Raw genomic sequence first — 71883 nt, 5'->3', positions numbered from 1 at the left:
CTCAAACTGGGGGTCATGACCCCTCAGGGGGTTGCAAGGTGTTACATGGGGGTCTTGAGCTGTCAGCTCCATGGGGCTGACAGCCCTAAGTCTTCATTAAATTAAAATACCCCTCCCCCATTTTTAATTTATAATGGGGGGTCCACACTCAGAGGCTTGCTATGTGAAAGGGGTCAGCAATACAAAAAGTTTGAAAACCGCTGCCCTAGACCCTCCCCTCTGAGCCAATCCACTCCTGTCCACCCGGTACTGACCCCCCAGGGTGATAGCATGGATTGGCTCTCCCCTCTGATGCATTTGTCTCCACACATCCACCTGCTTCATAAGCTGAGGCAGCCAGTTAGGAACAAGCTCAGGGTGCTGCATCTGTAAGTGCCTCACAAACTGCGGATCACTCAGCTCCAACCATTTCTCCAGCAACTCCACACCCCCACCAGGTTCTGGTGCCCCTGCCTGGGGTAGCTCCCATGGGCTGTCCACGGGATCCAGCCAGCACCGTGCCCATGTGTCGCGGAGTGTGGGGGACTCAGGGCCCTGTACCCGCAGCTTCCTGTGATTCACCGTGACTCTCAGCCAGCCAGTAAAGCAGAAGGTTTATTGGATAACCAGAACACAGTCTACAGCAGAGCTTGTAGATACAACCAGGACCCCTCAATCAAGTCCTCTTGGGGAGTGCCGGGAGCTTAGACCCCAGCTTGGGGTTCCCTGCGTTGCACCTCCCAGCCCAAACTGAAAAATCCCCAAATCCCTCCAGCAGCTCTCTCCCCCTTCCCCTCTGCTCCTCCTCTCCTTTGTTCCGTCTCCCGGGGCAGAAGGTGTCACTTCTCCCCACCCCCCTTCCTGGCTCAGGTTACAGCTCAGGTAGCTCAATGTAACTCCCAGGCTACATTCCCAGGTCAAATCCGCCCTGCTCCCTACTCCGTCACATCTCTCCCCACTTCAAGACTGAACTGAGCGGGGTCACTCTGACCAGTGACCTGGGGAAGTTCAGGGCCCCCTCTCCGGGACAATGCATCCGCTATCAGGTTGTCACTTCCCTTCACATGGGCCACGTCCATGTTATAATCCTGCAGGAGCAGGCTCCACCTCAGGATCTTGGCGTTGGCTCCTTTCATCTGGTGCAGCCAGGTAAGGGGAGAGTGGTCGGTGTGCACTGTGAAGTGTTGCCCAAAGAGATATGGCTCTAGTTTCTTGAGGGCCCACACCATGGCCAGGCATTCCTTCTCGATGGCCGCGTTGTTCTGCTCCCGGGGTAGCAACTTCTTGCTTAGGTACACAATCGGGTGTCTCTCCCCCTTTCATCCTCCTCCATTAACACCGCCCCCAGTCCCATGTCTGAGGCGTCGGTGAACACCAAAAAGGACTTGTCAAAGTCTGGGTTTGCCAGAACTGGGCCACTGACCAGAGCCTCCTTCAGCGCCTGGAGCGCTTTCTGGCACTCCTCGGTCCGGACCACCTTGTCTGGCTTTCCCTTCTTGCACAGCTCAGTGATGGGGGCGGCTATGGCACTAAAGTGGGGCACGAACCTTCGATAGTATCCCGCCATCCCAATAAAGGCCTGGACCTGCTTTTTGGTTTGGGGGGCAGGCCAGTCTCTGATCACCTCCACTTTGGCTGGTTCTGGCTTTAGGCAGCCGCTTCCCACCCAGTGACCTAGGTAGGATACTTAAGCCATCCCCACCTTGCACTTCTCAGCTAAGGATAATCTAGGCATGGCACAATATCTAAACAAATATTTTGCATCGGTCTTTAATGAGGCTAATGAAGGGTTTAGGAATAGTGGCAGCGTGACAGAGGGGAATAAAGGAGGGGGGATTGACATTACCGTATCCGAGGAAGAAGCCAAACTTGAACACCTTAACGGGACTAAATCGGGTGGACCGGATGATCTTCATCCGAGAATATTGAAGGAACTGGCGTGAGAAATTGCAAGCCCGTTAGCGATATTTTTTAATGAATCTATAAACTCAGGGGTGGTACCGTTGGACTGGAGAATAGCTAATGTGGTTCCTATTTTCAAGAAAGGGAAAAAAAGTGACCCGGGTAACTACAGGCCTGTTAGTTTAACATCTGTAGTATGCAAGGTCTTGGAAAAATTTTTGAAGGAGAAAGTAGTTAAGGACCTTGAGGTCAATGGCAATTACGACAAATTACAACATGGTTTTACGAAAGGCAGATCATGCCAAACCAACCTGATCTCCTTTTTGAGAAAGTAACAGACTTTTTAGATAAGGGAAATGCGGTGGACCTAATATACCTCGATTTCAGTAAAGCGTTTGATACGGTACCGCACGAGGAATTATTGGTTAAATTGGAAAAGATGGGGATCGATATGAAAATCCAGAGGTGGATAAGGAACTGGTTAAAGGGGAGACTGCAGCGGGTCATACTGAAAGGTGAACTGTCAGGTTGGAGGGAGGTCACCAGTGGAGTTCCTCAAGGTTCGGTTTTGGGTCCCATTTTATTTAATCTATTTATTACTGACCTCGGAACCAAATGTAGGAGTGGGCTGATAAAGTTTGCGGATGACACAAAGTTGGGAGGTATTGCCAATTCGGAGAAGGATTGGGATATTCTGCAGGGAGACTTGGATGACCTTGTAAATTGGAGTAATAGAAATAGGATGAAATTTAATAGTGAAAAGTGTAAGGTAATGCATTTAGGGATGACTAACAAGAATTTTAGTTATAAGCTGGGGACGCATCGGTTGGAAGTAACAGAGGAGGAGAAAGACCTTGTAGTCCTGGTTGACCGCAGGATGACTATGAGTCGGCAATGTGACGTGGCCGTGAAAAAAGCTAATGCGGTCTTGGGATGCATTAGGCGAGGTATATAGTAGGGATAAGGAGGTGCTGCTTCCGTTATACAAGGCACTGGTGAGACCTCATTTGGAGTACTGTGTGCAGTTCTGGTCTCCCATGTTTAAAAAGGATGAACTCAAACTGGAACGGGTACAGAGAAGGGCCACTAGGATGATCAGAGGAATGGAAAACCTGTCGTATGAAAGGAGACTTGAGCAGCTCAGTTTGTTTACCCTAACCAAAAGAAGGCTGAGGGGGGATATGATTGCTCTCTTTAAATATGTCAGAGGGATAAATACCAGTGAGGGAGAGGAATTATTTCAGCTCAGTACTAATGTGGACACGAGAACGAATGGATATAAACTGGCCGTGGGGAAGTTTAGGCTTGAAATTAGACGAAGGTTTCTAACCATCAGAGGGGTGAAATTTTGGAACAGCCTTCCGAGGGAAACAGTGGGGGCAAAAGACCTCTCTGGCTTTAAGATTAAGCTAGATAAGTTTATGGAGGGAATGGTTTGATGGGATAACGTGATTTTAGTCAATTAATCAACAGCGTGCCATCGCTGGTAAATAGTATCAATGGTCAATGAGGGTCTGGCTGGAGAATCTTGCCTGCATGCTCGGGGTTCTACTGATCGCCATATTTGGGGTCGGGAAGGAATTTTCCTCCAGGGTAGATTGGCAGACGCCCTGGAGGTTTTTCGCCTTCCTCCACAGCATGGGGCGGGGGTTGCTAGCTGGAGGATTCTCTGCGACTTGAAGTCTTTAAATCACAGGATTTGGGGACTTCAACAGCTGAGTCAAGGGAAAGGGGGTGGGTCAGCTTTTGTGGCCTGCATCATGCGGGAGGTCAGACTAGATGATCATAATGGTCCCTTCTGACCTTAAAGTCTATGAGTCTATGAGCTTTTACGGTCAGCCCAGCCTCCTGGAGTTGGTCCAGCACTTGTCTAACCTGGGACACATGGTCCTCCCAGGTCTGGCTAAAGACACAGATGTCATCAATATACGCCACAGCAAAACTCTCCATCCCCCTCAGTAGCTGATCCACCAGGCGCTGGAAGGTGGCTGGCGCGCCCTTGAGGCTGAAAGGCAGGGTCAGGAACTCAGAGCCCCAGAGGGGTGATAAAGGCCGATTTCAGCGTGGCATGTGCATCCAGCGGCACTTGCCAATAGCCCTTTGTAAGATCCATGGTGGTAAGGTACTGAGCGCCTCCCAGCTTGTCTAGGAGCTCGTCAGGCCTGGGCATGGGGTAGGCATTGGCTACAGTGATGGCATTGAGCTTCCGATAGTCCACACAGAACCGGATCGACCCGTCCTTTTTGGGGACCAGCACCACCGGCAAGGCCCAAGGGCTGGAGGACGGCTGGATCACCCCCAAAGCCAGCATGTCATTGACCTCTCTTTCCAGGTCCTGAGCAGTTTTCCCTGTGACTCGGAAGGGGGAGCATTTTATAGGCGGGTGCGATCCTGTCTACACCCGGTGGACAGTCAGATTAGTGCGTCCAGGCTGGTTGGAAAACAGCTGTCGGTACAGATGCAGCACCCCTCCAATCTCAGCTTGCTGGGTAGGGGTTAGCTGATCAGAGAGGGGAATTGTTTCCAGGGGGGAACCAGCTCTTGTCCCAGGGAATAGATCTACTAAAGGGTCACCTCCCTGCTCCTCTCAGTGCCCACACACGGCCAACACCACATTCCCTCTGTCATAATATGGCTTCATCATATTCACCTTGTACACCCGGCGGTGGTGTGCCCGGTTCGACAGCTCCACCACATAGTTTACCTCATTTAGTTGCTTGACAACCTTGAAGGGCCCTTCCCATGCGGCCTGGAGTTTGTTCTTCCTCACGGGGATGAGGATCATCACCTGATCCCTGGTGGCGAAGGCGCGGGCCCGCGCTGTGCGGTCATACCAGACCTTCTGCTTCCTCTGGGCTCGGGCCAGATTCTCCCTGGCCAGGCCCATGTGCTTGGCAAGTTGTTCCCGGAAGGTCAGGACATACTCCACCACCGACTCTCCATCAGGAGTGGCCTTCCCCTCCCATTCGTCTCTCATCAGGTCCAGGGGCCCCCTTACCCACCTTCCATATAACAGTTCGAAAGGCGAAAACCGAGTAGACTCCTGGGGTACCTCCCTGTACGCGAACAGCAGGTGAGGTAAGTACTTGTCCCAGTCCTGCGGATGCTGGTTCATAAATATTTTTAGCATCATCTTTAGTGTCCCATTGAACCTCTCCACCAGCCCGTTGGATTGGGGGTGATACGCTGGGGCCTAGTTGTGCCGGACCCCACATTTCTCCCACAAGCACCGGAGCAGGGCCGACATGAAGTTGGACCCTTGCTCTGTTAAGACTTCCTTGGGAAACCCCACTCGGCTGAAAATGGTCAGCAGCGCATCTACCACAGTGTCCGCTTCAATGGACGATAAGGGCACTGCCTCGGGGTAGCGGGTGGCGAAATCTACCACCACCAGAATTTATTTCTTCCCTGACCGGGTCGTCTTGCTGAGAGGTCCCACTATGTCCATAGCCACCTTCTGGAAAGGCTCCTCTATGATGGGCAAAGGCCTCAACGCTGCTTTCCCCTTGTCCCGGGCCTTCCCCACCCTCTGACAGGGGTCACAGGATCGGCAGTACTGTCGAACGTTGGTAAAGACCCCAGGCCAGTAAAAGTTCTGTAGCAGCCTCTGCCTGGTGCGCAGGATTCCCTGGTGCCCTGCGAGAGGGATGTCATGGGCCAGGTACAGTAGCTTGTGGTAAAACTTCTGGGGAACCACCAGCTGCCTCCTGATCCCCCACGACTCCACTTCCCCTGGGGGAGCCCATTCTCGGTACAGGAACCCCTTCTCCCACAGGAACCTCTCCTGGCAGCCTCTCCCCATGGTCTGTACCGCCCTGAGGTCCGCCAGGTACCTTATCTTCTGCAAGGAGGGATCTTTCTGCAACTCAGCCTGGAACTCAGCAGCTGGGACAGGGCTGGGCACCTGCTCTCTCTCGCCGGCTGGGCCAGAGACTGCAGCCCCCCTGAGCTGTGTCCCTGGCCTGTCCCTCCCCACCAGGTTAGGGTCCTGTGCCTCGGGCCAGGTACCTTCCCCAAGGTCAGGGTGCAGTGCCCCTCGCTGGCTCTGACTATGGGTCACGACCAGGGCACCCGGAGGGTCGCTTGGCCGGTCCTCCAGGTCCCACTGTTGTACTTAAAGTACTGCACAGGATCTTTTCAGGGGGAATAAGACAAAATGCCACATTTATTAGTAATACATGTATTCATTAACCCTGTATTATATGCATATAATATATTACACTTACACTCACACACACACACACACAAACACACTCCGTCTTGTTGTTACCAATTAGTTGCTCCCCTTAACTTCACTGGCCAGGTGAGTTAGATGGGGGAGGGGGTGGAGCCAGGCTTCTGCCAATCCGGATCGATGCTCCCATGTTGACAAGACGAGACCCGGGGTCCTCTGCAAGACACCTCACTTTTATAGCAGCTTTCCTCTTATGCAAATTTATACCAGATTCAAACTCTGTGTCTGTGTCCATTGGTCCTTTGTGCTGCTTTCTTTTGAGTGTTGTCCCAATGCTGCAAAGAGGGTGTTTCCAAAAGAAGGTGCTTGCTTCTAACCCCCGAGGCTGTCAGTATGTCTGCTTGTCTTTAATGAGCCCACTTGACACGTTTTATTGTAGATGGGTCTGGCTCCCAGCCCCTCTCCAACAGTTGAAGATGTCTGGAGGTGCTGCCTTCCATGCCTTGCTCATCCACACCTCATTCATTCAACAGGGCAATTGATTAAGAGTGAGGGGGGAGAGCTCTTGTTTTACTGCTAGCAAAAAGAAATTTTCTTCTATCTTATTCTATCCTTAGGGGCTATAATATTATACCAAGGGCAATGCAAAGTTTCTAAATGAGGCTTTGATAAAAAGTCCCATGAAAACAGAGGTCACACGTGGGTAGACCCACCACAAGGTTATATGAAGAGACACAATGTAAAGTCATATGAAAATTATCAGAGATTTATCTACACCACCCCCATCAACACTTCAGTGGGCAAATGGTGGTGCATCCCCACATCCTTGGGGCCCTCCTTGGCCCCCCACTTCAGGTGTACCCTTGCCACAGGCACCTTGAATGGGGTCCCACCCACCCCCATCAGGGTCCAGTAGGTGTCAGGCACTACCTGATCTGGGGCCACCACCTCGGGCCGGGCCAGCGTCACCTCTGTGCCCGTATCCCAGTATCCATTGACCTTCCTCCCATCCACTTCCAGGAGAACAAGGCACTCTCTCCGGAGGGGCAGCCCCGCGCCCACCCTGTAAACCGAAAGCCCTGAGTCTGGAGCATCCAGCCCCCTGGAGGAGCTGGCCTGGAGCTCTCCTCCCTCCTTAGCAGGTGGTCCTCTGCCAGCCCCCCTTCCCTGGGAATGCTGCCTCTCGCCCGGTTGGGTCTCTACCCAGTCAACCCTCTGTGGGTTCGGTCTGCTCAGTCTGTCCCTGAGCCTGGGGCACTGGGCCTGTTTGTGGCCTCTCTGGCCACAGTGATAGCAGATGTCCCGTGGGTCCCCTCGAGCGGGTCGGATGGACCAGACGCTGGATGTTCCCCTTTGGTGGGGGTTCTCCATATTTCCTCGCTGGGAGGTCCCATGGTGACTCTCTCTCTGCGTTGTGGCGAGCCTGTTCCTTTGGGACTCCTCCCTGTTATCCCCTGCCCGACTGTTCACAAACTTGTCATAGAATCATAGAATCATAGAATATCAGAGTTGGAAGGGACCTCAAGAGGTCATCTAGTCCAACCCCCTGCTCAAAGCAGGACCAATTCCCAGCTAAATCATCCCAGTCAGGGCTTTGTCAAGCCGGGCCTTAAAAACCTCCAAGGAAGGAGACTCCACCACCTCCCTAGGTAACGCATTCCAGTGTTTCACCACCCTCCTAGTGAAATAGTTTTTCCTGATATCCAACCTGGACCTCCCCCACTGCAACTTGAGACCATTGCTCCTTGTTCTGTCATCTGCCACCACTGAGAACAGCCGAGCTCCATCCTCTTTGGAACCCCCCTTCAGGTAGTTGAAGGCTGCTATCAAATCCCCCCTCATTCTTCTCTTCTGGAGACTAAACAATCCCAGTTCCCTCAGCCTCTCCTCATAAGTCAACTGGCCTGCATGCTGCAGGTTCTCTGGCTTTTGGTCCATCAACCATCGCCTCAGGTCGGATGGGCACTGCTCATACACGTGCTCCAGTATGACTAGGCCAAGCAGGTCTTCTATAGTTTGGGTCCCAGCTGTCCACTTGCGGGCATACCCCTGTGCCTGGTTGGCTAGTTGTAGGTATGTGACCTCATGGGTTTTACGCTGACTCCGGAACCTTTTCCGGTACATCTCAGGGGTCAGCCCAAACTCGTGGAGCAGGGCCTTTTTGAACAGTTCATAGTCCCCTGTCGCCGCCCATTTCAGTCGGCTGTACACCTCCCTGGCTGTGGAGTCCAGTGAGGGGATGAGAAACGAGCCTGTCTGCAGGGTCAATCTGGAGCAGCTCGCAGGTATTCTCAAAGGCCGTCAGGAAGGTATCCATGTCCTCCACCTCCTTACGCAGGGCCAGGAAGCACTTATCAAAGCTCTTTGCAGTCTTGGGTCCCCCCTCGCTCACCACAGCCAGGGCCCCACTGCTCCTCAGCCTAGCCAGTTCCAGCTCATGCTGACGCTGGTCCCGCTCATGCTGAAGTTGTTTCTCCTTCTCTTCCTGCTCATGCTGACATTGTTTCTCCTTCTCTTCCCGCTCCTGCTTCAGTTCTTGCTGCCTTAACTCGAGCTCTTTCAGTCTCAGCTCCCTGTCATATTCCAGTCGCATCGGCTCTTGGGACGGGGAGCTCCGCCGGGACGATCCCCTGCTGGCCGCCGGGATCAGGGCGCACTCGGTATTTGCTGGGCTTCCCCCAACCCCTCCCCTAGGTATAGGTAGGCAGGGTCTTGGGATGTCCTCAGCAGCAGTCTGACCCCTCCCAGCCATGTCAGGCCCTGGGGCCCACACTGCATCCGCCGGGGCGGGACCTCCTGCTACCTGTTGAGGGTGAGAAGCCTCGGTGGGCCAGCCTCTATTCCACCTTGGTCCCGAGGCCCGCCAGGGATATCAGCTGGCGGCTCCTTTATGGGGCCGTGAGCATGGGCGTGTACTTGGCATGGTTTACCCCTGTCCCAGACACCTGTCCTTTCTGCGGCGTGAGGGAGACCCTGGCTCATGTCTACTTAGAGTGTGCTAGGTTGCAGCCCCTACACCGGCTCCTCACCGACATTATGCTGCGTTTTTGGTTACACTTTTCCCCTCACCTTCTCATTTATGCACTCCCTATCCGTGGCCCCACAAAGTCACGGGACCTCCTGGTCAACTTCCTCTTGGCCCTGGCTAAACAGGCCATCTATAAAACCAGGAAGAGGAGGTTGGCCGATGGAGGTTCCTGTGACTGTGGGGCCTGTTTCTGATCCTCTGTCCATTCACGTATCCGGGCAGAGTTCCTCTGGGTGGCATCCACTGGCTCCCTTGACACCTTTGAGGAGCAGTGGGCGCTGTCCGGGGTTCTCTGCTCGGTGTCCCCGTCTGGTTCCCTTCTTTTGACCCTTTGACCTCACTCCTGTCCCTGTTTTTCCATTAGTTCCATCAGAGCACCAGCCCCACTTCGTATCGGGGCGGGACACGAGGGTGAGGAAGTGAAGAGTATGGAGCACGAGCGTGTATAGATGTTTCCTTGGCAAGTCGTGCAGCCGGCTCATGGAGAAGGGGCAGGGGGGCTGGTTGGGTCCACGGGGCAGGGGCCTGGTTGAGGTAGACCCAAGCAGCAACTCTAGCCGGTCCCGGTCGCCCACGCTGACCGTTGGGAGCCCGTCCCAGAACACTCTGCAAGCGGTAGGATCGGTCGGAGTGGCACGACCGATGGGCTTCCACCCGGACATAGGTTACCCCGGCTTGCCGAAACCCACAACTACCATCATGAGAGCCTGCCATATGCCTGCCAAACAGCTGCTCACATGGTTAGCAAGAGGAACTTACCTGGCTGCTATTCACCTTGTTACTCAAAGCCTTGTTTCCCAGTGTCCCGTTCCCCTCCCTCCTTAGCAGGCATAGTTACCTGAAATGCACTCCCACAGTCCCACCCCTTACAACTTATGGTCATGTTCCTTTTTGGGGAGTTTGGGGAGGGGAATGGGACACTGGGAAACAAGGCTCTGCGGCGTCAGAGTTATAGACATGCTTGCTGGAAACTAACCCCAATAAACATCGCATTGCCTGCACTTTGGACTTCTGGTCTTCTGCTTTCTGCCTGCATGACAAGAACCAGGGGAGAGGGTGAAGGGAAAGCCCTCTGACATATTGGTGATGTGACTCGGATGCATCACGCTGGACAGGTGACTAGCAGCCAGGTAAGTTTGTCTTGCTAACTGTGTGAGCAGCTGTTTGGCGGGAGTATGGCAAGCTCTCATGATGGTAGTTGTGGGTTCCGGCAAGCCGGGGTAATGGATTTTGAAAATAAATGGATATGAAAGAATTAGGGCCCATACTAGGTTCAGGGGTCAACTGAGATGAGATTGAGAAGGAGATGGGGGAGGTTTTGTGGGACTCCAAGGGAAAGCAATATCAGAAAAAAGGGATGGTACTACAAGGTCTGTGCACTAGGGTGGCATACTGGGTAAAACGGGAAGCTGATCTCCTCCAGCATATTAAGGATTTGGAGGGGATAGTGGACCAACAATGGATTTTAATGGAAAAATCCATACTAGTGGTGGAGGTAGTGGATTTAAAGCCACGGGACACTGCATGGGCAGAGGAGTCCTGTGAGGCAATTTGGCGGGAGAGGGATGAACTGGTTGGGAGGGTGGCAGATTTAGAGGATGAACTATATCAGTATAAGCAGGGAAGTAACAGACCAGGGGTCCCAAATCATCTGCCCCACCAATGGCAGAAAAGGAGTCACCCCCCCCATCCTGAAAATACATTGTACCCGTGACTGCCAGTGGGCGTTATAAATCGGCAATCCACAGTCAGAGCCCCTGAGAAAGCGGCTACTGCCTAGGAGCTCCGGGAGGTGGTCATAGTAGTCCCTGATGGTGGTTGGGGGCAGGACCACGGTCCACAAACAATAGTCCAGGCAGAATTTTCTCCCTTGTCCCTAAAGAACTGGGATGCATTGCTGAGTCGGCTGGGGAAGATGCCCCGGGGTGATGGAGATCAGTTTGTGCTGTGGCTTGTGGAGGTGGGCAGAGAGATGGAGGGTTTAACTCGTGAGAATGAGATAGCCATAAAGCACAGTCTGTTGGGACTGGACATACTGGGCAACAATGTGATGGGGTTGGGAAATACATTTCTGATTTTGGAGCAGGTGTCGAAACAGCTATTCGGGGTGTACTCTTGTACTGCGGGGATGAAAAAGATGAAGAGAATTCCTGGGGAAACAGGGTGGGGATATACTTAATCGCAACCACCACCACCATCATCAGGGACTACTATGACCACCTCCCAGAGCTCCTAGGCAGTAGCGGCTTTCTCAGGGGCTCTGACTGTGGATTGCCAATTTATAACGCCCACTGGCAGTCATGGGTACAATGTATTTTCAGGATGGGGGGGGTGACTCTGCTCCTGCCTCTGGGACTCTGCTGCTCTCCTGGCCTGCTGCGCCCTATTGCCATCGTTTAGGGCCTACAACAGCAGGCAGCCCACACATTGACTTTGCACAAGCGCTCGTGGGTGCACCTCCCCTCCTGGATTGGCCCCTTCCCTTTCGCAACAGGCCTCCCAACTTTGCCCCTTGCTGCCTACCCCATTTGCCCTCTGTAACCTTTTGCCCCTCCCCAGATTCAGTTTGTTTGCTGGCCCCGCCCTTTTCCCTCTGCAGTTTGGTTCGGTTGTCCCACCCCAGCCCTACAGTTAGCCCCTTGGTTCCTCTGCATCATTCCCAGCCTGGTTGCTCCCCTTCCTTTGCCACCCCCTTGCCCTGGTTGACCCCTCCCCGCGTGTGCCCATGCCCCCTCCCATGTGCTTGTGCCCCCCACCCCGTTTGGTTAATCACTGCACCCCTGATGTTCTTGTGACCTTCCCTCCCCTAGTGCAGCTAGAGGAGCCGGTGTCGGTGACTGTCCCTCCCCCACAAGCCCTTGATACTCCCCCCTGTCTGCCCCCAGTTTCGGTGCCCTCCTCCCCTGCCCGCAGCCTAGCAGGGAGGAGTGGTTGACCTGCTTCCCCTTTACCTGCCCCCTTCTCCGGTGTGTTTTGTCCTCCCTCCCTGCTCATTATGGAGGAGAACACGGCGGGCGAGCCCCCCCAAGTAGGCCCTGCCACCCCTCTCCCGCCTGCCTCCTTAGCCTCTTCCTCAACCGCTGCTGCCAAACCACCTGCCACCACCCCAAATGTGGCATTGGCAGCGGTGGGCGACGGGGTGACCTCCGCTGCTGCCACGTCCCTCGCTCCCTCCTATTCTGGGGGAGCCGCCCCAGGCGGCAGGAAAGGCCAGGGCAAAAAGAAGGGAAAGAGCCCCGCTAAGAAGACTAGGCCCTCCTTGGCAGGGGCTGCCCCCACTGCCGCGGCCCCGCCACCGGCCACGGCGTCCCTGCTCCCTCCATCAGCTCTGCGGGTGCCCCTCCCCCGGCCCCCAGGGCGTATGCCCAGGTGGCGGCGGCCCCCCCGCCTGCCGCTACGCCATCTCGTCCATCCACCGCCTCTGCTTCCATCCATAGTGGCCTGGGCCCCTTGCCCACAATGGCTAGGAGGCACGGCATCCGTTGCCTCCAGGTGCCCGCCTCACCGCACGTAGAGACCTACGTGCGGGTGTTGGCGAGGGTGGTGGGGCCCACGGCCATCGTGGCGGCCTCCAAAATGTATGGCAAGATTGTCTTCTTCCTTGCCTCGGAGGCCGCCGCCCAAGAGGCGGTGGAGAAGGGCCTGGCGGTGGGGGGCGTGTTTGTCCCCCTGGAGATGCTGGAGGACTTGGGTGTCCGTGTGGTCCTCACCTCCGTTCCTCCTTTCCTCCCCAGTGTCGCCCTGCTACCTGCCCTTTCTACCCTGGGGAAACCGATCTCCATCGTCAGCCCTCTCTCGCTGGGCTGCAAAGACCCCGCCCTCCGTCACGTCCTCTCGTTCTGCGGGCACGTGCCGCTCCAACTGCCACCGGGGCGCGTGGCGGAGAGGCGCTCGAGGGGTCTTTCCTGGTCCCCTATCAGGGGGCCCATTACCGGGTGCACTACTCCACGGGCGAGGCTCGGTGCTACCTCGGCCGGGCGATAGGGCATGTCCGGAGGGACTGCCCCTTGGCCCGGCATGGAGGAGCGTCCGGGACCCCCGAGCCCCGGCAGAGCACCAGCCGCACCATTGCTGGCGCCCTGGTTGCCCAGTACCCGGAGCCGCCCCTCCTCCTTCTCAGACCACCATTGCTCCCGCTTGGGCCCAAGGGGTACCTCCCCCACCATGCCCAGACGAACAAGAGAGTCCCGCCTCTGCTACGTGCATTGTGGCGGGGCCTGCAGAGGAGGGTGCGGTGGGGGTTTTGCTGGGCACGGGGGAGAGGCCTCCCCAGGGGGAAACCGCCCCCCCCTCCTGTTGCCCCATTGTTACCTCCTCAGGTCCTCGAGCCATCATCTGTGCCCCCCGACCCAACCCCTGTCACCCAGCCCGCGGACAATGCCATGGAGGGCTGGACCTTAGCACAGGGAAAGCGGGGCAAGCGGAAGGCTCGAGCTCCGCTCCTGCCATCCAGTGCGGAGGCCCCCCAGAAAACCGGGAAGGGGGGCACCGCTCCCGAGACTTCCACCTTGCCCGCGGGTACATTCCATCAACCGTTGCCGGCTGGGGAAGGTGTGGCAGCACCGGAGGATACCACCATTCATTCTCCGCGGTCCCTCCTCGTGGAAGCTCCCGTTGAAGCCCCTCCTGCCCCCTTGCCACTTATACTCCCTGCGAGGCCCAAGGCAAGCGTCACCTCGGGTGCTAGCGGGGAAGACCCCGGGATGGTGGGAGGTGAGCTCCCTTCCATTTATGAGGAGATCGAGGCCCTGGTTCTGACCCCGGTCACCCAGAGGGAGAACGACCCTCTGCCAGCGGGCCTCGATCTGGCTGACCTCACCCCAGCCCCCTTCTCTCCATCTTCCGTGCCCCTAACTGCTGCTCCTGCTCCTGCCTCAGAGGAGCCCCTGGACTCTTCGAGTTGCCCGGCTGCGGATGACACCCTGCTGACCGAGCAGTGCCCGGCCGCCGCGGACGTCCTCCGGGAGATTGTGGAACATCACTCCCTGGTGGACATCTGGCGCGACCCCCACCCGGACGATGTCTCCATGTTCACTATGGTGGCTCCTTCATGGGACCGTGAGCACTGGCGTGTACTTGGTGTGGTTTACCCCTGTCCCAGACACCTGTCCTTTCTGCAGCATGAGGGAGACCCTGGCTCACATTTACTTGGAGTGCGTCAGGTTGCAGCCCCTACACCGGCTCCTCACCACTATTATGTTGCATTTTTGGTTGCACTTTTCCCCTCACCATCTTATTTACGCACTCCCTATCCATGGCCCCATGAAGTCACGGGACCTCCTGGTCAACTTCCTCTTGGCCCTGGTTAAACTGGCCATTTATAAAACCAGGGAGAGGAGGTTGGCCGATGGAGGATCCTGTGACTGTGGGGCCTGTTTCTGGTCCTCTGTCTGTTCATGTATCCAGGCAGAGTTCTTTTGGGTGGCGTCCACTGGCTCCCTTGACACCTTTGAGGAGCAGTGGGTGCTGTCCGGGGTTCTCTGCTCGGTGTCCCTGTCAGGTTCCCTTCTTTTGACCCTTTGACCGCACTCCTGTTCCTGTTTTTACATTACTTGTCCCCCGTAATCATTTGAGTTTCAGGCCCTGTGGATCCTCCCCTTAGGCTGGGGGGGGGAACCCTTTAGCACTTCCTGAACCCCAATATGTACATGTGTTTATTTCATGAAAAGCTGCTGCAAACTGTTATCTGATAAAGTCTCCTTGGGGCTAACTGAGAGGGGCCAGGTTTCCACTTCCAGGGAATTTTATTCATGGCTTTGTGTTAAAAATGAGAGAAAAATCCATTCACTTAGTTCTGAGCATGAGAAGATGAAAGAACCAAAGTCTTTCCCCTAGTATCCAAAGGTTGTGGAGACATTTGGGAGCCGGCTAACCCCATGTATGTGTGACCTGCACATGGCTCGTCTACTCAGGTTCTGTAAAAAGCAACAGAGGGTCCTGTGGCACCTTTAAGACTAACAGAAGTATTGGAGCATAAGCTTTCGTGGGTGAATGCCCACTTCATCAGACGCAAGACTTCATCCCTTGCGTCTGATGAAGTGGGCATTCACCCACGAAAGCTTATGCTCCAATACTTCTGTTAGTCTTAAAGGTGCCACAGGACTCTCTGTTGCTTTTTACAGATTCAGACTAATACGGCTACCCCTCTGAAACTCAGGTTCTGTCTGCTGGCTCTCCTGGAGATGGAGCATAGTCAGGCACTGCATTCTAGAGAGTTGATTGCTCAACATGTGCTCATGTCTCTGATGGTGCCAGGTGATGTTTTCGTCTGTAAATGTAAGGAGAGCTGACATATGCTTTGGTTTATGCTTGACCGCCTCAGAAGCATTCTGCAGTTAATACTCCACCAAGGTGACACACTGCACATTCTGGGCCAGAAACAGAGGTGACACAGATGGTGGTGGTAAGTGACATGTTGGTAAGCCTGTAAGCGAGTGTAAGTTGATGTAGAAACTGATGTAGGAGGTGTCACTTACATGCCAGTGGGAGGGTGGTGGATGGACTGGGAAAGGGAAAAACAACCAGCAGGAGAATGAGAGCAGTGCTACACACACCCCAGGCTTTACGCGGGCTGAGAGGCTGGGTAACCTGCTTAGATGGAGACAGGCTTTAGACATAGTGAGAAAATAGACCTGGCATCAGTTTTCTACATTTTTTTTGGTGGGGGAGACCCCTCTAAACCCCCTGCTCAGAACCCATGAGCTGATACCATCATCTCCCCGACACTCCCTGCAGGGGTGTCTCAGCACCTCACAAAGCCAGATCAACCTCTGGGTGTCTTCTGTACAAGTGCTTCTCAAACACGCTCCAGTCTTCAACCAGCCATCAGGACAGGCTGTCTTTCTAAGAGATCTGCTCTAGGAATTATTTGGGACAATTCTCTGGCCTGTGTTATACAGGGGGTCAGAATAGACAATTGCAAAGGTCCCTTCAGGCCCTGGAATCTATGACTCTACAAAGGCACTGTCTTACAGACACTTCCCCTCCCAGCCTATAGGAGCCAACTTTCTGCGTTCGGAAAAAAATTAGTGGGTGCTTAGCACCCGTTGGCAGCCAGATCCTCCTCCCTGCAGCACCTCCCATCTGTCGGCGGCCCCACCGATCAACTCTTCCCCCTCCCTCCCAGCGCCTACCACCTGCCGCGATCAGCTGTTCCGCAGCATGCAGGAGGCACTGGAGAGAGGGGAAGGAGCAGGGATGGGGCGCACTCGGGGGAAGGGGTGGAACTGGGCAGGAAGAGGCAGGGCGGTGTGGAGCAGGGGCGGGAAGAGGCAGGGCAGGGGTGGGGACTTGGGGGAAGAGGGCAGGTGGGGGCGGAGCAGGGGGTTAAGCACCTCTGGGGTCCGGAGGAAGTCGGTGCCCTCGCCCAGCCCCCACCTAGCCCTGTCACAACCTCATGAGTCTCATCCTGGGTCTGGGGGGTTCACAGTCAACTGTCACTTCTCTGCTCCCAGCAGCTTGCTACTAACCAGCTGAGAAGAAAGACCATGAAACCTGAAGCTACATCAGGGAGGCCTTCCTTGGGCCCTGGTTGGAAGCATAGAATCATACAATATCAGGGTAGGAAGAGACCTCAGGAGGTCATCTAGTCCAAACCCCTGCTCAAAGGATCTTTCATTAGTCAGGGCTTCCTATTTAAAACCAAAGAGCGGCACAGGAAGTTGTCCATACAACTGGACTCTACCTGGCTGCTACACTGTACCCTGCCTTGCTCCTGGTTCCTGCTTCCTGCCTTGTTCCTCATCCTTGCCCTTAGACTCCAGGTCCACCCCTTGGCTTGACTCTGACACTAATCCTTGCTCCAACCACTAGATCCAGCTGCCTACTTCCCAGACCCGACACCCCCTTGCCCAGCCCCTGCCTCTCCCCTCCTGTTTCCCCTCGCCTCACACCCACAACTCCCCTCTTCTTTCCCTTGGTTTGCCTCCCCTTCCTTCCCGTCCCCCTCATCAGTCCCACTTCTCATATTCCCCACTGCAATTTATTCAGGTGGCAGCTGCAGCACCCACTTGGCACCATTAGGGATGGGTTAGTGCACAGGTTACACTTGTCACTACAATGAGCATTTGTTCCCCTGGAAAGCAGTTAATGGTGCCCTCTATTCTGTATCTAATTTGTCCCTCTTTCCCCTCTCTCAGCTGAATGTGAAGAGGGAGCACTGCACTAGCACCATATGAGCAGCCAGCCAGCAAGTGCCCTGTACACCACAGTCTGGGAACTGCTGCTCCGTACAAAGTTCTCCTCTGCCCATGTCCTGGGCTGGAAGGCCAGGCTGCGCTGGGGAGAGGGGATGCTCTTAATGTATCCTGCCAGTCTCTACTGTATCCAGGAGGTTCCTGGGCTGAGTGGCAGGCGCCTGCTGGCAAGAGGGGATTCAAAAGGGTGAGTCCTCAGCCATAGAGAGCCCAGCACTGGGCGGCAGATCCAGAAACAGAATGGGGAAGGAGGGAACCATCCCTCCACAGCAGCAGCTCAGCAGTGGAAGCAAAGAAACTAGAAGCAGATGGGTGGTTCCCATGGCCCTTGCTCTGTAGGGCTCTGCACTGTCTGGGGGATCATGTTTTCTCTGGTCTGTGATAATGCTGCCTTGGTGGGACACAACTGAGAGTATCAATTCAGGACAAATTGCTTAGAGCAGGGCAGTTACAGCCCAAGGCTAGGGTTCCTTTATTACTAAGGCACACCAAACCAGCCAAACAGAGAGGACTTTGGTTTTACCCCATTGGCTAACCAGAAGTCATATAAGCAATTTCCTTAGACACTCCAGTTTCCCAGTATCACCGCCAGCAGCCACGTCTTATGGGAACAAATTGTTATGAAAACCAATACCCCAATAGAAGAAAAAAGGTTCTCCCGATCCCAAAGGACCAAGCCCCAGATCCAGGTCAATATACAAGTCAGATCTTACCCACAAATCACGCTGTTTCCAATCCTCTAGAATCTAAAATCTAAAGGTTTATTCATAAAAGGAAAGAAATATAGATGAGAGCTAAAATTGGTTGAAGGAATCAATTACATACAGTAATGGCAAAGTTCTTGGTTCAGGGTTGTAGCAGTGATGGAATAAACTGCAGGTTCAAATCATAGATCATAGAATATCAGGGTTGGAAGGGACCTCAGGAGGTCATCTAGTCCAACCCCCTGCTCAAAGCAGGACCAATCCCCAGACAGATTTTTGCCACAGATCCCTAAATGGCCCCCTCAAGGATCAAGTCTCTGGAATACATCCACAGCTTCGATGGGTCATTCAGTCCTTTGTTCAGAGCTTCAATTTGTAGCAAAGTTCCTCCAGAAGTCAGAAGCAGGACTGAAGACAAAATGGAGGGGTTTCCCGGGTCTTTTATATCCTCTGCCATGTGGAAGGACACCCCTTTGTTCTTACTGTGGAAATCACAACAGCAAGCTGGAGTTTGGAGTCACATGGGCAAGTCACATGTCCATGCATGACTCAGTTCTTTACAGGCCGATGCCATTGTTTACATGTTAGTTTGAATGTTCCCAGGAAAGCTCAGATGTGGATTGGCGTCTCCCAAAGTCCATTGTCAGTTAAGTGTTTCTTGACTGGGCACTTACTGAGAATAGTCCCTTCTCAAGAGCCTGACCAAATGCTTTACTGAGTCTACTTAGAATCAAACACATTGAGATACAAGTACATAGCCAATACTCATAATTTTAAATACAAAAATTATACATGCATACAGATAGCATAATCATAACCAGCAAATCATAACCTCTTTATAGACACCTCACACAACAACATTTGTACAATATTTGCTGCAAATATATAATAGTGGTTGCAATAATGATCTATATGGTCACAGTTTTGTCAATAACTTCACATTGCAGGACTCTGCACTGTCTGGGGGAGCAGGATTCATGTTTTCTCTGGTCCTTGGGATGTCTGCCCTGAAGTGTTTCCCCAAGGAGTATGTGCTGGTCCTGTGTCTCCCAACACTGAGAGGGCAGCAAGAGGTTTTCTTCAAACATCTTTGTTAGAAGGCCCCAAGTTGGGCAGAAGACCAGGAGAGTCAGAGTCTGCCCTAGAGAAACAGTGTGTGCATTAGAGACTGCAGTAGAGCCCAGTGGGGAGAGAGATTTTCACGACTGCATCACCTCTGCTGTATCCCAGCACCCAGGACTGTCCTCCCTCCATGATATTGCAGCACCAGGGAAACACAACTGCCCCGCCTCTGCCATATTACAGCTTTCAGGAACCAGCAAGACTGAGCCGTGACTGCATTTTCTCCACTATAATACAGCAGCTGGGTCAGCTCTGCTGTATCTCAGCAGCCAGGATTCCCAGGAATCTCCAGCAGGACTGTATCCCCTCTGTTTTGTTACAGTCAACAGAAAATCCAGCCCTGAGACACAACTGCATCCCCCCATGCTGGAACACACCACCAGAACCTGAGTGCTCCCTGGATCACCTCTGCTGTATCACAGCGCCTAGCACAGCACAGTGCTCTACTACAGCAATGGGACACCAAACTCAACTACTACCTTACCTCCTTCGGACCTCTCAGCAGAGGGACCCAGCTGCCTCCTGGGTGCTCTGTCACTGCCACAGGGAACGGCCAGCACTAAGGCACTCACACCACCTCTGTGGCACTTGGGAACCTTCTGTGCTGAAACAGGAGATAACAGCCATGTGAAATTCTGGCTCTGGGGTGCTGGGGGGTGGGAAAGGGCGGAGCAGATTTATTACCAAATGAATAATTTAATGGAAGAAAATAAAATTCATGGTATGAAGAAATCCAGAGATTTGTATTGAATTGATAGTCATTTTTACTCTGACAAATTGATTGATGGGTGTTTCCACTGTGTATCAGTCAAACCTATTTGTGCTTCTCACATACTAGCCCAATCATTCACCAGCCCCTCCTACTACACCTTCTGCTGAGACAACCCCTCCATTGCCCAGTTTCTGTCCCCACAGCCGCTCTGAACTGTCAATCTCTGGAGCAGCAGCCCTGCCATCCTTGCGATTCAGCATGCAACCCCTGTTGTCCAGCCACAGGAAGAGGGACTCACTGGATATAAGTGCAGGGTGGAACTGAACTGGAATCCCAGCCTGGCCACAGGTCAGACATGTTGGATTCTGGGTGAGCAGTCCAGATACTGAGGAAGGGAGAATTCAGTCAGAGACATGAGAGAATTCACAGCCAGGGACATGGAAGCAAAGAAGACTTCTCCAGATCTGCTCAAGTTTATGCAGCATCAAGAGCAGTGGTGATAATGTTTGGCGCTCACTCACAGTGTGCGTGTGTCAGTAACAGTAGGAGTGCATATGGGTGTGTGTCCAGGCCAGCATGCAAGGTGTGTGCACTAGTGCTTGATCATAAAGTGTGGAGTGCACAGCAAAATAGGAAGAATTCTGACTTTGGCTGACAGACTACTTGCACCGTTAATTCCAGACTGTACCATTTGTCACAGAACAGGCCTTTCCAATGTGATCCAGGTTACATACCCATGAAGTTGGGCAAAGCTGTGGCAGATGAAATTCTTTCTATTGTAAATAAGTAGAAGGTGATGCACAGTGCGGGTACAGGGGAGAGTTGGGATGACTCATAGGCATTGCTGGGTTCTAAGTTAATTATCACCACAAGACCTGTGTGTCACCGGACAGCTCCAGTCAGAGACAATAAAGAATGGCTTAAGAGAAGATAAAGTGGGAGCTCCCATTCCTCCTACCATTAGAACAGGGCAACACATTAAAAATGGATAAAGGGAAGTACTTTCTTACCTAACCTATAATTAACCTGTGGAACTCACTGTCACAAGTATTGAGGCCAAAAATCTCAGCAGGATGCCAGAAAGGATTAAATTTTGTGATGAATGTTAGGAATATCCATGATAATACCAGAAAGGAAAAAAAAAATGATCAGGGCGACAAACCTTCTTGCTTCAGGAAATAAGCCACCCACCAACTGGGAGACCTTCTCATGAGTAACTGGCCAGGGGGCTTCTTCTGCTGGCACACGGAAATGGCTATTGTCCAGGTCAGGATCTTCCATTACTGTGGACTGGCCAGAGCTCTGCACCGAGCAGCAGCATTCCCACAGGGCTAAGCCTGTCTGCAGCTCTCTGCTCCTCTGACACTAGAGCTACAGAGAACAGGGAAAGGGAACCACCAGAAGGACAGAGTGTCCAAAGCCTTCCAGCTGCATGGAACTGCAAATACAGTGTGTCCCTTGGAGATGAGGCTGGCCGTGCTGGTGTCAAGGCAGGAGGCAGGTCTCAGTGATGGGAGTGAGAGTGCCTTGCAAGCATGCTGGCATTACCTGAGGCAACCGCTGCCAGATGGGCATGGTCAGGGGTAAGGACACAGGACTTCCATGGACAAGAGCAGCCCTTCCTGGCCTGAGCAAGGTTTGCAGAGTCTTGTGTTTTGCAGGTGGTCTCCTCGGGGCAGCCTGCTGCTCAGCACCAGGTGAAGGTGTAACTGGCATGGCGAGGGGCATGGGGAGCATCCCAGACTGCCCTGTTAACTCTCCAAAGAGACCAAAGCCCTGAGGTAAGTGGGGAAATGGGATACTGATAGGAAACACGAGCAGGAGAGCGCAAGAGGGGAGGACTCCTGTCTCATACTGAGAAAGCGGGACGATCAGCAAGTTATCTTAAGTGCCTATACACAAATGCAAGAAGCCTGGGAAACAAGCAGGGAGAACTGGAAGTCCTGGCACAGTCAAGGAACTATGATGTGACTGGAATAACAGAGACTTGGTGGGATAACGGACATGACTGGAGTACTGTCATCAGGGGCGGCTCTAGGAACCAGCAAAACAAGCAGGTGCTTGGGGACGCAAATTGCCAGGGGCGGCATAATGCGGGGGCCCCAGCTCCGACCTGAGGCAGTGTCCTGGGCTGGATCCTGACCGCCCTGTTTTTCTCTGACCAGGTGCCGCCGAGGCTATGTGGCGGGGCAGGGGGAGCCAGCTCAGTGGGGAGCGTGTCCCTGACGCTCTCCCACGGGCAGCAGCCAGCCCCCCTCAGGCAGGAGCCGGTAGCGTAGCCCTGCCCGAGTCGCGGAGCGCAGGGTGTGGCGGTGGAACATGGCGGCCGGGCGGGCTGCTCCTCCAGCGCCGGTTGCAGGCTCCTCCTCGACTTGTCCCCACCTCTGCCTCCTCCTCCTCCTCCTTCTCCCCCCTGCACCGCCTCCTGCCCGGGGAGGGGAGGGGAGCGGCACCCCTGGCTGAGCCGAACTCGTACCGCTGCACAGGCCGAGCCCGCGGCCGGCTCGCGGGGGTCCTGGGGAGTGGGAGACCCGGGCACGCTGCCCTGAGATCACCAGCTGCCAGCTGCTCTGCCCCGGACCGCAGCAGCCGAACCCCTCAGCTGCCCAGCTCGATCCACGTGAGATCAAAAGGCGGTGCCCCCCACCCGGCTGGCTCTGTCCCTGGCCACGCCCGAGCCGGGCTTCCTGGGGTCTGCTGCCCCTCCAGCCACAGGAGCCCTAGGCCAGTGTGGGAGCCAGGCCGCAGCCCGGCTCTCAGCGCCTCCTCCCCTCCCCACGCTGCATAGCAAGATGTGGGACCGTGGGCAGGGCTGCTACAGCCATTTCAGACTGGGATTGGTGCCAGGGGAGCAGAGGTGATTGTGCCCTGGCTGGAGAGACCATGCAGCCCCCTCTCCCACCCCTCCAACGCCCACTGCTTGCTCCTGCCGGCACGGGGCTGCGACGCCCAGCTCTGGAGGGCAGCGCCAAGGCCCCGGGCGTGCTTGTGGGGAAGAAGAGACAGGAGGCAAAGCTGTTCGGTGTCTCCCACGCAGCTCCAGGCCCCTCTGGCTACTCAGCAGTGACACCCAGGCTGGGTAGCCCGCCAGCAGCATGACTTGGTCCTACCTGCACAGACCACATGAGCCCTGAGGTTGGCACTGACGTCCTGCCTATGCCAAGGCCTCCAGCGCAGGGGCAGCCCTAGCTCTGCCCAGGGAGACACAGCCCAGCTCACTCCATGGTCGGCCCAGTGAGTAAATGAGTATGCTAGTAGGAAATTGTTTTATTTCACTAACTACTCATTTTCTGTTTTCATTTTTTTAAAATTTTAAACAGTCAAAAACAAAACAAAAAAAACAAAAGAAAAAAACAAAACAAAACAAAACAAAAATTGCAAAGTGCAAATGTGTAAAAGCCAAAAAAAAAGGGGAGGGCAGCCAAATTTTTTTTTTTGCTTGGGGCGGCAAAAAACCTAGAGCCGGCCCTGACTGTCATGGATGGATATAAAGTGTTCAGGAAGGACAGGCGGGGCAAAAAAGGTGGGGGAGTTGCTGAGAGTCTCTGGATTAAGTTTAGAAGTGTGAGCAACAAGGGTGATGTCGTGGTGGGAGTTCACCAGATCAGGGGGATGAGGTGGACGAGACTTTCTTCCGGCAACTAACAGAAGTTACTAGATCACAGGCCCTGGTTCTCATGGGAGACTTCAATCACCGTGCATCCGAGGGTGCTAAAGGAGTTGGCGGATGTGATTGCCGAGCCATTGGCCATTATCTTTGAAAACTTATGGTGATTGGGGGAGGTCCTGGATGACTGGAAAAAGACTAATGTAGTGCCCATCTTTAAAAAAGGAAAGATGGAGGATCCGGGAACTACAGGCCAGTCAGCCTCACCTCAGTCCCTGAAAAAATAATGGAGCAGGTCCTCAAGGAATCAATTCTGAAGCACTTAGAGGAGAGGAAAGTGATCAGGAACAGTCAGCATGGATTCACCAAGGGCAAGTCATGCCTGACTAACCTAATTGCCTTCTATGATGAGATTACTGGCTCTGTGGATGAGGGGAAAGCAGTGGATGTGTTATTCCTTGACTTTAACAAAGCTTTTGATACGGTCTCCCACAGTATACTTGCCGGCAAATGAAAGAAGTATGGGCTGGATGAATGGACTATAAGGTGGATAGAAAGCTGGCTAGATCGTTGGGCTCAATGGGTAGTGATAAATGGCTCCATGTCTAGTTGGCAGCCGGTATCAAGCGGAGTGCTCCAAGGTCCTGGGACCGGTTTTGTTCAATATCTTCATTAATGATCTGGAGGATGGGGTGGACTGCACCCTCAGCAAGTTTGCAGATGACACTAAACTGGGAGGAGTGGTAGATACACTGGAGGGTAGGGATAGGATACAGAGGGACCTAGACAAATTAGAGGATTGAGCCAAAAGTAACCTGATGAGGTTCAACAAGGACAAGTGCAGAGTCCTGCACTTAGGACGGAAGAATCCCATGCACTGTTACAGACTAGGGACCGAGTGGCTAGGCAGCAGTTCTGCAGAAAAGAACCTAGGGGTTACAGTGGACGAGAAGCTTTATATGAGTTGACAGTGTGCCCTTGTTGCCAAGAAGGCTAATGGCATTTTGGGCTGTATAAGTAGGGGCATTGCCAGCAGATCGAGAGATGTGATCATTCCCCTCTATTCGACATTGGTGAGGCCTCATCTGGAGTACTGTGTCCAGTTTGGGCCCCACACTACAAGAAGGATGTGGAAAAATTGGAAAGAGTCCAGCGGAGGGCAACTAAAATGATTAGGGGTCTGGAGCACATGATTTATGAGGAGAGGCTGAGAGAACTGGGATTGTTTAGTCTGCAGAAGAGAAGAATGAGTGGGGATTTGATAGCTGCTTTCAACTACCTGAAAGTGGGTTCCAAAGAGGAAGGATCTAGACTGTTCTCAGTGGTACCAGATGACAGAACAAGGAGTAATGGTCTCAAGTTGCAGTAGGGGAGGTTTAGGTTGGATATTAGGAAAAACTTTTTCACTAGAAGGGTGGTGAAGGGTGGAATAACAGAGACTTGGTGGGATAACTCACATGACTGGAGTACTGTCATGGATGGATATAAACTGTTCAGGAAGGACAGGCAGGGCAGAAAAGGTGGGGGAGTTGCGTTGTATGTAAGAGAGGAGTATGACTGCTCAGAGCTCCGGTATGATACTGCAGAAAAACCTGAGAGTCTCTGGATAAAGTTGAGAAGTGGGAGCAACAAGGGTGATGTCGTGGTTGGAGTCTGCTATAGACCACCAGACCAGGGGGATGAGGTGGACGAGGCTTTCTTCTGGCAACTAGCAGAAGTTGCTAGATCGCAGGCCCTGGTTCTCATGGGAGACTTTAATCACCCTGATATCTGCTGGGAGAGCAATACAGCGGTGCACAGGCAATCCAGGAAATTTTTGGAAAGCGTAGGGGACAATTTCCTGGTGCAAGTGCTGGAGGAACCAACTAGGGGCAAAGCTTTTCTTGACCTGCTGCTCACAAACAGGGAAGAACTAGTAGGGGAAGCAAAAGTGGATGGGAACCTGGGAGGCAGTGACCATGAGATGGTCGAGTTCAGGATCCTGACACAAGGAAGAAAGGACAGCAGCAGAATACGGACCCTGGACTTCAGAAAAGCAGACTTTGACTCCCTCAGGGAACAGATGGGCAGGATCCCCTGGGAGAATAACATGAAGGGCAAAGGGGTCCAGGAGAGCTGGCTGTATTTTAAAGAATCCTTATTGAGGTTGCAGGAACAAACCATCCCGATGTGTAGAAAGAATAGTAAATATGGCAGGCGACCAGCTTGGCTAAACAGTGAAATCCTTGCTGATCTTAAACGCAAAAAAGAGGCTTATAAGAAGTGGAAGATTGGACAAATGACCAGGGAGGAGTATAAAAATATTGCTCAGGCGTGCAGGAGTGAAATCAGGAAGGCCAAATCACACTTGGAGTTGCAGTTAGCAAGAGATGTTAAGAGTAACAAGAAGGGTTTCTTCAGGTATGTTAGCAACAAGAAGAAAATCAAGGAAAGTGTGGGCCCCTTACTGAATGAGGGAGGCAACCTAGTGACCGAGGATGTGGAAAAAGCTAATGTACTCAATGATTTTTTTGCCTCTGTCTTCACGCACAAGGTCAGCTCCCAGATTGCTGCACTGGGCAGTACAGCATGGGGAGAAGGTGACCAGCCCTCTGTGGAGAAAGAAGTGGTTCGGGACTATTTAGAAAAACTGGACGTGCACAAGTCCATGGGGCCGGATGCGCTGCATCCGAGGGTGCTAAAGGAGTTGGCGGGTGAGATTGCAGAGCCATTAGCCATTATTTTTGAAAACTCATGGCGATCGGGGGAGGTCCCAGATGACTGGAAAAAGGCTAATGTAGTGCCCATCTTTAAAAAAGGGAAGAAGGAGGATCCGGGGAACTACAGGCCAGTCAGCCTCACCTCAGTCCCTGGAAAAATTATGGAGCAGGTCCTCAAGGAATCAATTATGAAACATTTAGAGGAAAGGAAAGTGATCAGGAACAGTCAGCATGGATTCACGAAGGGGAAGTCGTGCCTGACTAACCTAATTGCCTTCTATGATGAGATAACTGGCTCTGTGGATGAGGGGAAAGCAGTGGATGTGTTATTTCTTGACTTTAGCAAAGCTTTTGATACTGTCTCCCACAGTATTCTTGCCACCAAGTTAAAGAAGTATGGGCTGGATGAATGGACTGTAAGGTGGATAGAAAGCTGGCTAGATCGTCGGGCTCAACGGGTAGTGCTCAATGGCTCCATGTCTAGTTGGCAGCCGGTTTCAAGTGGAGTGCCCCAAGGGTCGGTCCTGGGGCCGGTTTTGTTTAATATCTTTATTAATGATCTGGAGGATGGTGTGGACTGCACTCTCAGCAAGTTTGCAGATGACACTAAACTAGGAGGCGTGGTAGATACACTAGAGGGTAGGGATCGGATACAGAGGGACCTAGACAAATTAGAGGATTGGGCAGAAAAAAACCTGATGAGGTTCAACAAGGACAAGTGCAGAGTCCTGCACTTAGGACGGAAGAATCCCATGCACTGCTACAGACTAGGGACCGAATGGCTAGGTAGCAGTTCTGCTGAAAAGGACCTAGGGGTCACAGTGGACGAGAAGCTGGATTCACAGTGTGCTCTTGTTGCCAAGAAGGCTAACGGCATTTTGGGCTGTATAAGTAGGGGCATTGCCAGCAGATCGAGGAACGTGATCGTTCCCCTTTATTCGACATTGGTGAGGCCTCATCTGGAATACTGTGTCCAGTTTTGGGCCCCACACTACAAGAAGGATGTGGAAAAATTGGAAAGAGTCCAGCGGAGGGCAACAAAAATGATTAGGGGTCTGGAGCACATGACTTATGAGGAGAGGCTGAGAGAACTGGGATTGTTTAGTCTCCAGAAGAGAAGAATGAGGGGGGATTTGATAGCAGCCTTCAACTACCTGAAGGGGGGTTCCAAAGAGGATGGAGCTCGGCTGTTCTCAGTGGTGGCAGATGACAGAACAAGGAGCAATGGTCTCAAGTTGCGGTGGGGGAAGTCCAGGTTGGATATCAGGAAAAACTATTTCACTAGGAGGGTGGTGAAACACTGGAATGCGTTACCTAGGGAGGTGGTGGAGTCTCCTTCCTTGGAGGTTTTTAAGGCTCGGCTTGACAAAGCCCTGGCTGGGATGATTTAGCTGGGAATTGGTCCTGCTTTGAGCAGGGGGTTGGACTAGATGACCTCTTGAGGTCCCTTCCAACTCTGATATTCTATGATTCTATGATTCTATGAAGCACTGGAATGGGTTACCTAGGGAGGTGGTAGAATGTCCTTCCTCAGAGGTTTTTAAGTTCAGGCTTGACAAAGCCCTGGCTGGGATGATTTAGTTGGGGTTGGTCCTGCTTTGAGCAGGGGATTGGACTAGATGACCTCCTGAGGTCCCTTCCAACCCTGATATTCAATGATTCTATGATTCTCTCAGAGCAGCAGGCCGATTGCAATCACACCCTAAGAACTGCAGGGAGGAGCAAAGGCCAGGTGGTGGCAGCTTGTGGGTGAAGCTGGAGTGGGAGGGTTTGAACAATTTCTACAGAAAGAGGAAGTGTGTCCACAGCCAGCCCTGCACGGCTGAATCCACCCTAGCGATGGCACGGCCTGGGCACAGACCCCAGAATGTCAATCGCTGGGTGAGTGCTGGTTAACGTTGCTGTCTGTGCTTCCTATTATACCTGCTTTTACCTTTTCTGAGGGTGCTTGGGGGATTCCGCACTGCACCCAGCCCCACCATTGACCCCTGCAATGTGCAACACACTCCTGCTGGCTCCATCCACTGAATGACCCTGTCTGGCTCTGGCAGGCCTGAGAGAGGCTGGCAGAGCCCAGTCTGCTCCAGGTCTCTATTCATCCCCCAGCCCAGAGAGCAGAGGCCTGGGAGTGAAAGATGTAAAGGTCCCCAAACCTCAGCTGTTCCCTCGCTGAGGTCACATTTTTGTCCAACCCAGTGCCAGGCCGGGAGGTGAGAAGAGAGGAAGTCACCTCCTTCTGTCTTTTCCTCTGTCCTGTGTCCCATGGCCAGTCCCTCTTGGAACCAGCCCATCCACCAGGCTTCCAGCTGCACCACCTGCTCTGGGACAGCTCCTGTTCTGCCTCAGAGAGGGGCAAGTCAGGAGGGTGGATAAAGACCCCAGGAGAGACCATTCACGCAGGAGTCAGGAGCGGGAACTGGCAAGGGGGAGTGGGATGTTAGAGCTGTTCAATCTCACCCGGCTGGAGGGTGGAAGGAGGGGCATGTTGCCCCTCGCAGTGCGTAGATCAATACAGTACACTCATCACGGGGCAGAGCGGGCAGCCCAGAGCTCATGACTCATCCAGGTCGACTAGTAAGTGGAAAAACTGCAGCCTGAGCACAGCCAAATGCTCTGAAAGATACAGAGAGCATCAGCGCCGCACATGCAGGAAACAAGGCAGTGGTGTAGTGAGGCACAGCGAGCAGCAGGGATCAACTGATGTGTCAGCTGCTCTGGTCTTCCACACCCACATAACGATACACCCACAGTAAGTTGGGTGACCAGATAGCAACTGTGAAAAAATGGGACAGGGGGTTGGGGGTAATAGGCGCCTATATAAGAACAAGTCCCCCAAAACAGGACTGTCCCTTTAAAAATGGGACATCTGGTCACCCTAACAGTAAGGGACAGGCACACACACTCACAGCCCCCCAACACTAAGGCACTCCACCTCCCCAGTCCTGCAGGCTCCTGCCCTGCTGGCTGGGCCCAGAGAAATCCGCATCACATGGGCATCCAACCCCCTGTCCCCCTGGGATGGAGCTTCCCCTTTCATCAGCATAATGCCATGTAAATTTATTCATATGTATGTAAATTATTTACATTTATTCAAATATAAATTCAAGCGCATGTCTACTTCTGTTTGCTTTGAGGATGCTGGGAGGTGTGCAAATTCCTGCTCAACACACACACACACACACATATACACCATGCTCACACACACACAATGCACACATACACCATACACACACACGCACACTGTAGATGCACACCGCACACATGCACACCGCACATGGACATACGCACATCGCACACATGCACACTGCACACACACACACACACACACACATGGAAAGCCACTGACCAAGGTGCTGACTGAAGGAAAAGGGGGGCACACTGCGAAAGGCTGTGGGACGGAGGGGATGGGGTGCAGATAGGAAGCAAAGGTTCCAGGCCGAGGGAGATGCTGGCAGGCGGGAGGGATGTGGCAGGAAAGAAGTGGAGCAAGAGCTGTAGAGTGGAGGGAGAGGGAAGGAAAACAGAGAAAACCAAGGCCAAAGACAGAGGAAGAGTCGGGGATGGAGGCACAGCCAAGGATGGGGAAGAACAGAGGCAGCAGGCAGGGACAGGCTTTAGCTTAGTCGAGAGAAAGTCTTTGGCCACAATCAAACAAGACAATGTGCACAGACTCACTAATAGCATAACCCCAGCCCTATTCAGGGCCAGTCCATCTCTGCTGGGAGTGGACACAGCCCTATTGAAGTCAATGATTGGCCCCACTTACACTCTGGACAAGTCGGCCCAACCCCTCATCTGGCCCCCGCTCCAGTACATTACACTGAGGGATGGGGGGGGGGGGAGGCGTTGCCGGGGGCATCCACTCACGTTCTGTGCACCTGGGGTCTTGCCTCCTCTGCAAGGCCCAGGCAGGCTCCAGAGATACTCAGTCTGACTCTCACCAGGCCCCAGGCCGCCAACTAGCAGCCAGGCAGGAGTGGCACAGAGCATACACCTCCAGCTAAGCACCCCCTTAGTCTCTGCTGCCCCCTCTTGTCTCCATGTCATCCATGCAGCTGTCTGCTTCCCTTGCTTCCCTCCCTCAGGGCTCTCCTGAAAACACGCTTTTACTACAAAGCCTCTCTTAGCAACATTATGTGCATGCATGTGAGCACACATTTGTGTGTATGAACGTCTGCATACACATGAGTGAACACATATATATGCATGTGTGTGTGTGTGTGTGTATGTGCAAGTGTGTATGTGTGCATACGCGTGCGTGCTCTGATGTGTGGAAGAAAGGCCAGGAAAGGCTAGTAGGGGAAGAGTGCTCATTGCTATAGCTGCTCCTGAGCAGGGCTAGGTATTAAACAAAACCAAATGAAAGCAGCATGAATGCCCAAGAAGTTAACATGGCAATGCAAACAACTGCAAGCCAACATGCAGGCAAAACTAAAGCAAAGCTAATAGAAATGCTTTGCCATGAAATCCTCTGCTAGTTTTAGCACCTCTCTCACATCCTGATTCACAGCAATATGTCTTTAACTACTTAGCTATCTTCTGCCCAGGTCCTTTTCTGACTTTATATCTGTTAAGCACCATGTCCACCCAGGGTGCTATAAAAATTATTGGTAGCTTAAGTACAAGTGATCATGACTTGATCACATTTATAATGTACAAGCAGAATAAAGTAAAGACCACTAATATACATACTTGCTGCTTTAATAGGGTAAATTTCACAAAGCTGAAAACAATTATGAGCCAAATCAGCTGGGAAGAAGAATGTAATCAGATAAATGTGATTGATCATTGGGAATCATCCAAGAACACCTTACTACATGTCCCAAAAGCCACAGCTCTGAGGAAGACGGCTGTTCTAGTTTAAAAATGGACCTGGTTTAGAGGAGAAGTGAAGGCAGCTATAATAGATATAAAATAAATGGAATAAAGGGGAAGTTGATACTAATGTATATAAATCAGAAGTTAGGAACTGTAATAAATTGATAAGGGAAGCAAAGGGACACAAGTCGAAATCTGTGACTATCAGAGTTAAGGATAATAAGATGGTATTTTTAAAACATATTAGGAACAAAAAATCCTGACAGTATTGGTTCATTACTAGATGGAACTAGTAGAATTATCAATCATAATGCAGAAGAGGAAGAAGTATTCAATAAATATTTCGGATCTGTATTTGGGGAAAAAAACAGATGATAAAGTCTGATCATATGGTGGTAACACTCTTTCCATTCACTAGTATCTCGGTAGAATGTTAGACAGAAGTTACTTAAGTTAGACTTTCAATCAGCAGGTCCAGTAACTTTCTTCCAATAGTTTTAAAAGAGCTGGCTCAGGAGCTCGTTGGACTCTTACTGTTGATTTTTGAAAGTCTTTGAGCACTGCAGAAGTTTCATAAGACTGAAAAAAGCTAAAGTTATGCCAATTTTTAAAAGGGTAAACAGGATGACCCAGGTAATTATGGGTCTGTCACCCTGACAGTGATCCCAGGCAAGATAAAGGAGTGGCTCGTTTGACACTCGATTAATCAAGAATTAAAGGAAGGTAAGGGAATTAATGACAATTAACATGGGTTTATGGAAAATGGATGCTGTCAAACTAAGTTAATATCCTTTTGGATGAAATTACAAATTTGATTGATAAAAGTAATATTAGGGTTGATAAACCTAATATACTTAGACTTCCGGAAGGTGTTTAACTTGGTACCACATAACAGTTGATTAAAAATCTAGAATTAAATAAAATTAACATGGCACGTATTAAATAGATTAAAAACTGGCGGATAGGTCTCAAAATGTAACTGGAAATCAGGTGAACATAAGCTCTCAATGTGACCCTGTGGCCAAAAGGGCTAATGTGATACTTGGATGTTTTAAACAGGTAAATCTTGAGTAGGATCAGAGAGGTTAATTTACCTCTGTATTTGGCAGTAGTGCGACTGCTGTTGGTGTTACCGCTCCATGTCCAGTTCTGATATCCACAATTCAAGAAGGATGTTGATAAATTGGAGAGGGTTCAGAGAAGACCCACAAGAATGATTAAAGGATTAGAAAACACGCCTTACACTGATAGCCTCAAAGACAAATTTACCTTAACAAAGAGATGGTTAAGGGGTTGTGACGTTATTGATATAATCTGGGACCATATAGATCATTGTTGCAACCAAGGTCCTGTAGTGGCACCCAAATCTTGTATAAAGGGGGTCAAATGGGGTGTCTAAGACAAGGTTATGGTTTACTGGTTATAATTATGCTGTTTATATGTGTGTATCAGTTTTATAGTTGAAGTTATAAATATTGGCTATATACTGTCTGTATTGCAAACTTATGCTATGCTTCTGGGTGACATCCCAGACAAGCTGGTGTTAGCTCTGCCTAGCCTGCTTGATGGCCCATTAAGAACCATCAGCTATACAATGGACTCATTGAGAAAAGGCAAATATGCCTTAAGATGCAGCAAAGTATGCAGGGACTGGCCCATGTGACTCCAGACTCCATTTTGCTGTAATTTTCCACAGTAAGAACAAAGGTGTTCTTAAACCTGGAAAAGACTATAAAAGGCTGATGCCTCATCTCCATTTGGTCTTCAATCCTGCCTCATACCTCTGGAGGAACTTTGCTACAAGCTGAAGCTTTGAACAAAGGACTGAGGACCCATCCCAGCAGGGGATGTATTCCAGAGACTTAATTTGAACCTGCAGTTTATTCTATCGCTGCTGCAAGCCTGAACCAAGAACTTTGCTATTACTGTATGTAATTGATTCAATTTAACCAATTCTAACTCTCATCTCTATCTTTTTCCTTTTATGAATAAACCTTTAGATTTTCAAGGATTGGCAACAGCGTGATTTGTGGGTAAGATCTGATTTGTATATTGACCTGGGTCTGGGGCTTGGTCCTTTGGGATCAGGAGAACCTTTTTCTTTTACGGGGGTATTGGTTTTCATAACCATTCATCCCCATAACGAGTGGCACTGGTGGTAATACTGGGAAACTGGAGTGTCTAAGGAGATTGCTTGTGAGACTTGCAGTTAGCCAGTGGGGTGAGACCGAAGTCCTCTTAGTCTGGCTGGTTTGGTTTGCCTTAGAGGTGGAAAACCCCCCAGCCTTGGGCTGTAACTGCCCTATTTGAGCAATTTGTCCTGAGTTGGCACTCTCAGTTGGGTTCCGCCAGAACCACATTGTCACAGTAGGAGACACATGTCACTTAGCTCAGGCTAACAGAGGGTCCTGTGGCACCTTTGAAACTTCTGTTAGTCTCAAAGGTGCCACAGGACCCTCTGTTGCTTTTTACAGATTCAGACTAACACGGCTACCCCTCTGATACTTAGCTCAGGCTGTAGCCGACTCATCACTCTCTAGCTGGCCGGCCTAGCCACTAGAGGGGGAGATGCACCACACTAAGCAGGAGGTTTCAGCCTCTCGCTGGGTGTAGACAAACCTCCCCAAGTTTCAGAGACTTCCAGAGCAAATCCCTGCTTGCCGGCACAGCAGGGTTCGAACCTGGGGCCTCTGAAACTCAGTGCAGGAGCCTCTTAAGGTCAAATTCTTCAGAGACCACAGAAACAGCATTTGCACACAGGGCACTAGCGCTGGGCTCTGTGTAGTTTGCCTGTGAGTTTATAACAACAGGGTTAGCATTTGCCGTGGCATTCGGGGTTGCTGGTTTTGGGCTGCCCTTCAGGGTTGGGCAATCTGATCTTATGTGGCCAAGCACACCACAGTGATAGCATTTCACCTACTCATTCTTGGGGTGAGAGTTCCTATCCTCTGTGCCCCAATGAGCTCCTCTAGAAGAGTCAGGGCCAGGTTTACCTTTAAATCCTTCCCTCCTCTTGAACTGGGGAGAATGGTGATTAGTTTTCCCCTGGAGTTTATACCCTTCTCGAGCCCTGTTTTGGGTATGGGCATCCGCAATCTCTGCAGCCCGTAGGACTGACTCAGGGTCCCTATCACACACAGCTGCTCTCACATGGTCAGGCACAATGTCAAAGAATTGTTCCAAAGTTATTAAATCCAGCAGTTTTTCAAAACTCCCATGCGCCTTTTCTCCCATAACCCACTTTTTAACAAAACCCCTCAGCTTATGAGCACATTCTACAAAAGTACAATCATTAGACATCTTAAACTTTCTAAACTTAACTCTGTAAGAATCAGGAGTAACCTTGAACCGCCTTAACACAGAATCTTTAAACCGCTCATAATCCAAGGCTTCTTGTTCCTCCAATTCATTAAATACCTCCCTGGCTTTTCCAGTCAGTCTGGTCAGCAGGACGGGCATTCGCTGACCCTCGGGGATCTGGTACAGATTGCAGAGGCATTCAAAGGTAGATGGGATGGGTCCTCAGTCCTTTGTTCAAAGCTTCAGCTTGTAGCAAAGTTCCTCCAGAGGTATGAAGCAGGATTGAAGACCAAATGGAGATGAGGCATCAGCCTTTTATAGTCTTTTCCAGGTTTAAGAACACCTTTGTTCTTACTGTGGAAAATTACAGCAAAATGGAGTCTGGAGTCACATGGGCCAGTCCCTGCATACTTTGCTGCGTCTTAAGGCATATTTGCCTTTTCTCAATGAGTCCATTGTATAGCTGATGGTTCTTAATGGGCCATCAAGCAGGCTAGGCAGAGCTAACACCAGCTTGTCTGGGATATCACCCAGAAGCATAGCATAAATTTGCAATACAGACAGTATATAGCCAATATTTATAACTTCAACTATAAAACTGATACACACATATAGACAGCATAATTATAACCAGTAAACCATAACCTTGTCTTAGACACCCCATTTGACCCCCTTTATACAAGATTTGGGTGCCACTACAGGACCTTGGTTGCAACAATGATCTATATGGTCCCAGATTATATCAATAACGTCACAGGGGTGACTTGAGCAGAGTCTATATGTATCTATCTTGGGAACAAATATTTAATAATGGGCTCTTCAGTCTAGCAGAGAACGCAGCCCTGAGCATGAGTGCCAGGGCTGGGGTTCAGGGTGAGAGAAATTATGTCAGGGGCAGCAGGGGATGTGCCCATAATGCTTCAATGGCTGTAAGTTGAAGCTAGACACATTCAGACTGGAAATAAGGCATATATTTTTAACAATGAGGGTAATTAACCACTGGAAAAACTTACCAAAGGTCACGGTGGATTCTCCATCACTGACAATTTTTCAAGCAAGTTTGGATGTTTTTCTAAGAGATCTGCTCTAGGAATTATTTGGGGACAGTTCTCTGGACAGTGTTATATAGGAGGTCAGACTAGATGATCACAGTGGTCCCTTATGGCCTTTGAATCTAGGAATCACTATAATTATCTCTGTTCCTCTCCTGATGTGTCTCTCAGACCAGATTTCTGCCTGACACCACCCACTTGCCAGAGAGCCTTACTCACTATAGCAAATTCGCCAGTTGCAAATGGAGAGTAAAGGGGAATTAAAGAGAAATGTAAACGTACCTTGTGAATGTGACGCTGGTTGTTGTGATGCTGCCTCCTGTGGTGGAGCACAGCCACTGGATCTGGTACTGCACTGTTCTATCACAAATACTGATGTTCGACATTTAATAATTTACCTCTGTATTTGGCAGTAGTGCAACTACAACAATTGGTGCCTCGTGTGTTCAGGGCCCAAGTGAAGGAGCTAGACTTCATGCATTTCCTGACAGTTATCTGTGTTAATTGTGTAACATTCACATTGCATTCCTGGGGTTTCTAATGGCAAATTAGTACTGTTTTACCTAGAAGCCAGAGATTCCAGATGGGGCCCTCTATAGGTATGTACTCCTCCAGTGTCTTCTGCGACTCACCACTCTTTTCAGAGTAGCAGCCGTGTTAGTCTGTATCCGCAAAAAGAACAGGAGTACTTGTGGCACCTTAGAGACTAACAAATTTATTAGAGCAATAAGCTTTCGTGGACTACAGCCCACTTCTTCGGATGCATATAGAATGGAACATATATTGAGGAGATATATATACACACATACAGAGAGCATAAACAGGTGGGAGTTGTCTTACCAACTCTGAGAGGCCAATTAAGTAAGAGAAAAAAAAAACTTTTGAAGTGATAATCAAGATAGCCCAGTACAGACAGTTTGATAAGAAGTGTGAGAACACTTACATGGGGAGATAGATTCAATGTTTGTAATGGCTCAGCCATTCCCAGTCCTTATTCAATCCTGAGTTGATTGTGTCTAGTTTGCATATCAATTCCAGCTCAGCAGTCTCTCGTTGGAGTCTGTTTTTGAAGTTTTTCTGTTGTAATATAGTCACCCGCAGGTCTGTCACTGAATGACCAGACAGGTTAAAGTGTTCTCCCACTGGTTTTTGAGTATTATGATTCCTGATGTCAGATTTGTGTCCATTAATTCTTTTGCGTAGAGACTGTCCGGTTTGGCCAATGTACATGGCAGAGGGGCATTGCTGGCACATGATGGCATATATCACATTGGTAGATGTGCAGGTGAACGAGCCCCTGATGGTATGGCTGATGTGATTAGGTCCTATGATGATGTCACTTGAATAGATATGTGGACAGAGTTGGCATCGGGGTTTGTTACAAGGATAGGTTCCTGGGTTAGTGGTTTTGTTCAGTGATGTGTGGTTGCTGGTGAGTATTTGCTTTAGGTTGGGGGGTTGTCTGTAAGCGAGGACAGGTCTGTCTCCCAAGATCTGTGAGAGTAAAGGATCATCTTTCAGGATAGGTTGTAGATCTCTGATGATGCGCTGGAGAGGTTTTAGTTGGGGGCTGAAGGTGACAGCTAGTGGTGTTCTGTTATTTTCTTTGTTGGGCCTGTCTTGTAGGAGGTGACTTCTGGGTACTCGTCTGGCTCTGTCAATCTGTTTTTTCACTTCAGCAGGTGGGTATTGTAGTTTTAAGAATGCTTGATAGAGATCTTGTAGGTGCTTGTCTCTATCTGAGGGATTGGAGCAAATGCGGTTATATCTTAGAGCTTGGCTGTAGACAATGGATCGTGTGGTGTGTCCTGGATGGAAGCTGGAGGCATGTAGGTAAGTGTAGCGGTCAGTAGGTTTCCGGTATAGGGTGGTATTTATGTGACCATCGCTTATTAGCACAGTAGTGTCCAGGAAATGGACCGCTTGTGTGGATTGATCTAGGCTGAGGTTGATGGTGGGATGGAAATTATTGAAATCATGGTGAAATTCCTCAAGGGCTTCTTTTCCATGGGTCCAGATGATGAAGATGTCATCAATGTAGCGCAAGTAGAGTAGGGGCGTTAGGGGACGAGAGCTAAGGAAGCGTTGTTCTAAGTCAGCCATAAAAATGTTGGCATATTGTGGGGCCATGCGGGTACCCATAGCAGTGCCGCTGACTTGAAGGTATATATTGTCCCCAAATGTGAAATAGTTGTGGGTGAGCACAAAATCACCACTCTTTATTCATATGTCTGGTACTTGGAGGAGTGTTGTCTAGTCTGTGCTAGGAGTCAGGAGAGTGCTCTGTGCATCAGCATCCACCCTTACAGGATAGAGGGAGGATAATAATTAGAGCTGGTGTCATAACTATAAAGGGAAGGGTAACAGCTGTCCTGTGTACAGTACTATAAAATCCCTCCTGTCCAGAGACTCCAAAATCCTTTTCCCTGTAAAGGGTTAAGAAGCTCAGGTAACCTGGCTGGCATCTGACCCAAAGGACCAATAAGGGGACAAGATACTTTCAAATCTTGGGAGGGGGGGAAGGCTTTTGTTTGTGCTCTTTGGTTGGGGAGTGCGTTCGCTCTTGGGACTGAGAGGGACCAGACATCAATCCAGGTTCTCCCCATCTTTCTAAACAAGTCTTTCATATTTCAAACTTGTAAGTAAAAAGCCAGCCAAGGCGTCTTAGTTTTACTTTGTTTTCTCAACTTGTAAATGTACCTTTTACTAGAGTGTTTATCTTTGTTTGCTGTACTTTGAACCTTAGACTAGAGGGGAGTCCTCTGAGCTCTTTAAGTTTGATTACCCTGTAAAGTTATTTTCCATACTGATTTTACAGAGATGATTTTTACCTTTTTCTTTAATTAAAAACCTTCTTTTTAAGAACCTGATTGATTTTTTTCCTTGTTTTAGATCCAAGGGGGTTGGATCTGTATTCACCAGGAGTTGGTGGGAGAAAGAATGGGGGATGGTAAATTTCTCCTTGTTTTAAGATCCAAGGGGTTTGGATCTGTATTCACCAGGGAATTGGTGAAGGTCTCTCAAGGCTACCCAGGGAAGGAAATTAGCCTTGGGATGGTGGCAGCGGACCAGAGCTAAGCTGGTAGTTAAGCTTAGAAGTTTTCATGCAGGCCCCTACATTTGTACCCTAAAGTTCAAAGTGGGGATACAGCCTTGACAGCTGGTTGGAAAAATTCCTACAAAACATTGCTGTGTTGGAATTTGGCAATTCAGCAAAATCCAGACGGTTCATGGAGATGATTCGATTTTGCTGAAATTCCTACGAAACCTAGGCAAGTTTGCTGCCAGCTCACCTGTCTGCAGGGCTGCTAGGAAACCCGCACTTCCGGGTTCTGAAGCTCCAGGGCATCCTACCAAGTGGACTGCCCCAACACCCAGGGCTGCCAGAGCCTGCCAGGCAGTCTGCCTCGAGGCCAGGGCTCCCTTCCCTTTCACAGAGAATTTTGATAATGATACTTACCCAGCTTTGCAGAGTGCCCTGAAATCTTCCAGTGGAAAACATATAGTATAAGTGCAAAGTATTTTATTACCATTAGTGGGTTAGTGTACAGATCTGTGCCAGGCTCCTTTAACATCTCCATTTGGTCTGTTAGAGGGAGGGTAAAGAGCATGTTAATTGAACTTACAGAGGCTACTAAATGGGAAGGTGCTGCACACACCAGTGAGGACAGAGAGCTAAGAGATAATATAATGGGACAGAGAGAGGTCAGCTATAGGAAGGAAATAGCCAAATGAGATTCATCCTGAATAAATACAAACTAATCCATCTGGGGAAATGTAATTTAGCACCACAAAGAGTGGGAAGAAGATGCTTGGAAAGCAGTAATGCTGAGAGGCCCAGTGGGGACAAAACAGGACAGTGATTGGTAGGGTTACCATTCGTCCGGATTTACCCGGACATGTCCTCCTTTTTGTGTTAAAAATAGCGTCTGGGGGGGAATTTGTAAATCACTCAAAATGTCCGGGATTCCCTCCCAGGCAGAACGAGGTGCGGCTGGGAGGGCTGCAGGAAAGTCAGCCTCTCACCTGGGGCTCTGGCAGGCCAGAGCCCTTCCCCCTGCAGCTTGCAGGGCTAGATTCCGGAGCAGCTGTAGAGCTCCTCCTCCCTCCCCCCCCCGCATTCTGAGCCGGCTGGCCTGCCAGGCCGTTTGCATTGGGCCTCGGCAGCCCCTCCTCCCTGGCAGCCCAGCACCCCGCTCCCGCAGCACTGTGAAGGGGCAGGGACCGGGTTGTGTGTTGTGCTGGGGAGCGCAGCCACGTGTCCGGCTCCGCACAGAGCCCAACACCATGTTCTGAGCGGCGGGGTAAGGGGGCCAGGGGGCAGGAGAAGGGGCAGGGAGGTTCTGGAGGGGGCAGTCAAGAGACGGGGGGGGTCGGGAGTTCGGGGGGGCTTTTTAGGGGGGGTGGAGAAGGTTTTGGGCAGTCAGGGTACAGGTAGGGGGTAGGGTCCTGGGGGGCAGTTGGGGGGGGGTCTTAGGAGGGGGCAGTTAGGGGACAAGGAACAGGGAGTCTTAGGTAGGGGGTGGGGTTCTGGAGGGCAGTTAGGAGCAGGGGTCCCAGGAGGGGACAGTCAGGGGACAAGGAGCGGGGGGGTGGGGGGTTGGGAGTTCTGGGGGGGAGCTGTCAGGGGGCAGGGGTGGGGAGAGGGATCGGAGCAGTCAGGGGTCAGGGAGCAGAGGGGTTTAGATGGGTTGGGAGTTCTGGGGGGGGAGCTGTCAGGGGGTGGAGAGTGGTTGGATGGGGCATGGGAGTCCCAGGGGTCTGTGTGGGGGTGGGGGTGGGGGTGTGGATAAGGGTTGGGGCAGTCAGGGGACAAGAGGCAGGGAGGCTTAGGTAGGGGGTGGAGTCCTGGGGGGTAGTTAGGGGCAGGGGTCCCAGGAGGGGGCAGTCAGGGGACAAGGAACGGGGGGAGGGTTGGGGGTTCTGAGGGGGGCGGGAAGTGGGAGGGGTAGGGGCGGGGCTAGGGCGGGGCTCCTCCCGTCCTCTTTTTTGCTTGCTGAAATATGGTAACCCTAGTGATTGGGGGCTGTATATGGATGGGCAGTGGGCTAGATTATTTGCTGTATGGCCTGAGAGGCGCAGAACAGACAGGAGTTATGCTATCTTTGTGCTCTAGGAATCTGAGCTGCTACAGGAGCCAAAACAGGCCGTAGCATAAATTAGCGTAGACCCAGGGAGGCTTCTAATTTACAGCAGCCTGCCCAAAATTGAATATGGGCTGCAGTACAGCCCAGAGTCCCCTATAGCACTCAGCATTATGGGCACACTCCCTCCTGCCCCTGACGTAACCTCTACCACCCCAAGCCCACCCCTGGCACACCCCCAGACATCAGCCCTTTGCTGCTCTGGTGCTGGGGAATTCTCCCCTAGAAACTCCTGTACACCCCAATACACTTCTGGAGCAGCATATCAGACCAGAGCACCTCCATCTTGTTCTAGGGAAATGGAGCTATCTGCTGCGTGGACATGATGCATGTGGGGGACCCATGGACAAAGGTCACTTGTACCTTCACCCTCCTCCAGAAACCCCAGCTTTGACATGTGAGCAGTGGGTAGGTTTTATAGGTGACCAATCCAACCAGCAGTGGTTTCTGCCCTTCTGTCAGGCAGACACAGGCCCAAACAAGAGCGCTTCTCTTTGTGCACTGATGAGTGAGGTTGGGTGAATCTCTGCAGATCAGGTGCAGTGCAGGACATGCTGTCAGTGTGGGGCCTGTGGGGTTTGCACATCCCTGCCCCAGTTTAACACATGGGACCAAGAACACACTTATTTGCCCCTCCACTCACACATCACACAGCCCAGCTGCAGTCTAGCAGAGCTCAGGGACAGAACACGGTTGCCCGGCAATCATCCCTTTCAGCCACTGTGGGAACTGTCTTTCCTGAGCTCCCAGGAAGTGTGATGGAGGTGGAGAAAGCAGGCTGGCTTGATTGCAGGGGGTGAAGGGCAGAAGGGATGGGCAAGCAGGGTGGGATGAAAGGGGGCAGGGGCAGAACAGAGAGGCAGACTCAGGGATCTGCCAGGCAGCAGGACAATGGGGAGCCAGTGCAGTATGGTGGAGGTGGCATTTCTGTCACACTGCAGATACCCTGACCCCCTCATCCCCAATGTGTCCCTGCACCTCTGCTTCGCTGGGATGAGGGATCAGCCTGCCACTCCCACTTCTCTCCTCTGCTCTGTGGTGGGGAGTCTTCAGGAGGAATGGAGCTGTCTGTGCCAGCCCCAGACTGGCAGCTACACACACTGGGCATGGCAGCACCACAAAAAGCACAACAGCCTGCAGTGCATGTGGAACATCCTGGCCCAAACTAGCAGAGGGGTGTGGTGTGCCATGACCAGTCTGTCCCAACAGCCCTTCTTTCCTCATCTCTACAGAGATACACATCATGCCACTGGAAATCCATGGCAGCTGGGAGCCAATCTCCCAGGGCAGCCTTTGGCAACAGGATTTCATGGAGTAAATGTTTGGAGGGACTAGGGGTAAGAACGTAAAGATCATAAGAATGGCCATATTGGGTCAGAGCAATGGTCTATCTAACACGATATCTATGCCACGTGCTTCAGAGGGAGTGAACAGAACAGAGCAATTTACCAAGTAATCCATCCCTGCCATCCACTCCCAGCTTCTGGCAGTTAGAACTTGAAGGACACCCAGAGCATGGGGTTGTGTCTCTGACCATCTTGGCTCAGAGCCATTGACGGATCTATTCTCCATGAATTTATCTAATTTTTTTAACCCCATTATAGATTTGGCCTTCACAACATTCCCTGGCTAGGAGTTGACTGTGCATTGTGTGAAGAAATACTTCCTTTCATTTGTTTTAAACCTGCTGCCCATTAATTTCATTGGGTGACTCCTGGTTCTTGTGTTATGTGAAGGGGTCAATAACACTTCCTTATTCACTTTCTCCACACCAGTCATGATTTTATAGACTTCTGTCATAACCCCCCTTATTCGTCTCTTTTCCAAGGTGAACAGTCCCAGTCTTTTTAATCTCTCCTCATACGGAAACTGTTCCATATCCTTAATCATTTTTGTTGCCCTTCTCTGTACTTTTCCTAATTCTAATATATCTTTTTTGAAATGGGGTGACCAGAATTTCATAGATTCTAGGACTGGAAGGGACCTCGAGAGGTCATCGAGTCCAGTCCCCTGCCCACATGGCAGGACCAAATACTGTCTAGACCATCCCTGATAGACATTTATCTAACCTACTCTTAAATATCTCCAGAGATGGAGATTCCACAACCTCCCTAGGCAATTTATTCCAGTGTTTAACCACCCTGACAGTTAGGAACTTTTTCCTAATGTCCAACCTAGACCTCCCTTGCTGCAGTTTAAACCCATTGCTTCTTGTTCTATTCTTAGGGGCTAAGGTAAACAAGTTTTCTCCCTCCTCCTTATGACACCCTTTTAAATACCTGAAAAAATGCACTCAGCATTCAAGGTGTGGCCGTAGCATAGATTTATACAGTGGCATAAAGATATTTTCTGTCTGATTATCTATCCCTTTCCTAATGGTTCCTAACATTCTGTTAGCTTTTTTGACTACTGCTGCACGTTGAGCAGATGCTTTCTGAGAACTATCCATGATGATTCCAAGATCTCTTTCATGAGCAGTAACAGCTAATTTAGACCCCATCATTTTGTATGTATAATTGGGATTATGTTTTCCAATGTGCATTACTTTGCATTTATCAACATTCAATTTCATCTGCCATTTTGTTGCCCAATGACCCAGGTTTGTGAGATTCCTTTGTAACTCTTTGCAGTCAGCTTTGGACTTAAATATCTTCAGTAATTTAATATCATCTGCAAACTTTGCCCTCTCAATATTTACCCCTTTTTCCAGATAATTTGTGAAGATGTTGAACAGCACTGAGTACAGAGCCTTGGGGGACCCCACTATTTACTTCTCTCCACCATGAAAACTGACCATTTATTCCCACCCTTTGCTTCCTATCTTTTAACCAGTTACTGATCCATGAGATGACTTTCCCTTTCATCTCATGACAGCTTACTATGCGTAAGAGCCTTTGTTGAGGGACCTTGTCAATGGCTTTCTGAAAGTCCAAGTACAAAACTATATCCAGTGGATCACCCTTGTCCACATGTTTCTTGACCTCCTCAAAGAATTCTAAGAGATTGGTGAGGCACAATTTCCCTTTACAAAAGCCGTGTTGACTCTTCCCTAATAAAATGTGCTATGTGTCTGATAATTCTTTTCTTTACTATAGTTTCAACCAATTTGTGGGGTACTGAAGTTATGCTTACCAGCCTGTAATTGCCAGGATCACCTCTGGATCCTTTTCTAAAAATTGATATCACATTAGCTATCCTCCAGTCATCTGGTACAGAGGCTGATTTAAGCAATAAGTTAGATACCATAGTTAGTAGTTCTGCAATTTCATATGAGTTCCTTCAGAACCCTTGGGTGAATACCATCTGATCCCAGTGATGTATTACTGTTTAATTATTAGTTTGTTCCAAAACCTCCTCTAAAGACAGTTCCTCAGATTTGTCACCTAAAAAGAATGGCTTAGGTGTGGGAATGTCCCTCACAACCTCTGCAGTGAAGACTGATGCAAAGAATTCATTTAGCTTCTCTGCAATGGCCTTAACTTCCTCAGGTGCTCCTTTAGCACCCCGATTGACCAGTGGCCCCACTGACTTTTTAACAGGCTTCCTGCTTCTGATGTACTTTAAAAAAATTGCTGTTCGTTTTTGTGCGTTTTGCTAGTTGCCATTCTAATTTTCTTATGACTTGTCGAAGTACACTTTGACCTGCCAGAGTTTATGCTCTTTCCTATTTCTCTCAGTAGGATTTAACTTCCAATTTTTAAAGGATGTATTTTTGTCTCTAACCACTTCTTTTACTCAGTTGTTTAGCCATGGTGGCATTATTTTGGTCCCCTTACTGTTTTTTTAATTAGGGATATACATATAGTTTGAGCTTCTATTATGGTATTTTAAAAAAGTTTCCATGCAGCTTGCAGGCATTTCACTCTTGTGGTTGTTCCTTTTAATTTCCATTTAACTAGCTGCCTCATTTTTGTGTAGTTTTCCTTTTTGAAGTTAAATACTACTGTGGGAGTTGCTTGGTATTTTTCCCCTCTACAAGGATGTTAAATTTAATTACATTATGATTGCTATTACAGAGCAGTTCAGCTATATTCAGCTCTTGGACCAGATCCTGTGCGCCACTTAGGACTAAATCAAGAATTGCCTCTCCTCTTGTGGGTTCCAGACTAACTGTTCCAAGAAGCAGTCATTTATGTTATAGTATCTCAAAAAATTATTTCTCATCCTCTCCTGAGGTGACATGCTCCTAGTTGATATGAGGATAGTTGAAATCCTCCATTATTACTGGGTTTTCTATTTTTGTAGCCTCTCTAACCTCCCTGAGCATTTCACCATCACCATCCTGGTCAGGTGGTTGGTAGTTTGTTGCTGTTTCTATCCATAGAGAGTCTATGGTACCATTTGATTCATTTAAGATTATTCCTTTATTTGACTCTACATTTTCTCTCACAGATAAGGCCACCCCCTTCCCCCACCAGCATGACCTACTCAGTCATTCCTCTATATTTTATACCCTGTGTGATGGGGTGCCCCTCCCCCCGAAGGCCTGGAGGGGTTGAAGTGAGTAGGCAGGCCAATTACATGCCCAGGCTGCACCTGAAGGAGACAGGAAGCAGGCCACTAAATGGAAATGGGCTCAGCTGGGCAAGAGAAGGAAGGGCCTGTGTAGAGCCCAGGAGCTGTTTAGCAGCAAGGGGCTCTTAGGAAGTACTCTACAGTCACTCCCTGAGAAGAGGGAGCTTGGCTTGGCAAACCCAGGAAGAGGGAGAAGCCAGATAAGTAGGAAGAAGCCCAGGGAAACAGCAGCAAGGGGTAGGACTCTACAGACCTTGGCTGCTTGTTACAGGGTCTCTGGGCTGGAACTCAGTGCAGAGGACAAGCCTGGGTTTCCCTACCAGCCACTGAGAAGTGGCGCAAGGCATTGGAGACACCAGCCAGATAGTTGGTCTGGAAGGACTTTGATTTCCCCAGAAGGGGAAGACCTTATGACCTAGCTGGAGGGTAGAGTTGCCAGTTTTGGGTTGGATGCATTCCTGGAGGTTTCATCCTGTGGCATAATCTTGAATTAAAGATTTATCTTTAATTCCTGGAGGGTTGGCAACCCTACCGGAAGGCCAAGCCACAAACAGGAAGCTGCAGCTCGGGGAGTGAGAGGAGCCACAGAGTGAAAGAGACAATGGGTAGAGACATAGCCAGGGGAAGACAGCACCTGGCAAGAGCTAATCCTCAGAGCCACTAGGAGGAGGCGCCACGTGCAGTGAGTGGACCCTGTGACAATCTGGTATTATGTAATCTTATTGATTAGCATTGTTCCACCAAGTTTCTGTGATGCCTATTTTGTCACTATCCTCTTTTAATACCAGGCACTCAAGTTCACCCATCTTAGTATTTAGACTTCTAGCATCTGTGTACAAGCACATATAAAATGTGGAAGTGTTTAGTTGTCTGCCTTCATGTGATGTAATTGAATGGGACCTCTTTCCTTTGGCTGTTTCTCTTTTGTTCCTACCTGTACTTTATCAGCTTCTCTCTTCTCCCCTTTATTAGGATACAGAGTATCCCCTTTTAATAAATGCTCTCCTAAGAAAGGTTTCAGAGTGGTTGCCGTGTTAGTCTGTACCAGCAAAAACAATAAGGAGTCCTTGTGGCACTTTAGAGACTAAAATGTATTTGGGCATAAGCTTTCGTGGGCTAAAACCCACTCAGGATTTTAGCCCACGAAAGCTTATGCCCAAATAAATTTGTTAGTCTCTAAGGTGCCACAAGGACTCCTTGTTGTTTCTCCTAAGAGATGTATTCATCTGAACCCTGTGCTCCTGCACACCTGTCAGCTTTCCCCAGCCCTTAGATTAAAAACTCCTCTACGACCTTTTCATTTTACATGCCCACAATCTCGTTCCATTTTGGTTTAAGTGGAGCCCATCCTTCCTATATAGGCTCCTCCTTTCCCAAAATGTTACCCAGTTCCTAATAAACCTAAACCCTCCTTCCAAAACCTCGTCTTGTCCACGCACTGGGATCCTGCAGTTCTGCCTGTCTAACTGGCCCTGCGCGTGGAACTGGAAGCATTTCAGAGAATGCTACCATGGAGGTCCTGGACTTAATCTCTGACCTAGCAGCCTAAATTTGGCCTCTAGGACCTCTCTCTTACCTTTCCTTCTATGTCATTGATACCGGCATGTACCATGACCATTGGCTCCTTCCCAGCACTGAACATAAGCCTGTCTAGATGTCTGCAACCTTTGCACCCAGCAGTCAATTCACCATACGGTTCTTCCAGTCATCACAAACCCAACCATCTATATTTCTAATAATTTGAATCCCCCATTACTATCAGCTGTCTCTTTCTAGTAACTGGGGTTCTCTCCTCTGGGGGGGTATCCTCAGTGCTAGAGGGTACTATGACCTCATCTGGAAGGATGGGATTGTTTCCCTCGACTCCAGCTTGATGTTCTATTTCCCTGAGACTTTCATAGAATCATAGAATCACAAAACCATAGAAGATTAGGCTTGGAAGAGACCTCAGGAGGTCATCTAGTCCAAACCCCAACTAAATCATCCCAGACAGGGCTTTGTTAAGCTGGGCCTTAAAACCTCTAAGGATGGAGATTGCACCACCCATTCCAGTGCTTCACTACCCTCCTAGTGAAATAGTTTTTCCTAATATCTAATCTAGACCTCCCCCACTGCAACTTGAGACCATTGCTCCTTGTTCTGTCATCTGCCACCACTGAGAACAATCTAGCTCCATCCTCTTTGGAAACCCCCTTCAGGTGGTTGAAGGCTGCTATCAAATCCCCCCTCACTCTTTTCTACTGCAGACTAAATAAGCTCAATTCCCTCAGCCTCTCCTCATAAATCATGTGCCCCAGCCCCCTAATAATTTTTGCTGCCCTCCGCTGGACTCTCTCCAATTTGTCCACTTCCCTTCTGTGGTGGGGGGGACCAAAACTGGATGCAATACTCCAGATGTGGCCTCCCCAGTGCTGAATAAAGGGGAATAATCACTTTCCTTGATCTCCTGGCAATACTCCTACTAATGCAGCCCAATATGCCGTTAGCCTTCTTGGCAACAAGGGCACACTGTTGACTCATATCCAGCTTCTTGTCCACTGTAATCCCCGGGTCCTTTTCTGCAGAACTGCCACTTAGCCAGTCGATCCGCAGCCTGTAGCAGTGCATGGGCTCTGCACTTGTCCTTGTTGAACCTCATCAGATTTCTTTTGGCTCAATCCTCCAATTTGTCTAGGTCATGCTGGACCCTATCCCTACCCTCCAGCGTACCTACTTCTACGCCCGGCTTAGTGTCATCCACAAACTTGCTGAGGGTACAATCCATCCCATCCTCCAGATCATTAATAAAGAGGTTGAACAAAACCGGCCCCAGGAACGACCCTTGGGGCACTCCGCTTGATACCGGCTGCCAACTAGACATGGAGCCATTGATCACTACCCGTTGAGCCCGACTATCTATCCAGCTTTCTATCCACCTTATAGTCCATTCATCCAATCCATACTTCTTTAACTTGCTGGCAAGAATACATCCTCCTCAACAGCACCGAGGCAGTCAGACTGGGGGTGGGACCTCTCTACTGTGTCCTGGAAAGTCTCCTCTATGTACCTCTCTGTCTCCCATAGCTCCACCAGCTCAGCCGCTCTGACCTCAAGAGCCCACACTCGGTCTCTGAGTGCCATGGTTGCTTGTACTGAAGACGCACATATGCCACCTGCCGTAGCTGTGCTGGATGTCACTGGGCAGGGGTGAGTGCAGGGCTTAAATTTAGCCAAAGTCAACCAGAGCAGAGCTGCAATAAATATTTTTAAACCTGTGAGAGCCCTCGCACCTCCCATGGGGCTGAAGTCCCTAGCCCCCGGGATCCGGGAAATACTCAGGGAGAATTTAACCTGGTGGCGGGTTGGGCATGTGATGGCATGGGATTGGTGAGTGGGAGTGATGGCTGTGAGGAAATCTTAGGGTTGGGGAGTGAGATCGTGCAGTGAAAGTGTACCGCAGGTTGCTGGGTAGGAGCATACCATGTGAGAGGGCTGGGATGGGAGTGTGCAGTGTGAGTGGGCCATAAGGTGCTGGGTGAGGACCTGTTGTAGGGTGCAAGGTGCAAGGGTACTGTGAGTGGGCCATAGGCTGGGTGGGGCAGTGCAGTGAGTGGGCTGTAGGGTGCTGGGTGGGAGTGTGTAGTGTCAACGGGTGATAGGTAAGGCTCCAAAGACCTCCGTGACTTCAGCCAGTGCCGGCCGGGAGCTGCAGGATACCCCCGCTATGCCCAGCCACAGCGAGTGGCAGCCAGAACTCCCACAGCTCCAGGCCACCGCTGATAGCAGGGGGGACCCCTCAGCACTGCCGGCCACCGCTGGTAGCAGGGGAACCCTTCGGAGCTCCCGGCCTCCCTGGGCAACAAGGGGAACCCCTATAGCTTGGAGCCACTAATGGAGGGGGACCCTGGAGCTCCAAGCCCACCAGCAGATGCCCAGGAGGGCTAGCAGCTGCCCAGGAGGGATAGCTCAGTGGTTTGAGCATTGGCCTGCTAAACCCAGGGTTGTGAGCTCAATCCTTGAGGGGGCCACTTAGGGATCTGGGGCAAAATCAGTACTTGGTCCTGCTAGTGAAGGCAGGGGGCTGGACTCAATGACCTTTCAAGGTCCCTTCCAGTTCTAGGAGATAGGATATCTTTATTTATTTATTTTGTCATGGATATTTTTAGTAAAAGTCAGGGACAGGTCATGACTTCTGTGAATTTTTCATTATTGCCCGTGACCTGTCCATGCCTGCTACTAAAAATATCCGTGATAGGGTGCTGGGTGGGGCAGTGCAGTGAATGGGCCGTAGGGTGCTGGGTGGGACACTGCAGTGAATGGGTCATGGGGTGCCTGGTGGGGCAGTGCAGTGACTGGGCCATAGGGTGCTGCTGGGTGGGGACAGTGCAGTGCATGGGCTGTAGGGTGCTGGATGGGAGCAGTGCAGTGAATGGGCTGTAGGGTGCTGGTTGGGAGCAGTGCAGTAAGTGGGCCATAGGGTGCTTGGTGGGGCAGTGCAGTGACTGGGCCATAGTGTGCTGCTGGGTGGGGGCAGTGCAGTGAGTGGGCCATAGGGTGGGTGGGAGTGTCGCCAGTGCATGACCTTAGAAGAGAAACAATGCTGATGGAAGGTGACCTTCTGTTTTTATTGTGGGGCGCCAGGACATGCCCTCACCATCTGTCCAGCTCCAAAGAGCTCAGGAAACGGAGCAGCCCAGGCCTAGTAGGGAGTTACAGTCTGGGCATCACCAGAGTGTCATACTCCAGAACCACCCACAACACTCCGTAGAGCCTGACCTGGGAACTATGAGCTCTCCACACATTTCCAATCGCTGCTGCGCTTGCGGATTTGGGGCAGGAGAAGCAGATCTGCCCACAGCTGGTGACAAGAGCCTCCAGGGCCATTGCCAATGTTTTAGATGCTAAGGCAGCCCAAACCTGCCAGATCCCTCACCGCCCAAACCCACATTGGACCTCGTGGGGACGACTAATGGGTTGCTCCTATCGTCAGGACTGGTTAACCAAGAGACCATTCCCCTACAGGCCATACTGGGAGGACACTGGGAAATGATATGCTTTGATGCAATCTGCTCTCCGTTTTTCCCTGTAATTCTTGGCATTCCTTGGTTGGAGTGCCATCACCTGTGTATCTTCTGGGGGCGGAGGAGCATTAGCTTCTCCTCTGAATATTGCCAGAAAGCTTGCCACCAACCAATCAACCAATCCCCAGGTGACCTGCTCCCTGGGCCCCAGGGTGGGTAAGGCCCTTGGAAATGAGACGGTGGGGGCTAACCAGAAGGGAGTGACTCCAGGCCAGAACCTCACCTCCCTGACTAATACCAAGACTGTCTGGACATGTTTGAAAGGAAAAATGCTGAATCATCATCCCCACAGGGACTACGATTGTCCAATAGACCTAAAATCCGGGGCAAAGACGCTCTCCGGATGGATATACACCATGTCTGAACCAGAGCTAGAAGCGCTAGGAAAATCTCACAAGAGACTTCATTTGGAGAGCCACCTCTCTAGTGGGAGCACCAGTCCTCTTTGTGCAAACACAAGATGGATCACTATGCCTCTGCATAGACTATCGTGCACTGAATCAGGTGACTATTTGTAATCGGTACCTCATCCCGGAATTGTGGGACACTTGTGGACTACCAGGATCTTTGGGGAGCATACAATCCAGTGTGCATGAGGCCTGGGAATGCATGGAAGACTACTTTTTGTACTCAATGCAGGCACTTTCCATATCTAGAATGCCGTTTGGCTTGACAAACAAACAGCACTGCAACATTTCAACATTTTGTAAACAAGGTGTTCAGGGACTTCCTGGAGCAGTATGTGATCATCTGCCTTGATGACACATTGGTGTTTTCTGAGAGCCCTGAGCAGCATTGCCATCATGTCTGGGCCATCCTGGGGTGACTATGGAAGCATGGTTTGTATGCCAAACCAAGGAAGGCAGGGGCGGCTCCAGGCACTAGCGCAGCAAGCATGTGCCTGGGGCGGCAAGCCGCGGGGGGCGGCCTGCTGGTCGCCATGAGGGCGGCAGTCAGGCTGCCTTCGGCGGCATGCCTGCGGGAGGTCCGCTGGTCCCGCGGTTTTAGCGGCAATTCAGCAGCGGGTACACGGAAGGCATGTGTCAGGACTGAGATCCCCACTTTGAACTTTAGGGTACAAATGTAGGGGCCTGCATAAAAACTTCTAAGCTTAATTACCAGCTTAGCTCTGGTTCGGCTGCCACCATTTTCAATGGATTCCCTCCCTGGGAAACCTTGAAAAAACCTTCACCAAATCCCTGGTGAAAACAAATCCAACCCCTTGGATTTAAAACAAGGGGAAATTAACCATTCCCCTCCTTCCTCCCACCAACTCCTGGTGAATCAAGATCCAAAACCCCTTTGGATCTAAAACAAGGAAAAAATCAATCAGGTTCTTAAAAAGAAGGTTTTTAATTAAAGAAAAAGGTAAAAATCACCTCTGTAAAATCAGTATGGAAATCAACCTTACAGGGTAATCAAACTTAAAGAGCTCAGAGGACTCCCCTCTAGTCTCAGGTTCAAAGTACAGCAAACAAAGAGAAACACTCTAGTAAAAGGTACATTTACAAGTTGAGAAAACAAAGGAAAACTAACACGCCTTGCCTGGCTATTTACGTACAAGTTTGAAATAGGAGAGACTTGCTTAGAAAGATGTGGAGAACCTGGATTGATGTCTGGTCCCTCTCAGTCCCCGAGAACGAACACTCTCCCAAACAAAGAACACAAACAAAAGCCTTCCCCCCCCCCAAGATTTGAAAGTATCTTGTCCCCTTATTGGTCCTTTAGGTCAGATGCCAGCCAGGTTACCTGAGCTTCTTAACCCTTTACAGGGAAAAGGATTTTGGAGTCTCTGGCCAGGAGGGATTTATAGTACTGTACACAGGACAGCTATTACCCTTCCCTTTATAGTTATGACACGCCCCCCAAATCACAGATAGTGTTGGATGTTCGGTTCCACACTGGCTGTGATTTCTTCCTGGAGTTCTAGGAGAAAACAGAGTTAATAAGACACATGTACCTTTAGACATACTACTGATTATATAAAAACTAACAATATGTTTCATTCCAAGAACAATTGTTAACCAGTTAACTCTGGGAAACTTTCCCGGGAAAGTGCATCAGCCACTTTGTTAGAAGCTCCCGAAATGTGTTGTATTTCAAAATCAAAATCTTGGAGAGCTAAACTCCACCGAAGAAGTTTTTTGTTATTTCCCTTGGCGGTATGAAGCCACTGTAGCGCAGCATGGTCTGTTTGTAGTTGGAAACGCCGTCCCCAAACATATGGGCGTAGCTTTTCCAGCGCGTACACAATGGCGTAGCATTCCTTTTCACTGATTGACCAATGGCTTTCCCTCTCAGACAGTTTCTTACTGAGAAACACGACAGGATGGAATTCTTGATCCGGTCCTTCCTGCATTAAAACTGCTCCCACGCCTCGCTCGGACGCATCTGTGGTTACTAGGAACGGTTTGTCAAAGTCTGGGGCCCTTAGCACAGGGTCAGACATGAGTGTTGCCTTAAGCTGGTTAAAGGCCTTTTGACACTTATCAGTCCACTGAACTGCATTTGGCTGTTTCTTTCTGGTTAGGTCTGTCAGCGGGGCGGCGATTTGGCTGTAGTGGGGTACAAATCGCCTATAATATCCAGCCAACCCTAAGAAGGATTGGACCTGTTTCTTAGACTTTGGAACCGGCCACTTTTGGATAGCATCCACTTTGGCCTGTAGGGGATTTATAGTTCCTTGACCCACCTGGTGCCCCAGGTAAGTCACTCTGTTTTGGCCTATTTGACACTTTTTAGCCTTAACAGTTAGTCCTGCCTGCTGGATGCGCTCGAAAACTTTTTCCAGGTGCTCCATGTGCTCTGCCCATGAATCAGAAAAAATGGCCACATCATCGAGGTAGGCAACTGCAGATTCTCCCAATCCCGCTAGGAGACCATCTACAAGTCTTTGGAAGGTGGCGGGTGCATTTCGCAACCCGAAAGGAAGTACATTGAATTCATACACCCCTGCCTGGGTGACGAAGGCTGACCTTTCCTTAGCGGGTTCATCTAGTGGTACTTGCCAGTACCCCTTGGTTAAGTCCAAAGTAGAGATGAATTGGGCATGTCCCAATTTCTCCAATAGCTCATCTGTGCGTGGCATTGGATAGTTGTCAGGACGAGTTACAGCATTTAGCTTACGGTAGTCCACGCAAAAGCGTATTTCCCCATCTGGTTTGGGAACTAGAACCACTGGAGATGCCCATGCACTCTTAGAGGGGCGGATTATACCCATCTGTAGCATGTCCTGGATCTCCCTTTGTATAGCCGTTTTGGCATGAGGTGACTCCCGGTAGGGTGGGGTTCTAATAGGGTGAGCATTACCTGTGTCAATGGAGTGGTATGCCCGTTCGGTCCATCCTGGAGTGGCTGAGAAAATTGGTGCAAAGCTTGTGCACAGCTCCTTGATCTGCTGTCGCTGCAGACGTCCAAGGGTCGTGGAGAGGTTCACCTCTTCCACGCCACCATCCTTTTTTCCTTCGTAGTAGACACCTTCAGGCCACTCCGCATCATCTGTTTCCTGGGCTGTAAACTGGCAAACGTTTAATTCTCTGGAATAAAAGGGCTTAAGAGAATTAACATGGTATACCTTAGGCTTTATGTTGGAGGTGGGGGAGGCTATGAGATAGTTAACAGCTCCTAGGCGCTCCTGGACCGTGAATGGTCCTTCCCACGACGCTTCCATTTTATGGGCCTGGAGCGCCTTTAAGACCATGACTTGGTCTCCTACCTTGAAGGACCGTTCTCTGGAATGTTTATCATACCAGGCCTTTTGCTCTTCCTGAGCATCCTTTAGGTTTTCTTTAGCAAGGGCCAAAGAATGTCGGAGGGTGTTTTGTAGGTTGCTTACAAAGTCTAGAATGTTTGTTCCTGGAGAAGGCGTAAACCCCTCCCATTGCTGCTTCACCAACTGTAATGGCCCCTTAACCTCACGGCCATACACAAGTTCAAATGGTGAAAACCCTAAACTGGGATGTGGTACAGCCCTGTAGGCAAAAAGCAACTGCTGCAACACGAGGTCCCAATCATTGGAGTGTTCATTTACAAATTTACGTATCATGGCCCCCAAAGTTCCATTAAACCTCTCCACCAGGCCATTGGTTTCATGGTGGTAAGGGGTGGCAACCAAGTGATTCACCCCATGAGCTTCCCACAGGCTTTCCATGGTTCCTGCCAGGAAGTTAGTTCCCGAATCTGTAAGGATGTCGGAGGGCCAACCTACCCTGGCAAAAATGTCTGTTAATGCCTGGCACACACTTTTAGCCCTGGTGTTGCTTAAGGGTACTGCTTCCGGCCATCGGGTAGCAAAATCCATGAAAGTCAGTACGTACTGCTTTCCTCTGGGTGTCTTCTTTGGGAAAGGACCCAGAATATCCACAGCTACGCGCTGAAATGGGACCTCAATTATGGGTAGTGGCTGGAGAGGGGCTTTAACCTGGTCTTGGGGTTTTCCCACTCGTTGGCACACCTCACAAGACCGGACATAATTAGCAACGTCCTTGCCCATTCCCTCCCAGTGGAAGGACTTCCCCAACCGGTCTTTGGTTCTGTTCACCCCAGAATGGCCACTGGGATGATCATGGGCTAAGCTCAAGAGCTTTACCCGATACTTAGTGGGAACTACCAACTGCCTTTGAGGATGCCAGTCTTCCTGGTGCCCACCCGAAAGAGTCTCCTTGTATAAAAGTCCTTGTTCTACAACAAACCGGGATCGGTTAGAAGAGCTGAGAGGCGGTGGGGTGCTCCGCGCCGCCGCCCAAGCTTTTTGAAGGCTGTCATCTGCTTCCTGCTCGGCCTGGAACTGTTCCCTTGATGCTGGAGACATCAGTTCCTCCTTGGACTGTGGACTGGGGCTTGGTCCCTCTGGAAGCGATGCAGGTGCTGGGGCTGTTTCCATTGACTGTGAACCGCTGTCCACTGGTGCACTATGTGGTAACTCAGGCTCTGGCTGAGCCTCTTGGGTAGGGTTATCTGCTGCTTCTGCCAGTTCAGGCTCGCTGGTGCCCTCTGGCGTTGGAGTTGTAGACGGGTTTGCAAGCGCTGGACTCAGGGCTGGCAATGGTTCTGGTGCTGGTTGCGTTGCCAGTTCCGGTACTGGGACTGGCTTTGGCTGGGTCTCTGGGATTGGATCCACTACGGCTGTTGCAGTCGTTGGCAGGGGATCCGGTTCCACCACCGTTGTTTGGGTCTCTGGTAACACAGACGGGGCCCTGGTGGACGGCTCAGGAAAAGGGATGGGGGTGAAAGCTTGCTTAGCCTTTGCTAGTTCCAGTTCATGTTTCCTTTCTTTTTCTCTCTCCTCCATCTCTTTTTCTTTCAGCTCCATCTCTCTCTTGTGGGCCCTCTCTTTGGCTTTTTTCAGCTCCATCTCTCTTTCATGGGCCTCCTTTTTGGCTTTTTCTTCTCTTTCTTTTAGCTCCATCTCTCTCTTGTGGGCCCCCTCTTTGGCTTTCTCCTCTCTGTCTCTCAGCTCTATCTCTCTCTTGTGGGCCTCCTCTTTGGCTTTTTCTTCTTTGATAGTCATTTTCCTGTTTTCTTATGCTGGGTCACCCCCTTTGCAGTTGACTGAAACTGGGAAGCTCTCAGCTCTGGCTGCTGCAGAGTTAACAGTAACTTTCTAACTAGCTACTCCCGAGGATGTAAAAAGAAAAAAAAACAATTCAGCTTGTAAATACCTTTTACCAGTCATTTGCTAATTGAACCCTTCTCTTAACAAAGGACCTGTAAAAAAAACTTAACACCTCTGCCTTCAGGCAAGGAGAGATAAGATATGCATCTATCTACTTCCAGCTCGGCTTTCCAAGCAGCTAGAAGGAAAAAAAAATCTCACTGGCTTTTGGGTTTAAAATGATCCCACCGCTATTCACCATGTCAGGACTGAGATCCCCACTTTGAACTTTAGGGTACAAATGTAGGGGCCTGCATAAAAACTTCTAAGCTTAATTACCAGCTTAGCTCTGGTTCGGCTGCCACCATTTTCAATGGATTCCCTCCCTGGGAAACCTTGAAAAAACCTTCACCAAATCCCTGGTGAAAACAAATCCAACCCCTTGGATTTAAAACAAGGGGAAATTAACCATTCCCCTCCTTCCTCCCACCAACTCCTGGTGAATCAAGATCCAAAACCCCTTTGGATCTAAAACAAGGAAAAAATCAATCAGGTTCTTAAAAAGAAGGTTTTTAATTAAAGAAAAAGGTAAAAATCACCTCTGTAAAATCAGTATGGAAATCAACCTTACAGGGTAATCAAACTTAAAGAGCTCAGAGGACTCCCCTCTAGTCTCAGGTTCAAAGTACAGCAAACAAAGAGAAACACTCTAGTAAAAGGTACATTTACAAGTTGAGAAAACAAAGGAAAACTAACACGCCTTGCCTGGCTATTTACGTACAAGTTTGAAATAGGAGAGACTTGCTTAGAAAGATGTGGAGAACCTGGATTGATGTCTGGTCCCTCTCAGTCCCCGAGAACGAACACTCTCCCAAACAAAGAACACAAACAAAAGCCTTCCCCCCCCCCAAGATTTGAAAGTATCTTGTCCCCTTATTGGTCCTTTAGGTCAGATGCCAGCCAGGTTACCTGAGCTTCTTAACCCTTTACAGGGAAAAGGATTTTGGAGTCTCTGGCCAGGAGGGATTTATAGTACTGTACACAGGACAGCTATTACCCTTCCCTTTATAGTTATGACAGCATGGGACTGGCGGACCTCCCAAAGGCATGCCGCCAAATCCGCGTTACCAGCAGACCTCCCGCAGGTGTGCCATCGAAAGCTGCCTGACTGCCGTGCTTGGAGCGGCAAAATACATAGAGTCAAGTATCAGAGGGGTAGCCGTGTTAGTCTGAATCTGTAAAAAGCAACAGAGGGTAAATTGCAAGTAAATTGCATCTGAAGAAGTGAGGTTCTTACCCACGAAAGCTTATGCTCCCAATACTTCTGTTAGTCTCAAAGGTGCCACAGGACCCTCTGTTGCAAAATACATAGAGACGCCCCTGAAGGAAGGGCACCTTCAACCAGGCCAACATTGAATTTTTAGCTTACATTATCTCCCTGGAGGGTATTCAGATGGACTCATAGAAGGTGGAAGCTATCTGCAACTGGACAGCACTCGGGGCCCTCCAAGAACTTCCGTGTTTCCTAGGCTTTGTGAATCTTTATAGGTAATTCATCACCAACTTCTCCGAACAAAGAGACCCCGACCTCTCTCCTTCATAAAGCTGTTCACTTCACTAGGTCACCTGAAGCCCAGCTGAAGACTGCCCTCACCATGGCCCTGATTCAGGCACACCCTGACCCGACTCGCCCATTTATAGTGGAAGCAGATGCGTCCAGCCACCTGCTCTCTCACTGTGATGTCCCTTGGGGTGGTACTGTCACAGCAACTCAGACCCCCTTGTGCATTCTACTCTCAAAACCTCACCCCAACAGAGATGAACTATGACATGCTGGGCAAGGAGCTGCTCACAATCAAAACTGCGTTTGAAGAATGCCATCATCACAGTGAGAGAGTGCAGCACCTGGTATAGGCTTTTACTGAACGTAAGAACCTTGAGTGCCTGCAAGGCCCAAGCTTTGAACCAGAGACAGTGGGGTGGGCCTTATTTTTCTCTTGATTTGAGTTTACAGTTACCTATTGCCTGGGAAACTGAAATGGGAAAGTTGATGCTCTATCCTGAAAGGGGCAATACTACCAGAAAAATGAGGAACATCTCCCAAGCCACTCTACCTCCTCAAGCCTAGCAACTTTGTCAATGCTGCATTTATCAAGGCCTTGTCTCTCTCATCCAGTGCGCCTCAAAAGAAGACAAACTTGCCAAAGGAACACAGTTTATAACATTAGGTGTTAAGATGCACCATTCCATTGTAGCCTTTTATCTTATTCAAGGTGAATTTTGCAATGTTATTACACCACCTTAGATTCAGCTCTGGTGGCTACAGTTTTAAGCTCAACAGAGTGAAAGTCACCTCTGCTACTTGCTTCAGTTTTAGAGTCTCTAGGAATACATAAAGACCAAAGCTAGTGACCACACATAGATTCACAAGTACAAGGTCTAGTCTGTTTTACAAGTTTTATTAAAGTTACAATTAAAGTTTTGATTTACAGACCTATGCACAAGTTACAAATATAGTTATACTCACATCCTTGACAACAGTGTTAGGGTCTGATGGGTCTCTCCTGGCTTGATCATCAGTAGAGGTATGGTTCCTACTGGAATCTCCCATAGGGAGCTCAATTTTCCTAATCTGGGTACCCTCTTTTTGTAATGTGATTCTGACTATATCTCATTAGCATTTACACACATAGTGCACCCTGCGGTTAGGGCATGGATTAGAAAAATGTGACTACCGGGTACCTTGTAAGCAGAGATGGATTAGAGTTTTGTGGGGCCCTGGGCCAGACGAAGTGGGGGCTCCGCCCCACCCCTTCTGCCTGCAGTGCCCTCTGTTCCCCCTGCCAGGGAGCGGGGTCAAGGCACAGGGGCTTGCCCTGCTCCACCCAGCCCTGCTCCACCCAGCCCCACTCCCTGGCAGGAACGCTGGGCGGGTGGAGTGGGGCAAGTCCCTGCACCCCGACCCTGCTCCCTGACCATGCACCCCAACCCTGCTGAGCGGACAGAGCAGGTCGAGGCAGGGAGGTGCCATTTTTCCGTGGCCGCCCAATTGCCCCGGGTCCCTGGGCACAGGCCCCATTGGCCCAGTGGGTAATCCACCACTGCTTGTAAGAAGAAAATAACTCGTATCTATATTACTTTGCAATATCACCCCTTGGTACATCTTTTCCCATAATCTTGTGCCATAGAATCATTCTTTGGTCACTTACTTAAGTCGAGCATTTCTTAAGCCTATGGCCTAGTATGACTATTATACATGTCATAACATGTTAGCTAATCATAACGTCACACCATAAATGAACAATAAACTAAAATCATTGGCTATGCCATGCAGAATGGGATAACATACTTCAAGGGCGTATATGTCTCCTTGGGGTGTCCCTGTCTGGAGATGCTATGCCTGTGCCCTGATGCTCTATTGGCAGGTGATTTTGGCTGCCTCATGACCTCTCACATGGTTGCCCAAATTTTGGTGGCCCTGCATGTGGGCCAAAGTCCAAGTGTATATGGATTCCTGTGAGTGCTGTCTAAGGTGCTCCAGACCAGACCCCTAGACACCTTTGTACCCCTGGATATGCCAGTTAAGCCTTGGTCTGCCATGAGCCCAGACTTTATTGTGGAACTCCCAGTGTGGAATGGCCAGACAGTAGTCTGAACAGTCATGGACGATCTGACTAAAATGGCCCCATCGTGCTCTGCAACCACCTGCCCCCACCGAGACTACTGCCCAGCTCCTGGTGCAGGACATGGTTTGTCTCCAGAGATTTCTAGACCACATACGTTCAGACCAAGGCCCACAGGTTACCTCTTGCTTCTGGTGCAAAGTGCTTCAGTGACTGGATGTCCATGTATCTACCTCCACCACAGACCACCCCACAAGGAGCACAAAGTGCATGCCATCCTCACTTCCCGATGGATGCCTATACTCTCTGGTGCAATGGGAGCTTCAAGGAGCACCTTGGGAGCCTGCTTCCCACATCAACACCCCTGAGCTGGTGGGGAAGTTCCACAGGAGTCATTCTGATGAGCCTGGACTGGCATCACCCCAAAGGGGGGAAGGATGTTAGACCCTGTGGGACTGTAAGCTGGGGTTATGGGGGATCTGGGCCGTTGACACTTCCACGTTGCCACTGGAAGCTTAGGCTAGAGTTTTGCTGGAGGACTCTGGGAAGCTAGATACTACAGGAAGTACCGGCCTGAGTGGCAGCCCCCTGCAGCCCACTGATTGGCTTATGCTGGTATATAAACCAGGAGCTGTCTGAGCTGTGGTGCAGGTGCCCACTAGCTTCTGCTCCAGCCCTTGCCTTGCTCTGGGCCCTAGATTCCGGCTTCTGACCCTGGTTCGTCTCCAACTTTGCTACTTGCCTGCTGTCTGTCACCTGTGCCTGGCCCTGACTCCCTGGTCTCCTGACCCGGCTCCACCCCAACCCCGCTACTCATCTCCTGACCACAACCTGGTAACTGCCTGGTGCACGCAGGCTGCCCTGCCAGGTGCTGGGTGAGATTATGCAACGTGAGTGGCTGTCGGGCGCCAGGCGGGGCAGTGCTGAGAGTGGGGAGCTGCTGCATTGGCTGACTGGGGCTTGTCTTGCCTTCCAGTTCTGGTCACTCTGGGGCCCCTCGCTCCCATCACACATGGAATGGACAGCTCCAGTTCAGAAGTGCAGCAAGTTTCCAAGAACTCATGCTGCCTTTGCAGAGAGGTTGGCATGAACATTTTACAGTGGCTGCTCGGCCATGGGGATGGGACTGGCTGAGGGAACACAGGCTACCCAGGCCAGGCTCTGCAGCTGCCCTGGAGCTTCTTGATGCTTGCCATTATGGTGGCACCCCTCCTGGGTTGGCTTTGCATGAGCCAGTCCGGAGCAGCTGGTGGCCCCTTGCTGTGTGGGGCAGGTGGTGGGGGGCTGAGTGATGCTGTGTCAGTGCAAGGAGCGCATCCTGCCCCTGGCTGTGTGTGCAGCAGGCCCCCATGGCTCCTGGGAATTCACACGGCCTGTCGCTTTCGTTCTGGAGACGAGTTCCCTCACCACAGCTCGGTAAAGCTGAGCCCTGTCCCCATCCCTCTGCATGCAGCTCCTGGCTCCTTTCATCAGCCTTCGCTTACTGCACAGCTCCTGTCGCCCAGCTAATCCCATCTCCTCTCCCAGGGCTTTGGGGGTTGCACTGCCTGCCAGCTCCTAGCCGCGTTAGAAAGTGCAGCTCATGAGCCAATCGACGCGGCTCTGCCCAGTGTCAGGAAAGGGATGGAGGGGGCAGGCAGCAGGGCGGGAGAGAGCCGCTGCACCGTTCATTAGCCTCACTGCCTGCCCTAATTGCCTGCTCAGGCTGAAACAATTGTGTTAGAGGCTGCTCTGCCTAATTATTATTGTTCTACTAAAACTAATGGGGAGGAAGAGGGGAGCAGGCAGGGCGAGGAAGGGGAAGAAAAAGAGAGGAAGGGAGAAGTGATGAAAGAGGGGAATGGAGGGGAGAAAGGAGGGGGGAGGGAAGAGAGAAAGTGGGAGGTAGGGGGAGAGGCAGAAAGGGGACTGGGGGAAGGGGCTCGTCAGATTTCTAGAGCAGGTGACCTGTTTAATGGCTCTGAGGCTAGAGGGGAATAAACAGGTCTGAAATTGGTTAGCCAGCCCTCCCCTCCCGGCTTGTGCTGTGTTTATTTCCCAGCAATCAGAAGGAGAATAAAAACCCATCTAGTGTAATAGAGGGAGAGGATTTAATCTGTGTGCCTGGGACTTCGATAAACTGAAAACATCGATCCAAGCCGGTGGGGAGAGAAAAGAAATTTACAGACCAATAAAAGTATATTAAAAAACTTCCCGCTTTTCCTTGTGAGGTGGGCGAGGCGGCAGAAGCTGATGTGCAGGGTTGTGTGGTATGGCCGGATCTGCAGCCCTGCCACCAGCTGTGCATGGGAGGGACCAAATCAGAAGCAAAGGTTAGGCCCCAGGAGCCCACATGGCAGACTAGTGGGACCAGCTCCCTGCCCAGGAAACAAAGCCCCATGGGCCAGGACAGGTGTCCAGGAGGAATAAGCATGGAGAACAGAGAGTGTCCCAGCTCTATCCATCTGCCCTCCTCATGCTCGCTCAGGGGGGCTGTAATTGGACGGAGACTGTGGGTCTGAGAAGCAGAGGGCACTGGCAGCCAGTCTTACACTTAAGGAATTAGCTCTGCATCATTTGCAGTCTTCTGCTCCACTAATTTTTTTGGCCACTCCTAATTTACATCTTTTATCCCACATTTTAAAGGGCCTGTGTCCCAGATTGCAGCTCTGGTAGCCAGAGAGATTCATGGGGATGAATGCTGAGACATAACATTCTTCTTTTTCCCTCGCTCTCTGGAGAATGGATGTACAGGAGTTGTACCCTTCCTTCCTCGCTGTCTTCTTCAAAAGAGAGCCACGTCTGATCCCCTCTCTTTGCCATCAGCCACAACTCATTTTCCATTAGAAAGCCTGCATATTGTATTCCCTTGTTTCACTGTCCTCCACCAGGCACCATGAATCCTCCAGGTCTGAAGGGATGGGAGTTACTTGCTGACACAGATTAGCCTTTCCTTTCCTGCTACGCCAGTCGTGCCAGATCAGTGAGTGCATCACAGAACTGGGAAACTCCTGGTCCTGGGTTCAGCACCTCTTTGCTTTGCAATTGAAATGAATTCACTGGGCTGAGTGTGTGCCACACTTTTCACACGCGTTGGTGAGTTGGGCAGAGCTGGCCTGAGGATTTATGGAAAATGAATTTCAATCAGTTGTGGAGCTTTTTGTGAAAATCAAATTTTAGATTTGCATGGAAATATTGGAGCATCAAATGTTTGTGCATCAGTTCACTGAGGGAACAGAAACAGTCCCATGTGACTTATCTACCCTATCACAACTACGTGACAGTGAATACTTGCAGAGAACTTTTGTGCTCCATTCACAGAAGTGATTGTTGAACATTTCTGAATAACAAAGAGTGGGAGGAAGTGGTAAGCACTGAGCAGGAAGAGGGCTACTGGGAGTGAGTCACTCAGCTCATCAAAGGGATGCTGGCTGGAAAGGGGAAGTCCTTTGAAGAACGGGCTGGGGCGTTGTCTACACCCCCATTGTCCCCCCATTTGTCAAAGCGGTGCACAGCCCCAGGGTCCTGTTTGACTCCACACTAAGCTTGGATGAGCAGGAAGCATCAATTTAAATATTTTATTAAGATGATGTTAAAAAAAGTGAACAGAGTTTGAGCATAGAAGTTTCTGGTTATCAGGGAATAACGTACAGATTATCGAGGGTGCAAAGTTTGGTTTAAGATCGGGTGGCACAAGGAACTCCCATTCTCTCACCTCCAGCTTGCAAAGACACTGTCCCTGCCTGCTGGACAAGGAGTTGGCCACGGTGATCCCGCATTTGTCCCTTCCCGGCTGGATCACTGCACATGCTGTTGTATTATTTTGATGGAATAAAGGGGCTAAAAGGTCAAAGGTGCTAACATGACCCAGTCACTGTCCAACATTACACAAGGTTAAAGAAGATTTGGGGTGTGGTACCCAGAGACCCCAGCCTGCTTACTACCATGGCAACACCCCATTTAACACCTGTTAACAGTTTATTAAAAATACAGAAAAGCAGGAAAAAGTTCAAGCATTTGAAATGCAAAGTATTGAATAAGGCTGTCATAGTAACCACATCCCTTGTCCCCTTTCCCCTGTCCTTACAAGACAGTCTCTTAGATGGTATCAATGACAGTAATAACTGGCCTTTTGGAGAAAAGAGAAGTTGTTAGTTGTGCTGGGCTGGAGCTGTCATTCTTGTTAAAGTCCGATCCCATTTCTTAACAAGGCAAACACACACAAAACAGAAGAGACAAGCCCACACCTCCAGCCAGAGCCCGCACCCCCTCACGCGCCTCAACCCCCTGCCCCAGCCAGTAAAAATGAGTGAGTGAGTGTGGGAGAGAGCGAGTGACAGAGGGAGGGGGGATAGAGTGAGCAGGGCTAGGGTCTCGAAGAAGGGGCAGGGCAGGGACAGGGCATAGGAGAAGAGGTGGGGTAGGGAAAGGGTGTTCGGTTTTGTGCAATTAGTAAGTTGGCAACCCTAGTACATATGAGGCAGAAGATGCTTTAGCTAAGAAGGGACAGGTATTACACTGGTAAAGGTAGAACTAGGACAGAACATGTTTAAGATCCTCAGAGAAACTGAGCACATTCAGAGCTGCAGAACACAACTGCAATTCACCAGAGTGCTGCAGGAGTTAGCGGTGGAAAGAGTGGAACCATTAGCAAGTATGTCTGAGAACTCATGCAAGACTGGTGGGTCCCAAGGACTGGACAAGGACAAGCACCAGCACTGTACCTATAAGCGGATCCAGGAAATTACACACCAGTAAGTTTAACACCAATTGCTAGTAAATTGCTAGAACAATTAATAAGGTGTTTAGCTTGGAAGCACCCAAAGGAAAAGGAGACAGTAAATGCTGCTCAGCAAGAGGTTGTCAAAAATAAATACAGCCAAACCAGCCTCACTTACTTTTATATGAAAATAATTGTAGCAGGTAAGAGGAATACATTTATAATAACAAATAACATCTTACAACTGCTGGAGCCTGCAGGCTCCCAGAGTGCTGCACACAGCCCCTGGTTCAGAAGGAGTGAATGGTAGAAGCACTGGGCCCCACACAGCAGCTGTCTCTGCAGCACAGAAGCAAGGCTACAGGACAGCTTCCAGCAAGCAGTGGGGAATATCACAGTCAGCAAGGCTGCTGTGGAGTTGATGGTGGCAGAATGGAATTAGCTACATTGGGCTTAGGCCAGGTCCCAGCTTAGAGGAAAAGCTCTGTGGGGTTACTGATCACAAGCCTCAGGGCCTCATTTTATGTCTCATGAAAGAGGATGCACTGCCCCCAGCACAGCACCCCTCCACAGTGGGCTAGCTCCCAGGGAAGAGCACAGCTAATGGAGGAACCCCATCCTCACCTAGCTTCTTCGACTTTCCCCAGCCAAGTTCTGTCCCTGCCAGGACCTGCTTAGCTTGCGAGAGTGAAAAGGTACCATAGCTGCACAGAGAGGTGGCACAATACAGCCGAGCTTTAGCTCCTCTGTGAACATGAATTTATGTTTGAGCCCAGCTCCCACACCTGTGCAGATGAGGCTTTAGGAAATAGCGGACATGCGTCCCCAAGCGATTCTCGGAGGGAACTAGAGACCTCTGTGTTGGCGATGCGAGCAGGGTGAATGACTAAGGTAACCACAGAAAGTAATCATGAATGCTGCAGTGCTGGCAGAGAAGCAGGTGGGTGGGGGCACCCACAGGTACAAGTTAAATATTCTCCTGAGCATCTTGGAAGCTGGAGTGGAGACTTTGCTAATCCAATTTGCACATACTCTGGAGGATAAGATTACAACCCTGGTCAATAGAAGCAATGGAATGAAATCAATGCAGTGAGATGCTATTCAGACAAATGTAAAGTGGCTCAGAAAGAAGGGATTAATCTTCTTATCGACCCTAGGGATAACTGCTGGGCAGGAATACCAGTAAGAGGAGATGGGGTTGCAGCAAGGACTCTTGTTAGGCTGTAGCAGCAGGAGCACTGTACTGGGCAGGTCTCCGCTGGAGCCCTGCATTGTTTGGGTGGATATTCTCATTGGCCAGAACAACAGTCCAGGGGGTTAAGAAGCAGTAGAGGAAATTTGGGTTAAATATCAAGAAAAGCTTTATAGGCTAAATTCACACTTGCCCCAGAGGCATCGGGGAGCAGCCCCGCCTTTGCCTGCTGTCAGTGAAGGCTGCTGCACCCAGGGTAGGATTTGCCCATGGTGGGGTCGGGGAGGAGGGGGGAGGGAGTTTTGCATTCACCCTCTCTCTGCCTTGGGCTCTGCTGCTCTATGGCTTTACTTTTCCATGAGGCCTCTGTGGACTGGCATGGGGGCACTGAACTGGCTGCCCTGGCAGTACCCATGCCCAAGCCAGTGCTATCCGTTTCTGGCTTAATATTGTGCCTGCCTGCAGGGCCCTCAGTAAAGGGGAGTTGGGGAAGGCCCTGTGCAATCACCCCCTGCTCCCCTGCCTGGCTTTCTACTGCTGGGGGGGTGCAGGTAGGCTCTGCTGCAGCAGAAGGCAGTGCAGCCCCTGGCGAGGCTGCCCGGAGAACTCTGCAAGCAGTCCAGCTGCCAAGAGACACTATACAGAACCCGCTTACTGCAGGCCAAGGAATGAATCCACCCATGATGCACAGGGCCCACATGCCCCTAGAAGAGCCATCCAACACATGTAACCCGCAGTTCTGTGGCCAATGCCCTGTGACAGCAGAGTTACACACACGCATCATTTGAACTGGCATTCCCTATGGTTGTTACCTGGCAGTGCCACATCAGAGGATTAGGCTTTAGCTGAGCAGCCCCAAATCACCCCAGAATTCCCCAGGAATACTGGGATGTGGATGTGTACCCTGGGGCCAGGTGCATTGCAGCTCAGCTTGCTGCTTGGCAGCTCTGCTGCGGGAGCGCATGCTGCTGGCTGACAGGAGTCCCAGGTTAGGGTGCTGGTGCCTGTGTGACTGGTTACAGCGTGAGCCCACTGGAGGTTTATGACTTGGCTACCTCGTTCAGTCCCTCTCCCAGCCTTCCCCACTCACTGCAGAGTTCTCCCTGTTGCAGTTCTATCCCTGGGGGCAGCTTTCTCAGCAGAGTGAGGTGGGGAATGTGCAGGGGATGTCAGCATGATTATCCCAAGTGCAATGTCCAGTCCAAGATACCCTGTGGGTGGTAGCTGGCCCTGGGTCTCCTCTGATAAAGGCAGCAGAAACAGGCTAGGGACTGAGCCAATGCAGATGAGAAAGAAAGGCTCTGAGCACTGAGGGGTTAACCTGCTCTCACATATAGTTCAGTGAAATTGTCAAAAAATCCCTTCTAACAAATCGCCTGAGAAGAGAGAGAAAAATCTAAAGAGCCTGGCACATGGTAATGAGTTCTGAAAAGTTCCTCAGCACCAAAATGGCAAAAAACCATTAGCAAAGCAAATTGTATTTTGTGCACATAAGTCACTCAGAATCCAGGCAGCCCGCTTTCTATTATCACCGGGTCGGTGTGCCAAGTCATCCAGCCAGCACTTCCCTCCCCACCAGTGATGACAGGTGGGTACTGAGCTCCTGTCCAGAGACTGGGGAGGGCAGCAAAGAGCCCAAACTCCTGCACCAGCCCTGATTTGTGAGCCCAAAGCCTGGCTCTCCTCAGTCTGCTTCCCCCTCCCTTGTCCAGCTGCCCATTAAAGTATCATGATCTTAAAAAGTAGGAACTGCTGTCAAATCCTGCATAAACAGCTGGGCTGCCTAGAGAAACCTCGGTTTTATTTAAAAGCACTTTAGCTTTTGTCTTCCCAAAGCTGTATTGCTCTCTGCAGAGAACGCTGCTGGCTCCTGAAGTTATACCAGCAGGGACTGGCTGGCCCCAGTCCCTGTCAAGGCTTGGGAGGGGCAGCATGTATGTCAGAGAGGAGCTGCCCAGATGCCCTGTGCTCCAAGGGGGCAGGCTGCCCTGCCACTGTTGCACTCTCCCAATCCCTTCACTAGCAGGCCAAGTTACCCCAGGATTGCCCAGGTCACCCTGGAGACTGAGCCTCATCTCCTGCCTCTCTCCTAGAGTCCCCCATTAGCAGGACTAGACACTGTGGATAGTCCGACTAGCTTTGCTACAGGCCAGTCCCATTCCATCCCTCAGCCAGGTTAGCTGCCGTTTCAAACGCTCAGCCAGTCTCAGGGTGACTAACCGCCCTGCTGAAAAGGTATGGGGCAGATCGACTCCAGCTGCTTTTGGCCACACATTACCCAGCATGCTCAACAGCCTGGCTCTGACATATTCCTGGCATAGCTAACATCCCCAGGCAAAACAATATTCAGATGAGTCCAGCGTGTGCCACTCACAGACTCAGCGAGTGTTGGTTATTCTGGGGCCCGTTAAGACCATTACCTAGATTATCCAGAGTGGATCCGGATGCTCTGGGTTGGCCTCCCCCCTCTGTACATGGAAGGGTTCATGCATGTGCCCTGGGAAAGCTAGAGTGTTTGGCACATCAGTGCAATATCTGTGAATATTACACTAAAATGAAACAGTCTCAGCCAACCAGAGGATAGGGATGCTTAACAGACACTGACTCCACTCTCTGACAGGTTTCAATTACTCCACAGTGAGCAAATCCTGCGCTCTGATTGGCTACTATGCTGAGAAACTCCCCCAGAAGGAAACATGTTCCTCAGCTTCTCCTGTCACTGTATCACCTGCAATTGAATTCACTCCAGTATTAATCACTGAGCATTTAGGACAATAAATTAACAAGGCAGTTGAAGGAGATTTCTGTTAGCTGAGTATTAACCCTCTCCTGGTCTCGGAGACCAGAGCCTCAGCCTGTTCAGACACAATTCTTACTCTGGGACCAGAAAACCCCACAAAACACCTTCTCTGGCCTTCTCCCCTCCCAGCTCCCCAGTCCCAGTGCCAGTCTCTGGCCCTGGGGAGCCTCTGGGAGTGTGCAACACACCTCATAGAGCAAACCAATATACCCATTCTATGACCCACAGAGCTGACACGCTAAGGCAGGCTTGTGCAGTGCATTGGAGGAGACAGCAAGAAGTTTAAATCTGATGTGCTGGAGAATGGGCCGGAGGGATTTGGAGGTGGGGTGGAATGGGCAGATAGAAGAAAGCCTGTCTCTGAGTCCAGGTCTGGCCATAAACATGGGATTACCTCCCAGGCATGGCCCTTGCCTCTCCCAACACTGTCTCTGTTTTCATTTATCACCAATGTGTCTGCTCCAATCTACCGGCACTCTCTCCCCATTCCCTCCCACAACTGCTCTTGAAGGAGCTCCTGTCTTTGACCCTCCTGGGTCTGCCCCCACTAGCAGTTACAGAGTGTTCTGCCCTTTGCTTTTGTGAGAGCAAGCCTTGGGTGCAGGCTTCTTGTTCCTCCCCGTTCCAGATGTTCCATTATTAGTGAGGAACCTGGGTCCCCAGAGGAACAGTGGGAAAGCAGGAGGAGAGCTAGCACTAGCAGCCAGGGCTGCACGCAGCCGGGCCTGGGAATCCATGTGCTGAGACATGGCCCTGAGCACTCTGAATAATCAAAGTGAAGTCAGGCTGCCTGCAGAGTAACAGGGGACCCAGGAAAATCCTCACAGCACCAGCAACCCTCACTGCTCTGGCCACACAGGCTGCAAAAAACTGCCCCACCCCATCTCAGAGAGACAAGGACAAGGCCACAGGCATCGAGGAAGGGACGGAGGGAGCTGGATGGGGGGCCTGTAGGTGAGGGCAGCCAGCAGGAGCTGTGGTACAGGGCTGGACAGGCAGCAGGGACTGGCTCAGGTAGAGCCCAGGGGATGCCAAGAGGAGCAGCCTCTGAAGGGCTGGGGAGAGCAGACATGCACAGGTCTAGACAGGGCTGAGAGGAGCTAGCAGCCCATGTGGGAGGCAGTGGTGCAGCCACATGGTGTGGAGCTTTTATGGGATTTTGTAGACCTGCCTCTGAAATGTCCAGACGCAGTGGGGAAGAGCTGCCGCCTCTTGGTTAAAAACAAGGCACACACAGTCACTAGCAATTGAAAAATGCATGCAAATCAGCTAATAAGCTTATTTGCATATTGGCAAATAAATTGCATATAACCATGCTTTTCAGGTTTTTAAAAAATTGTGGGTGGATTTAGTGCTGACAAAGCATCCGATTCCTCGCTATGGGGATGAGCCCTCTGATTATCCCTGGGCAGCAGCAGGGCAGCTTCCCCCACCCCCTGCAGTGCCAGCAGCCTCACCCTGGTCTGGGGGCTGTGGCTTGGGGCCATGGATGGTTCAGTCCCCATGGCCCAGGCTGCTCTGCTGGGTCGGCCAATCAGTGCAAAGTATGGGGTGAATATGTAATGTGGGAACTGACAGTTGCCCCAGAGTCATCCCATACAGGGGCCCCTGAAATGACCCAACAGCTTTTAACCCCTACTGAGCTGGGCTGAATTCACACTGGTGACATGGGAAAGGCTCTGCAGCTAATTAGTGATACCAGTCCCCAATAAACATTTACACAAGAGTGAGACCTAGGGATAGATATTACATACAAAAACACCTACTATAAAAAACAGGGAAGTTTCAAAGCAGTACAAGAGTGGGAATTAGGATTCCTGGGTTGCATTCTTGGTTCAGGGAGGGGGGGGTGTTTGCTAGAGCCGGGGTTACAGACAGAATAGCCAAGCACATAGATCTGGCTACTTCTTTCTTGCTGAAACTTGAATCTGTTTTATTAAGGACCTGGATTCTGCTCTCAGCTCTGCCAGAACTTCTCTGTAAAATGAGGGCTGGTGGGTTTCTGCTGGGATATGAAGTCTTGCTGATTAATAAGATGCATGAAGTACAGTATGCCAAAATTTTAACACCAGTGAATGAAAGAAATGAGATTTGCACTCAGGGTCTGGAGGTTCTTATCTCATTTCATGTTCCGCTAGGCCAAGTGCATTTTATGGGGGAACCAGTTTGCCTCTCCATTAGCAGTTTGTCTCCCAGACTCTAGCAAATTGGGATTTTGCCTCTCCCTGAGCTCAGATAGGTGGTGTTTCGAATGTAAGCTCCTCGGGGCTGGGGCTGTCTTTTTGTTCCGTGTTTGTGCAGTGCCTAGCACAACAGGGCCCTCACTGCTGCTTCTAACAGACTCCTGAATATAGGCGCTGGCCCAGGGCCGGTGCAAGGATATTTTGCGCCCTAGGCGAAACTTCCACCTTGTGCCCCCCCCCCCGAAGCATCACTTATTATAAACTTTCAAAAATGAATATTGCATAATGTGGCATTGTTCATTAGAATTAATACAAGGGGGTCAGAGGAGATGATCACAAGGGTCCTTTCTGGCCCGGGGGAACCTATGAGCAAGGAGGAGGCTGAGAATGCCCCAAGCTCGCAGGGTTTTTAAACGTTCCCAGGCTCTGAGTACTTCGCCCTCCGGGGGGAACCAGGGGCAAGGAGGGCAGAGCAGGGCTCTCCCAGGGAGCAGGTGAGGATCTCCCTGGGGATCAGGGCCGGCTCCCCGCATTGGCACAGTGCCACGGGGGGGGGGGGGTGTCGGTGTTTGGAAGTGGAACCTGCGCCAGCCCTTTCCCCTCTGTTGCGCTGCAGGGTTTAATTTCACTTTCCCTCGCCCCAGGAAGCAGCTGTGCCCAGCCCCAGGCGCGGCGCGTTGGAGGGCGAAGCTCACCTGAGCTCAGGACTGCATCCTGCCTCCCCCAATGGCTCCATCCCTCGGCCGCGCTGGTCGCCGCGCCCAGCCGCTGTCTCCTCCTTGCTCCGATGCAGGCTCCAACTGACTGTCCTGCGTGGTGCCTCTCACTGTGGGGGCGTGTTTGTTATGGAGGCCTCGCTCCCCACCCTGCCCTGCTCAGCTAACTCCTGTGACGCTGGACACCATTTTTTGGTTGTGAATGGGTTTAATTACCTGCAAGCCTTCCTGTGTATGTGAAGTGGGTAATGAAGAATGAGGTTTTACAGTGAGATGTGACCATGTCACATGATACTGGAATCCATTTTAAACCTGGTGCTTTTCCATTTAGAAGGAGGGGTAGGGACCCAGAGAGACAAAGGATTCCTGCCTTATGCCAAAGATATAAAAGGAGGTGGAACAGAACAAAGGGGGCTGCCAATCATTAAAAATCCCCTAGTTACCACCTGATCTGGAACTAACAAGGACTGTACAGGGGAAAGGATTGGGCCCAGACTAGGAAGGCACCTAGTCTGTGAAAGAAGCTTATTGGAACATCTCTGAGGGTGAGATTTACTTGTATTCAGTTTCTTAATGTATTAGGCTTAGACTTGCATGTTTTGTTTTATTTTGCTTGGTATCTTACTTTGTTTTGTCTCTTATTACTTGAAACCACTTAAATCCTACTTTTTATTCTTAATAAAATCACTTTTGTTTATTATTAAACCCAGAGTAAGTGATTAATACCTGGGGGAGAGAACAGCTGTGCATATCTCTCTAACAGTGTTATAGAGGGTGGACAATTTATGAGTTTACCCTGTACAAGCTTCATACAGAGTAAAACAGATTTGTTTGGGAGGGTTGGATCCCACTGGGAGCTGGGTGTCTGGGTGCTGGAGGTAGGTAAAATGCTGAGCAGTTTTTGGTTAAAGTCTGCAGCTTTAGGGGTGTGGACCAGACCTGGGTCTGTGTTGCAGCAAGCTAGCATGTCTGGCTCAAAAAGACAGGGTTCTGGAGTCCCAAACTGGCAGAGAAAATGGGCTCAGAGGTAATTCCAGCTGGTCAGGTGACAGTCCCAAGGAGGTCT

This window comes from Chrysemys picta, chromosome 8, assembly GCF_011386835.1.
Source record: "Chrysemys picta bellii isolate R12L10 chromosome 8, ASM1138683v2, whole genome shotgun sequence".
NCBI lineage: Eukaryota > Metazoa > Chordata > Testudines > Emydidae > Chrysemys > Chrysemys picta.
The sequence above is the reverse complement of the archived record's forward strand: the minus strand, read 5'-3'. Positions refer to the sequence as shown.